The sequence below is a fragment of the Capricornis sumatraensis genome, chromosome X, assembly GCF_032405125.1.
Source record: "Capricornis sumatraensis isolate serow.1 chromosome X, serow.2, whole genome shotgun sequence".
NCBI lineage: Eukaryota > Metazoa > Chordata > Mammalia > Artiodactyla > Bovidae > Capricornis > Capricornis sumatraensis.
Window position 1 is genome coordinate 46,389,565 of NC_091092.1, and position 72,089 is coordinate 46,461,653.

General features: G+C 40.4%; 1 non-coding gene across 1 annotated transcript; it reads left to right on the top strand.

Annotated features, from left to right (window-relative positions):
* Positions 1 to 30,699: 30,699 nt before the first annotated feature.
* On the top strand, positions 30,700 to 30,772 carry TRNAE-UUC (transfer RNA glutamic acid (anticodon UUC)). Its single transcript has one exon. It is a non-coding gene; the product is annotated as a tRNA-Glu (tRNA).
* Positions 30,773 to 72,089: the final 41,317 nt, after the last annotated feature.

Sequence of the window (72,089 nt, forward strand, 5' to 3'; positions counted from 1 at the left end):
GCACCAGGGATATGCTTCCTGAAGTATTTTTTGTTTTTAATGGAGGGAAAGCATGGAAGAAATTCATGGTTAGGAGAGATATTGGTATCTTTTGTTTCCTAGATGATAAGAATGAATAGGGTTTGCTTGTCAATGCTCATTAATTTTGGGGACTTCATGATCTGTGTATTCAGCTTACAGACAAAAAGAATGGAAGAGGTAAATGAAAGTGTTGAAAGGAGCAGACAAGATAAGAGGGAAGACATTTCCCATTCACATATTCAGGAAACATATTGAAAACCTAGTATGTGCCAGGCCTTGGGTTAAGGACCAGGGATAGAAAGAGCTGAGTAACATGCAGCCTCTGCCCCTTGAAAGCTCCTGGTTCAATATGGGATGAGATCACAAACAAAACTGTCAATTTTTGTTTATTTCACTTCTGTGACAATGACGCCATAAGAGTGGAATGCTATGACAACATAGAGAAGGGACATCTGGACGGGCAGTAGTGGGGAGGGGGTTTTGTGGGTCAGCAAGACAAACATGGACAAAATAATGCCCATGCTAAGACTGAAAGACTGAACAAGATGTAGAGGGAAAGCACATGCTAGAAAGAGAAACAGAAGGTGCAAAGGCAAAAGCATCTCAAAGCATATGGCCCATTCACAGTTGGAATGGAGATGTACATGCTCGTGTGTGTGTGTGTGTGTGTGTGTGTGTGCAAGAACAGCAGAGAGGGGGCTTATGGTGTTGAGAAATGAGGCAGGTAAGAATTAGGAATTAGAGAATTATCCTGAAAAATTATTTCTACTTTGACCAAAAACTATATGCTACATATTTGCCAAGACACTAGGATTGAAGGAAAGACTGTGAGAATAGGTAGGACACATCCCTTTGAAGAGCTCACAGACCAAATCTTCACATTACCAGTATTCACCCACACAGGGTTCCAGAGAATTTTCAATCAGCCCTTCCTTTAAGGTTCAGATGACATAGTCCAATAACCTACCTGTTCCCCAGCAAGGAATCAGGAACAGCCTACATGCTTCACTCTATCCCGTCTTCATCCAAAAGCACAGGGCATTCATGTGAGGCTCAGGAGCTACATCAGGAAGCCCCCCATGTTATCAGCACACTTCATCCCCTCCTCACCCCTGACTTCTCCCTTCCTCCCATACAACTACTCATTTAACTCTTTTTCTCCCAACCCTTGCCTTAGATCTAGCTTCTACAACCAGTCACCAATAGATAGCAAGGATCAAGGATCAATGATCAGAGCTGAGCACTTTGACAAGGCTTGGAAGAGCATTCAGTGTTCAGTACTATTGTCTGTGAACACTTTGGGGAGTGTGAGGATGGGAGTGTAGTCAGCAGTGGGGGCAATGACTTATGGGGATAGAAACGTCTGAGGATGTAATCAAGGTCAGGGGAAGATGCTCTAAGGTCGAGAATGTGAGTAGGACCAGAGATGGGAGATGAGCAGGTCAGCGGAAAATCATCTGAGTTGGGTGTTATCAGCATCCATGAATCTGATTTGAGCAAAGAGGAATAGTTGTGCTAGTAATTATACTTCTTTTTTTCCTCTTAAATTTCAAGTCCATTTTCTCTGCTTTAACAACACCATTAACATTTCCCTTAAGTAATATTACAGTCCTTGTCTAGCCTGTCCATAGAGTCAGGACACACATACACCAGGGGAAAACCAAAGAGGATAAAATTCAAACGCAGAATGTGCATTTTTCAATGGAAAACAAATTATTGATAGCAGAGGGAAATGGATTCTGCATTTCATTCACAGATTTGTGCATAGAACCCAGGAAGACACTGAAATGCAGCCACCAAAGAAACTGTACAAGAAAGGCTGAGGAAATCATGATTTCAACCACACAGAATCAATTACACACCTTCAGAGACTTATACTAATACAAGGAAAAGTTGTATCTGTATGATCCATGGGCCTAGCAGAGATCCGGAGAAGGCAATGGCACCCCACTCCAGTACTCTTGCCTGGAAAATCCCATGGACGGAGGAGCCTGGTGGGCTACAGTCCATGGGGTTGCTAAGAGTCAGACACGACTGAGCAACTTCACTTTCACTTTCCACTTTCATGTATTGGAGAAGGAAATGGCAACCCACTCCAGTGTTCTTGCCTGGAGAATCCCAGGGACAGGGGAGCCCGGTGGGCTGCCGTCTCTGGGGTCACACAGAGTCGGACACGACTGAAGTGACTTAGCAGCAGCAGCAGCAGCAGCAGCAGAGATCAGCACAGGCTGGAGTGGGGAAAGCAGGACCCAGGGACCAGAGGCCATGGTCTTCACCCTAGCTCTGCCGCCAGCTGGCTCAGAGTCTTTGGAAAAATTCTATTGTGTTTCTCTTGGACCCACAGTTTCACTGTTGAAAAAATGAGGACATTTGACTGGTACGTGGCCAGGAAGACCAGAGTCAGAAAGGACCTCGGCATTTCTTTGTGGTTTTTTGCTTTGTTTCAGAATCAAGTTAAAAGTGTCATGTCCTAAGCTTCTGTATCAGCTTGCGGTAGGTTTTTTCTTTTTTTAATTTTTGTAACTTTTTTCTTTAACAGCAATCAAACCAATACCATCATCAGTTCTCATAAAAATGAAAGCACGACTGGAGATATTCCCCAGCCACAACAATTACCTACAGACACTAATAGGATAAAGGCAGTTTGGGGAAATATTAATGGCATTGGACCTAATCATATGAGTGCTTTTTAGTTAGACAGCAGCTTCTTCCCAGAGAGCTCAAATAGTGCTCCTGGACTTTAGCATGCTTCTCCTCACCACACTCCTGGTAAGGAAGAAAAACACATCTTCCAGGAGGACTGTGTGGAGGAGAAGTTTGAAGCCAGGTCTAGCTGACAGCAGATTTCAGAAGGAATGGCATGTTTCACAGGCTCACAGATAAGAACGGATGTACCCGGTTTGGGGTGTAGTTGGGGGAGGCTGTGTGTGTGTGTGTATGTGTGTGTGTGTGTGTGTATATGAGCGCACGTGCACCGAGCCAAACTGACAAGGTTCCCAGAATCACAGACTTGTCCTGAGACAAGGAAAGGGGACAGGACAGTGAATAGGGGCAGAGATGGAGCAGAGCTCAGGTCGGCTCTCTCTCAGCCCATAGCCTTTCCACCCAGTATTTCTGGTAAACTGGATGGAGTTTCCTGCAACAACACCTCCCCAGCCATGCTTTTCTCTTACAGAGAGGGAAAAATAAAAGTGACTCAGTTAACAGCTGCTCTCCTCTTCTCTGGCTACAGTTTCAGTTCAGTTCAGTCGCTCAGTCGTGTCCGACTCTTTGCCACCCCGTGAATTGCAGCATGCCATGCCTCCCTGTCCATCACCAACTCCCGGAGTTCACCAAAACTCTTGTCCATCGAGTCAGTGATGCCATCCAGCCATCTCATCCTCTGTCGTCTCCTTCTCCTCCTGCCCCCAATCCCTCCCAGCATCAGAGTTTTTTCCAATGAGTCTACTCTTCGCATGAGGGGGCCAAAGTATTGGAGTTTTTCACCTTTAGCATCAGTCCTTCCAATGAACACCCAGGACTGATCTCCTTTAGAATGGACTCGTTGGATCTCCTTGAGAGAGTCTCCAAGGGACTCTCAAGAGTCTTCTCCAACACCACAGTTCAAAAGCATCAATTCTTTGGCGCTCAGCCTTCTTCACAGTCCAACTTTCACATCATACATGACCACTGGAAAAACCATAGCTTTGACTAGACGGATGTTTGTTGGCAAAGTAATGTTTCTGCTTTTCAATATGCTATCTAGGTTGGTCATAACTTTCCTTCCAAGGAGTAATCATTTTTTAAATTCATGGCTGCAGTCACCATCTGCAGTGATTTTAGAGCCCCCCAAAATAAAGTCTGACACTGTTTCCACTGTTTCCCCATCTATTTGCCATGAAGTGATGGGACCAGATGCCATGATCTTCGTTTTCTGAAATTTGAGCTTTAAGCCAACTTTTTCACTCTCCTCTTTCACTTTCATCAAGAGGCTTTTTAGTTCCTCTTCACTTTCTGCCACAAGGGTGGTGTCAACTGCACATCTGAAGTTATTGATATTTCTCCCGGCAATCTTGATTCCAGCTTGTGCTTCTTCCAGTCCAGCATTTCTCATGATGTACTCTGCATATAAGTTAAATAAGCAGGGTGACAATATACAGCCTTGACGTATTCCTTTTCCTATTTGGAACCAGTCTGTTGTTCCATGTCCAGTTCTAACTGTTGCTTCCTGACCTGCATATAGGTTTCTCAAGAGGCAGGTCAGGTGGTCTGGTATTCCCATCTCTTTCAGAATTTTCCACAGCTACAGTTTAGAAGATAGTAAATGCTAGTAGCCAAAGAGGCTGAAAGAAAGTGAAGTGAAAGTGTTAGTCACTCAGTCGTGTCCGACTCTTTGTGACCCCATGGACTGTATGGACTGTATGGACTGTAGCCCACCAGGCTCTCCTGTCCATGGGATCATCCAGGCAAGAATACTGGAGTGGGTTGCCATGCCCTCCTCCAGGGGATCTTCCTGGCCCACGGATCAAACCTGGGTCCCCTGCATTGTAGGCAGATTCTTTACCATCTGGGCCATCAGGAAGTCAAACAGGCTGAAAGAGCTAGAAAGTGCCTCTAGGCTTTGGCCAAGGTTACTCTGGACAACTGGGACTGAGCAAAACAAGCAGGGCAATTTGTAAGGATCCAAGAGTGCCTGCTTTCAGCTGAGAGGCAATGCCTGGGGCCAAAAGCAATCAAAAGGACCTTGACCCTTCCCAAGTCCTAGGAAAATATTATCTACAAATCTGAGTGATTACCAAGTATGGGTGCCCATTTACCAAGCACTGGTCTTAAAGAGTCTTTCCCATTCTATTCTTTTCCTCTATTTCTTTCCACTGATCACTGAAGAAGGCTTTCTTATCTCTCCTTGCTATTCTTTGGAACTCTTTATTCAGATGCTTATATCTTTCCTTTTCTCCTTTGCTTTTCCCTTCTCTTCACAGCTATTTGTAAGGCCTCCGCAGACAGCCATTTTGCTTTTATGCATTTCTTTTTCTTGGGGATGGTCTTGATTCCTGTCTCCTGTACAATGTCATGAAGCTCTGTCAATAGTTCATCAGGGACTCTGTCTATAAGATCTAGTCCCTTAAATCTATTTCTCACTTCCACTGTATAATCATTAGGGATTTGATTTAGGTCATATCTGAATGGTCTAGTGGTTCTCCCTACTTTTCTTCAATTTAAGTCTGAATTTGGCAATAAGGAGTTCATGATCTGAGCCACAGTCAGCTCCCAGTCTTGTTTTTGCTGACTGTATAGAGCTTCTCCATCTTTGGCTGCAAAGAATATAATCAATCTTATTTTGGTGTTGACCATCTGGTGATGTCCATGTATAGAGTCTTCTTTTGTGTTGTTGGAAGAGAGTGTTTGCTATGACCAGTGTGTTCTCTTGGCAGAATTATATTAGCATTTGCCCTGCTTTATTCTGTACTCCAAGGCCAAATATGCCTGTTACTCCAGTTGTTTCTTGAATTCCTACTTTTGCATTCAAGTCCCCTATAATGAAAAGGACACCTTTTTCCAGTGTTAGTTCTAGAAGGTCTTGTAGGTCTTCATAGCACCATTCAACTTGCTTATTTAACTTATCTGCAGAGTACATCATGAGAAACGCTGGGCTGGATGAAGGACAAGCTGGAATCAAGATTGCTGGGAGAAATATCAATAACCTCAGATATGCAGATGACACCACCCTTATGACAGAAAGTGAAGAAGAACTAAAGAGCCTCTTGATGAAAGTGAAAGAGGAACTTGAAAAGGTTGGATTAAAGCTCATCATTCAGAAAACTAGGATCATGGCATCTGGTGCCATCACTTCATGGCAAATAGATGGAGAAACAGTGGAAACAGTGGCTGACTTTATTTTTTGGGCTCCAAAATCACTGCAGAGGGTGACTGCAGCCATGAAATTAAAAGACACTTGCTCCTTGGAAGAAAGACTATGACCAACCTAGACAGCATATTAAAAAGCAGAGACATTACTTTGCCAACAAAGGTCTGTCTACTCAAAGCTTTGGTTTTTCCAGTAGTCATGTATGGATATGAGAGTTGGACTATAAGGAAAGCTGAGCACCAAAGAATTGATGGTTAGGAACTGTGGTTGGGGTGTTGGAGCAGACTCTTGAGAGGCCCTTGGACAGCAAGGAGATCCAACCAGTTCATCCTAAAGGAAATCAGTCCTGAATATTCATTGGAAGGACTGTTGCTGAAGCTGAAACTCCAATATTTTGGCCACCTAATGCAAAGAACTGACTCATTGGAAAAGACCCTGATGCTTGGAAAGATTGAAAGTGAGAGGAGAAGGGAACGACAGAGAATGAGATGGCTGGATGACATCACCGAATAAATGGACATGAGTTTGAGTAAACCCCAGAGTTGGTGATGGACAGGGAGCCCTGGTGTACTGCAGTCCACGGGGTCGCAAATAGTTGGACAGGACTGAGTGACTGAACTGAACTGAACTGAGTCTTAAGAAATGGAATGATTATTCAGCAAACTTTTGTTGTTTAAAAATAAATAAGAACTAAATTAGAACAGCATTTCTTCAATAAAGTGATTAGCATTAGAATAATCTCATAAGGTGACTCTTATCCTTCTGATAAGTAAAATTCCCTCTAGTCATAAAGTTAGACAAGGCATTTTTTTTTCCTACAAAGTTTCTTGAGAGAGAAAAAGACTGCTGCATTTTGTGCTCTGTTTAGATACCATATAGCTTAACTCTCTAAAAAAATTTTAGCACTTTGTTTATAATGGTCTCTTTAGTCTTTAGGCTTTACAAACCTTAAATTATTTTACCCTTAAACAGATAACAAGGAACTTTTTTTTTACGCCCATTTGACAGTTGAGAAAACTCAAGCATAGAACCCTGGAAGCACTCACCTAAGGTCATACAGCTTATAAGTGATAGAGGTAAGATTCAAATCCACCAGGCTAGCTCCAGAGCCCTTAACCACCATGTGTTTCTGCCAATGGGTAAGGAAACTTCCCAGTGGTGGGAGTATTTGTTTCTATTTTTTTGCCCTGTTAGAGCACAGAGAATGGTAATTATGACCAAAGTAGCAGTTTGAGCTCATCTACCATCATTTATCAAAGAAGGCAATGGCAACCCACTCCAGTACTCTTGCCTGGAGAATCCCAGGGATGGGGGAGCCTGGTGGGCTGACGTCTCTGGGGTCGCACAGAGTCAGACACAACTGAAGCAACTTAGCAGCAGCAGCATCATTTATCTCATTTTACTCATGAGGAAACTGAGACCCAGGCCAAACCCAAGATCAAAAAATAAGGGAATGGTAGAGACAAAGACTTCAAGTAGTGCCATGATCCTTCATGGTGCCACCCTGAAGTTCTTCCTCTCCACCACGCCCTTGAAGCCGAACTCATCCTCAATTGGGTTAGCAAATCCAGTTAATCACTGCATCATCAAGAATATGTGTTGCCCACACAGAGAGGGACAAGGGCACATTTTCCCACATAAAGAAAATATTTTTTAAAGAAAAGGCTGACATACCAGGTAAACAGGTGCTAGAGTTAATTTCTGTAATAGAGTCCTATTTTCCCACTGCATACATTTAAAACATAGGAATGTGTAACATTCGATTTTCTTGTCACATGATATTAAGAAAAGTATATCGAAATAGTCATAGGAAGGAAGCATGGAAATCACCTATTATCTTCCATCTCTTCAAGTCAAATCTTAAACACTGTTACAGTGTTGCCTGTCTGACAAATATTTTACATGAACAAAACTTCAAAAACCTCTCAAGAAAAAAAAAAAAAAAGCGAGAAGCACAGTTTTTTCCAATGTCTGTGTCCCTCTGGAGGCAGGTACTAAATGAAATGGCCCAGCCACACTCCAGGAGAGATGACCCCTACATTCCAAGGAACCAGAGATAACTCGCAAGAGACTGAAAAGGTTCCCCAGGAAGACGATGTCTCTGGGGTAGTGCATAAATGTCGTGAGACATCCTCAAAGGGAGCAGTAGTTTCAGTAGCAGTCAGAGTACGAATCCTGTTTTTCTTGGGTTTGAATTATTTCAATATTCCTATTTTCATAGTGTCACTGACTGCTCTGCCCCATCCTTCCTCTTGCCCTAGTGGTTTAGCTGCTGGACTGTACTTTTCATCTACTGGTAAGCCCGTGGATTCTTCTGAATACCCTGCCAGGACTGCTAAAACCAGCCTCAGCAGCAAAATGCAAGATGCAAACCTTGCATATAGCTCCAGATGTGCAGCCCAGCAGATGGAGCTCAGGACATAAATTCATTTAATCAAATTTTGAAATTCAACACTGGATAATTTTCTGCTAAAGCAAAGATTTGGCTGGTGTCCACTAAGGTCAGTAATCTCAACAATGACCAAAATGACTTCTGATTGGCTTGCATGGTCCAAATAATGTATAAAATAATTGTTCCCATTAGCACATTGCTGCTGCTGCTAAGTCACATCAGTCGTGTCCAACTCTGCAGCCCACCAGGCTCCCCCGTCCCTGGGATTCTCCAGGCAAGAACACTGGAGTGGGTTGCCATTTCCCTCTCCAATGCATGAAAGTGAAAAGCGAAAGTGAAGTCACTCAGTCATGTCCAACCCTCAGTGACCCCATGGACCACAGCTTTCCAGGTTCCTCTGTCCATGGGATTTTCCAGGCAAGAATACTTGAGTGGGGTGCCATTGCCTTCTCCCATTAGCATTTAACTGATGGCAATAGTAGTCAGATATATTGGGGGCAAGGGGTGAACTCTTGGACTTATATTGGAAGTTTCTCAGGGAGGGTGGGTAGGTTAATATTTGTTTTCTTAATAACTATTAATCAGATTTTGGCTATAAAATAAATGTACCATATTTTGTGGATAAACTAAGGATGCATGAGTGCGTATTCACTAGTCATGTTTAACTCTTTGCAACCCCATGGACTGTAGCCCGCCAGGCTCCTCTGTCCATGGGGTTCTCCAGGCAACAATACAGGATTGGGTAACATTGTCTTCTCCAGGGGATCTTCCCAACCCAGGGATCAAACCCTGGTCTCCTGCATTGCAGGTGGATTCTTTATTTTCTGAGCCACCATGGAAGCCCTAAACTAAGTACATATAAGGCATATTTATTTGTGACTTCACTTTTGAAAGAGACCAAGACTCTGTGGGGGTTCCTGAACATGGAAGCCTTTCTGTTTCTCCCATCACTTGTTTGTTGGGAATAGACTCTGAGTTCCAAAGGCCAGATTAAAGGAACAGAGAAACTCATCAGGAGACCACTTGAGGCCAGATTAAACAATTGCAGACACTGCACCTACCTTGATCCTTATCAGCAACCCCACCCTTGAACCATGGCTATAAAACTTCTCACCAAATGACCTCAGGATGGGACAGAGAATTTTTGAGGCATGAGCCCACTGTGTTCCCCTGTGCCTGGCAAAGCAACAAAGCTATTCTTTTCCACTTCATCCAAAGTGCCATCTCTGTGATTTGATTTCTATGGATGTTGAATTTGCTGCATCACTTTCAGTGTTGTTGCTGCTGCTGCTAAGTCGCTTCAGTCGTGTTCAACTCTGTGCCACCCCATAGATGGCAGCCCACCAGCCCCCCCCCCCACCTTTCCCTGGGATTCTCCAGGCAAGAACACTGGAGTGGGTTGCCATTTCCTTCTCCAATGCATGAAAGTAAAAAGTGAAAGTGAAGTCGCTCAGCTGTGTCCTACTCTTAGCGACCCCATGGACTGCAGCCCACCAACTTCCTCTATCCATGGGATTTTCCAGGCAAGAGTACTGGAGTGGGGTGCCATTGCCTTCTCTGTCAGTGTTGTTGAGGGGACACAAATGTAATCTTTATGATTTTATGGGTAACTTGTAAGACCTTTTTAGATAAGATAAATCTTCTCATTATAACAATGAGAATAGCCCAGTTTAATTGCTATAGATTAAAAAAAAATTACCTTGACTTACAAAACTCAATCTCTCTCTCTCCGCTATGGTTTTCACTGTTTCCTAGCTAGGAACAGGAAGCAGAAACATTTTCCATGTAATTCATTGTGTGTCCTTCCAGTGAGCTCTTTTATTTACATACCCCAAACCTCCTTCATTAACCCTTTTCCTTTTCCCTTCATACCCTCCTCTGCTGTGAATGGCCTCTGCTCTTGGCATCAACTAGTCCTATGCTAATGACCTTCAAAGGGCCTTAAATTCTACAGCAGACTAACTTGTCAGCTAAGTCAGCAAATCTGATTTCTAATTCACATTAAGGTGAATAAGCACAGACCAGATGCTTCATAATATGTGTTGAATGAATAATTGAATGGACACCCAAAAAAGATGTCATTTTCATTATAGGGGAAAAGAAGGAAGTCAAGAAACAACTGGAGTAACCGGCGAATTTGGCCTTGGAGTATGGAGTGAAACAGGGCAAAGGCTAATAGAGTTCTGCCAAGAGACTGCACTGGTCATAGCAAACACCCTCTTCCAACAACACAAAAGAAGACTCTATACATGGATATCACCACATGGTCAACACCAAAATAAGACTGATTATATTCTTTGTAGCTAAAGATGCAGAAGCTCTATACAGTCAGCAAAAACAAGACTGGGAGCTGACTGTAGCTCAGATCATGAACTCCTTATTGCCAAATTCAGACTTAAATTGAAGAAAGCAGGGAGAACCACTAGACCATTCAGGTATGACCTAAATCAAATCCCTTATGATTATACAGTGGAAGTGACAAATAGATTTAAGGAAATAGATCTGATAGACGGACAGAGTGCCTGAAGAACTATGGATGGAGACTCGTGACATTGTACAGGAGACAGGGATCAAGACCATCACCAAGAAAAAGAAATGCAAAAAAGCAAAATGGCTGTCTGAGGAGGCCTTAGTAATAGCTGAGAAAAGAAGAGAATCTAAAGGCAAAGGAGAAAAGGAAAGATATACCCATTTGAATGCAGAGTTCCAAAGAATAGCAAGGAGAGATAAGAAAGTCTTCCTTAGTGATCAGTGCAAAGAAATAGAGGAAAACAATAGAATGGGAAAAACTAGAGATCTCTTCTAGAAAATTAGAAGTACCAAGGGACTATTTCAAGCAAAGATGGGCTCAATAAAAGACAGAAATGGTATGGACCTAACAGAAGCAGAAGATATTAAGAAGAGGTGGCAAAAATACAGAGAACTGTACAAAACAGATCTTCACAACCCAGATAATCACGATGGTGTGTTCACTCACCTAGAGCCAGACATCCTGGAATGCAAAGTCAAACAGGCTTTAGAAAGTATCACTACGAACAAAGCTAGCGGAGGTGATGGAATTCCAGTTGAGCTATTTCAAATCCTAAAAGATGATGCTGTGAAAGTGCTGTACTCAATATGGCAACAAATTTGGAAAACTCAGCAGTGGCCACAGGACTGGAAAAGGTCAGTTTTCATTCCAATCACAAAGAAAGGCAATGCCAAAGAATGCTCAAACTATGGCACAATTGCACTCATCTCACAAACTAGTAAAGTAATGCTCAAAATTCTCCAAGCCAGGCTTCAACAGTATGTGAACTGTGAACTTCCAGATGTTCAAGCTGGTTTTAGAAAAGGCAGAGCAATTAGAGATCAAATTGCCAACATCCACTGGATCACTGAAAAAGCAAGAGAGTTCCAGAAAAACATTTATTTCTGCTTTATTGATGATGTCAAAGCCTTTGACTGTGTGGATCACAATAAACTGTGGAAAATTCTGAAAGAGATGGGAATACCAGACCACCTGACCTGCCTCTTGAGAAATCTGTATGCAGGACAGGAAGTAACAGTTAGAACTGGACATGGAACAACAGACTGGTTCCAAATAGGAAAAGGAGAACATCAAGGCTGTACATTGTCACTGTGCCTATTTAACTTATATACAGAGTACATCATGAGAAACGCTGGACTGGGAGAAGCACAAGCTGGAATCAAGATTGCCGGGAGAAATATCGATAACCTCAGATATGCAGATGACACCACCCTTATGGCAGAAAGTGAAGAGGAACTAAAGAGCCTCTTGATGAAAGTGAAAGAGGAGAGTGGAAACGTTGGCTTAAAGCTCAACATTCAGAAAACTAAGATCATGGCATCTGTTCCCATCACTTCATGGCAAATAGATGGAGAAAGAGTGGAAACAGTGACAGACTTTATTTTGGGGGGCTCCAAAATCACTGCAGATGGTGATTGCAGCCATGAAATTAAAAGACACTTACGCCTTGGAAGAAAAGCTATGACCATCCTCAATAGCATATTAAAAAGCAGAGACATTACTTTGCCAACAAAAGTCCATCTAGTCAAGGCTACCGTTTTTCTAGTAGTCATATATGGATGTGAGAGTTGGACTATAAAGAAAGCTGAGCACCGAAGAATTGATGCTTTTGAACTGTGGTGTTGGAGAAGACTTTTGAGAGTCCCTTGGACTACAAGGAGATCCAACCAGTCCATCATAAAGGAAATCAGTCCTGAATATTCATTGGAAGGCCTGATGTTGAAGCTGAAACTCCAATACTTTGGCCACCTGATGCGAAGAGCTGACTCATTGGAGAAGAGTCTGATGCTGGGGAAGATTGAAGGCGAGAGGAGAAGGGGATGACAAAGGATGAGATGGTTAGACGGCATCACCAACTCAATGGACATGAGTTTGGGTAAACTCTGGGAGTTGGTGATGGGCAGGGAGGCCTGGCATACTGTAGTCCATGGGGTCCCAAAGAGTTGGATACAACTGAGCAACTGAACTGAACTGAACTGATGCTCTATAATGATGAGATGTAACAAAAGGCTCCTCAGCTAGTGTCCAAACAATGTTGCATAAATGTGGAGGGAAGCACAGGGATTGGCAATGTACCAACATTTATTAGGATTTTCCTAAAAAGTTCCCGGTAAATACTATCATTCAACAGAGCTCTGCTCTGTTAACAGCAGTCAGAAGTGGTATGCTTTAAGGAGTATGCAAACGTTAATATATATAATTGCAACATACCCATCACACAGGTGCCCAAACCTCTAGTTTGGAACCAAGAGCTTCATTTTATTCAAAATGATTAAGTTTGAGCATTCTATCTACAATATAGTACCTGGAGGAGGAAATGGCAACCCACTCCAGCATTCTTGCCTGGAAAATCTCATGGACAGAGGAGCCTGGTGGGCTACAGTCCATGGAGTCACAAAGAGTCGCAAAGCACTTGCTTTGGACTGACAGCACAGGTTTGATTGCTCTGTGAGTGACAGGAAAGGATACAACTTATAGGGAAGAGAGTAAAAACCCTTATTCTCTTCCTCTTAAAGTATTCGTTCCTCATTATTACTTTGTGTTCTCTTCAGCCATTTCCAGGATATTTGCATATACTTCCTTTGTTGTTGCTGTTGTTGAATTGCTAAGTCATGTCCGACTCTTTGTGACCCCATGGACTGTAGCCCACCAGGCTCCTCTGTCCATGAGATTTTCCAGGCAAGCATACTGGAGTGGGTTGCCATTTCCTCCTTGATCCTGATGATATGTTTTTAATAAATCCAACCACGAATGAGGACAAGAGGAACTAAGTGAGAAATGGTGCTTGTGTTTAACAATCAGGAAGGACTCGTTACAAACTATATCAAAGTGAAAACTGTACTTCCTAGATGTCACTCTGTCAATATGGAAGAAACCCATTTACTGAGTCAACTGACTCGGTGTTCCAGGATTTTATTTTACTGTCGAGTTGTCCTATCCAGAACACCAAGAGGCTATGCTGATCACAGCCACACTTTATATAAGTACCTCCTTGAGTCTTTCTTGATCTGGAGTGGACAGCTGCTGATACCTACCTTGAAAATATCCTAACCCAAAGTATTTCCTTAGAAAAGACCTGTCACATGGTAACTCTTCTTAGTGATTTTTTGTATTTAGAAACTGCTAAGCTAAAGAAACCTCCCGGTATTGTTAAAGATATCTGGCATAGTGAAATGCCATCTGAAAATAGCATTCAAAACTAGGGGGTCCTGCAGAGGCAGAGCTAGAAGAGGCATCATCACCATTAAGAGAAACAGAAGAGATATCTAACCATATTTGATATTTAAATTATATAGTTGAGTCACAAAATGAATATCATGCAGATGTACTAATACTGATGTAAAAGAATAATGACATGGGAAAATACTCACCATTTATTATTCTGTGGGGAAAAAGCAGGATATCCATCTAGGTGAGGTTAAATGTCCCACCTAGAGTAATAAAACTACCATGGGAAATACCAGGAAAAGAACCAGGACTCGCCCATCCCAAAAGCATGTTCATGCCCTAAGTCACATTAAATCCCCAAATTCAAGGTGAAGAAAGTGAAAGTATTAGTCACTCAGTTGTGTCAGACTCTTTGTGACCCCATGGATGGTAGCCCACCAGGCTCCTCTGTCCATGGGATTCTCCAGGCAAAAATACTGGAGTGGGTTGCCATTTCATTCTCCAGGGATCTTCTCAACCCAGGGCTCCTGCATTGTAGGCAGAATCTTTACATTCTGAGCTACGAGGAAAGCCCAAAATCCCCAAATAAGCTACAATTTCCACAGCCTTGAATTAAATGAAGCATTGGCACAGATTTCTAAGCAGAGCTTGTGAAAGACTTTGTAAAATCAACTAATGCTGGGAGTAAGTTTTTGGCATCTAAAATGAATCTAGACAAAATGGGAAGGAAATCCAAAAATGAGGGGATATATGTATACATATAGCTGATTCACTTTATGTACAGCAGAAACTAAAACAACATTGTAAAGAAACTATCCTCCAAAAAAATTTTTTTTAAAGAAAATAAACCTCTCTGGAAAGTATGTCTTCAAGCCAGGAGACTTCCTCATTTGATAAATTACAGGTTTCCCTTTCTTCTCCAGAAATGCACTGTATGGTACGTTTGGAGTGAGCCTTTTTGATGTTACAAAGAGCCCTGGATTGACGATCACTCCTGCATTCTACGCTGGGATCTGTGTGTACAGTGTTACCACATGCTTATCTCTAAATTCTCTATCTGTGAAGGGTATGGTCTGGATTGCATAGTCTCTCAACTCTTTCAGCTGTCTGGGTAAGTACTGAAAAACACAGGCGTCAGATTCAGAAGGACTTGCCTTTGAACCTCACCAGCATCTCCACTAGGCTGTGCCTCTGTGACTGAGCAAAGCTCAAGGCTGACTGGGCCTCTGGAAGAACAGTATCTCTGCCTGGGAAGGAGGCGGTTAACAGCCAGGGCTCAAGGTTTCTCTAGTGGAGCTCAGGCGGACCCAAGTCCCATTACCTCCTTCCTTAAGGGTCTTTTTGTGCTGCTCAAACTGCAAGCCTTTGAAATGGAAGACTCGAGGCCCAAAGCAGGCCAACTAGTACTCAAGCAGAGGCTCAACCATCTGGAGCTGGCTCATAATTTAGAAATCAACACAAACTCACCACTAGGTGCCTTTCCTTGATGTGATGGTTGTCATTGCTAATGAACTGTTTCTGCCCAAGGATCCTGGGAGGATCAAAAATACGATACATACACCTTCCCTCGAATTTGGTATACTTAGTAGGCAAGTTCCACTCAGGGAATGAAACTGAATTGGTTATTCTTGCTCTCACAGCCTGCTTGCCTACTGTGTGTCTGGTACTCTACATGCACCTTGCAAGACAAAATGGAATATTCTGGTCAGTTCAGTTCACTCAGTCGTGTCTAATTCTTTGGGACCCCATGGACTGCAGCACACCAGACCTCCCTGACCATTATCAACTCCTAGAGTTTACTTAAACTCATGTCCATCGCCTTGGTGATGCCATACAATCATCTCATTATCTGTCGTCCCCTTCTCCTCCTACCTCCAATCTTTCACAGCATTAGGGTCTTTTCAAATGAGTCCGTTCATCGCATCAGGTGACCAAAGTATTGGAGTTTCAGCTTCAGCATCGGTCCTTCCAATGAATATTCAGGACTGATTTCCTTTAGGATGGACTGGTTGGATCTCCATACAGTCCAAGGGACTCTCAAGAGTCTTCTCCAACACCATAGTTCGAAAGTATCAATCCATTCTGGTCAGTTCAGTTCAGGTCAGTTGCTCAGTCATGTCCGACTCTTTGCAACCCCATGAATCGCAGCACGCCAGGCCTCCCTGTCCATCACCAACTCCCAGAGTTCACTCAGATTCACGTCCATCGAGTGAGTGATGCCATCCAGCCATCTCATCCTCTGTCATCACCTTCTCCTCCTGCCCCCAATCCCTCCCAGCATCAGAGTCTTTTCCAATGAGTCAACTTCGCATGAGGTGGCTAAAGTACTGGAGTTTCAGCTTTAGCATCATTCCTTCCAAAGAAATCCCAGGGTTGATCTCCTTCAGAATGGACTGGCTGGATCTCCTTGCAGTCCAAGGGACTCTCAAGAGTCTTCTCCACACCACAGTTGGAGTTTCAGCTTTAGCATCATTCCTTCCAAAGAAATCCCAGGGTTGATCTCCTTCAGAATGGACTGGCTGGATCTCCTTGCAGTCCAAGGGACTCTCAAGAGTCTTCTCCATACCACAGTTCAAAAGCATCAATTCTTCGGCACTCAGCCTTCTTCACAGTTCAACTCTCACATCCATACATTACCACAGGAAAAACCATAGCCTTGACTAGACGGACCTTAGTCGGCAAAGTAATGTCTCTGCTTTTGATATGCTATCTAGGTTGGTCATAACTTTACTTCCAAGGAGTAACCGTCTTTTAATTTCATGGCTGCAATCACCATCTGCAGTGATTTTGGAGCCCAAAAAATAAAATCTGACACTGTTTCCACTGTTTCCCCATCTATTTCCCATGAAGTGATGGGACCAGATACCATGATCTTCATTTTCTGAATGTTGAGCTTTAAGCCAACTTTTTCACTCTCCTCTTTCACTTTCATCAAGAGGCTTTTTAGTTCCTCTTCACTTTCTGCCATAAGGGTGGTGTCATCTGCATATCTGAGGTTATTGAGATTTCTCCCGGCAATCTTGATTCCAGCTTGTGTTTCTTCCACTCCAGCGTTTCTCATGATGTACTCTGCATATAAGTTAAATAAGCAAGGGGACAATATGCAGCCTTGACATACTCCTTTTCCTATTTGGAACCAGTCTGTTGTTCAATGTCCAGTTCTAACTGTTGCTTCCTGTCCTGCATACAGATTTCTCAAGAGGCAGGTCAGGTGGTCTGGTATTCCCATCTCTCTCAGAATTTTCCACAGTTTATTGTGATTCACACAGTCAAAGGCTTTGGCATAGTCAATAAAGCAGAAATAGATGTTTTTCTGGAACTCTCTTGCTTTTTCCATGATCCAATGGATGTTGGCAATTTGATCTCTGGTTCCTCTGCCTTTTCTATTCTGGTCAGGACCCTTTAATTCCAGGTTTGGCTCACGTTGTGACCTTGGGCAAGCCACTGGCCCTCTCTGGGCCTCATTCCTTCTTGTAAATCATTCGGGGACGGGTTCAAACATCTCTAAGGGTCTTAGCAGTTCTGGCCTTTTTGACTCTAGCTGCATCCACTGCCAGAGTCTAGTGGGGAGTAGAAGCAGAAGCAGCAAAATCAACAACCATGGAGACGGCCTCCCAGTCACAAGGGTGCTTGTTTCATGATACTGATAAAAAGGGGGTGAGGAAGGAGCAGGTGGGAAACAATTACAAGTACCTATAAATTGTTGAACAATCTTTCACAACTTATACTACCAGTGACCTTCAGGAACACTGTAAACCAGCCTACTCCTAAATGTCACCAGAAAATAAACACATTTCTGGTTTGAACTCCTCTATCATCTCTGGACCAGGTAGCTCTAAACGTTTCTTTTTGTACTGGTTTCCATGCCCAGCAGCAAGGAATGAGAGTACCTATTGGCCCATATTGGCCTACTTTACTCTTTAACAAGTGGTGCTGGGAAAACTGGTCAACCATTTGTAAAAGGGTGCTGGGAAAACTGGTCAACCATTTGTAAAAGAATAAAACTAGAACACTTTCTAACACCATACACAAAAATAAACTCAAAATGGATTAAAGATCTAAACATAAGACCAGAAACTATAAAACTCCTAGAGGAGAACCTAGGCAAAACACTCTCAGACATAAATCACAGCAGGATCCTCTATGACCCACCTCCCAAAATATTGGAAATAAAAGCAAAAATAAACAAATGGAACCTAATTAAACTTAAAAGCTTCTGCACAACAAAGGAAACTATAAGCAAGGTGAAAAGACAGCCTTCAGAATGGGAGAAAATAATAGCAAATGAAGCAACTGACAAACAACTAATCTCAAAAATATACAAGCAACTCCTGCAGCTCAATTCCAGAAAAATAAACGATCCAATCAAAAAATGGGCCAAAGAACTAAATAGACATTTCTCCAAAGAAGACATACAGATGGCTAACAAACACAAGAAAAGATGCTCAACATCACTCATTATCAGAGAAATGCTGTGGTACATATACACAATGGAGTATTACTCCGTCATCAAAAAGAATACATTTGAATCAGTTCTAATGAGGTGGATGAAACTGGAGCCTATTATACAGAGTGAAGTAATCCAGAAGGAAAAACACCAATACAGTATACTAACACATATATATGGAATTTAGAAAGATGGTAATGATAACCCTGTATGCGAGACAGCAAAAGAGACATAGATGTACAGAACACACTTTTTGACTCTGTGGGAGAGGGAGAGGGCGGGATGATTTGGGAGAATGGCATTGAAACATGTATAATATCATATAAGAAATGAATCGCCAGTCTAGGTTCAATGCAGGATACAGGATGCTTGGGGCTGGTGCACTGAGATGACCCAGAGGGATGGTATGGGGAGGGAGGTGGAAGGGGGGTTCAGGAGTGGGAACTTATGTACACCCGTGGGGGATTCATGTTGATGTATGGCAAAACCAATACAGTATTGTAAAGTAAAAAAAAAAAAAAGGCAAAAAAAATTTTTTTCACCATTCTGACCAGTGGGAAACGGCATTTGGTGTGGCTTTGATTCGCATTTCTTTCAGTATGAGTGAGCCAGACATTTTTCTGATGGTTAAGGGTCATCTTTATATCAATTTTTTGGTAAGTTGTCTCTTCATGGTTTTTTCCCTATATTTCCGTAAGGCTTTTAGTCATTTAGTTCTCACGTTACCAGTTCTTTATATATTAAGTATATTCACCTTTTGTGGTACAGTACAAATATTTTCTTCATATTGTGTCAGTTTTCTGTTGACTATGTTTACAGTGTTTTATAGTGCAATTGGTTTTTATTTCATATAGTCATCCATGTTTCATGTATTTGATTATGTTTACATCTGGAATTTGAGTGATGGTTAGGAAGCATTTTGATACAACAAAGTTTAAAAGGTATTCACCCCCCACATTTTTTCCTAATGTTTATATCCTTTCATTTTTTTACATTTATTTGCCTGTTTGATTTGCAGTTTATTCTTTCATACAGTGTGAGATATAAGCTTAATTAAATGGTGATAGTAATGGAGTTCAATGCATACAATAACAAATATCCTTGAGTACGTGTGTGCATGCTAAGTCGCTTTGGTCATGTCAGACTCTGCAACCCTATGGACTGCAGCCCACGAGGCTCCTCGTCTATGGGATCCTCAGGGAAAGAATCCTGGCATGGAATGCCATGACCTCCTCCAGGGGATCTTCCCCACCCAGGGATCAAATGCAGGTTTCTTATGTCTCCTGCATTGGCAGGCAGATTCTTTACCACTAGCGTCACCTGGGAAGGAAATAAATATCATTGAGTACATACCAATATGAATAAATAAGTAAATAAAGAAACAATGGAAAATGGCAGATCCTCTTTACAGAAGAATTAATAAACAGAAGGAATGTTATGATCACCACAAAAATTATTGTTGCCGTCAAGAAATCTTGATGGGTGGTAAAATTATGTTTAAAAACCACATATTTACATAAGCTCAAGGCATCTCCCCATAAAATACTAATTAATACAAAGATAAAATTAGCGTCTTCACAATGGAATGACCTGGTGACCTATATCAACTAACTGATTAGAGTTAATATCACCAGTGAGGAGACAGGGTGATGTCACATGTCTCCTGATGTGACCCACTGGGAAGGGCATGATTATTGCTCCTATGCTATTTCTCCCCAAAATTCAGATTTTGAATTTAATCAGGGGATATTTAAACCAATGTTGAGGAACATTCTGAAAAAAGAATAAAAAAAGAAAGAAAACTAAGCAGTACTTCTGAAAAGTGCCAAGGACACAAAAGACAGAAAAGACACAAAAGACTGAGGACTATCACAGACCAGAAGAGACTCAGGACACAGGGTCACTAAATGCTATATGACATCCTGGGTGGGATCCTTGACCAGCAAAGGGACAACAGTAGAATAACTGGAGAAATCCAAATAAAGTCTATATAGTATAGTTAACAGTATTACATCAAGGTTTGTCTCCTCATTTCAACAATTATATTATAGTAACACAAGAAGTTAAGATCAGAGGAACTTCAATCAAAAGTGTATGAGAACTCTCTGTTAATCTTGTCACTTTTCAGAAATGCTAAAATTATGTCAAAATAAAAGTTGTTAAAAGTCCCTCCTTGACTTCTGATCTATTTTATCCAAAGTGAACAACTGAAGAAATAAAGCAGCTTTTCTCATCTCTGCTTAAAGAAAATGTGCTGCTAGAACATTAGAACACTCAGGTTTAAACTCCAGTTACTGGTTAACCACCAGAGGTGAATAACATCCCTGCTAGAAATTCCTGGCATGGTGATCAGCAAACAAGGAGACCTGGGAACAAAAATCTCCTTCTTTTGCACATCATAGCTACATGATCTTGACTGTCACTCTCTCAGAGGCTTACTGTCTGCATCTGCCAAATTAACTCCCACCTTGCCATACAGTGCAATAAAGATTAAATGGGATATTGTGTTATTATAAGGATTACATGAGTTAAAGTTGTAAAAAAGTCACTCACAATGTCATACACTGAGTAGATGCTTAATAAGTAATAACTACCATTTTCATTATTTTTATTATCATGCCAGTTGACCCAATCTTTCCTCTCAGGATCAATACATTTTAAATCACTGAAACTATTTCCAGGGATCAGAGACATCATGATTTTCCTACTATATCAGTCTACTGGATCCCCAAAGTAGGAAGCAGCTCCTCCAGTTCTGTTATTATCTGTCTCTGGCTGCTTAGGAGGCTGTAACAAAATATCACAGACTGGTGCCTTAAGCAATAGACATTCCCTGTCCTAGAGGCTAAGTCCTGAGGTCCAGGTGCTAGCATGGTTGGATTCCTGTGCGACCTCATTTCCTAGCATACCAACGGCTGCCTTCTCACTGTCCTCACCTGGCAGACAGAGAGAGAAAGCTCTAGTCTCTTCTTCTTATAAGGACACTAATTTCATCAAGGGGGCTCCACCCTCACGACCTCATCTAATCCTAATTACCTTCCTCCGCCTCCAAATGCCATCATTTCAGGGATTAAGGCTTCAATGTATAATTTTGGGGGAACATATTCAATACATAGAACTCTTATAACTTTTAAAATTCCAAATACCAGCTTACTTTGTAGATTTCATTTCAAATGTAGAAGATAAAAACATTTTAAACACTTCTTTAACTGGAAAGGTTAACATCATTTCAAGATATTTTTCTCTTGTGTTTTCCTATATATATATATATAATGTGTATATACAGACATATGCATTATACTGAATATGCAGTGTTTTCTTTCACTTAGCATTTGCATTAATATACTTAGAGACTAGACTTTTTTTAGGAAATAGAGGAAATTTAGGGGTTTTAATCATGCATACATCACAGCATGTATTATAGTACTCACTACCTCTCTATTGTTGGATATTCTATGGTTTGCTCTGCTATCATTCTTATAAACAATGTTATAATGTGCTGAAAGATGTATAAATAAGGATCCTCACCTTTGAGAACATTTCCCTATATCAGTAAATAATCTTTCACAGTACACGTTTTAACAACTGCATTATACTTAAGTATGTCTTCCATTTCCTTAACTAACTGTCTGTTACTGGACAAGAGATTATATCTACCATTTTGCTCTGAGAAATAACCTTGAACAAACTTCCTTGAAAAAAATGGCCTATGCACATCTCTGACCTCTTATTTCAAGTAAACCCCCAGAACTGGAACTGCTGGATCAAAGGCTTCATAACTGTGTAAGATTTTGATACATACTGCCAAGTTGTGTGCTCAGGAAAAGCATATTATCTCAACACTTGCTAGAAGGCTATGAAAGTACCCACTTCTCTGTCCCCTTACCAACGACATCATGGTTTGGGAAGAAAAAAAATCTCTATTTTAATATACAGAAAATATTTCATTTTTGTTAACTTTTCTCTTTTACAACAGCTAAAAATTTTAGTCTCATTTTAAACATCAATTGGTTGAACTCATGAAGGAGTTTACAAAACATCATCTTGGTGGTGAAAAGTAACTTTGGTGCTTTATATTTTGATAACAAGCAATATGTAGAAAGGGCCAGAAAGGTATTATTATCCCTAGCTCTATTTTGGTAAAAGTGGAAGTTGATGTTCAGGAAGCCCAAAGTGATTTTCCCAAGGTCAATAAAAGATCATGACTCCTAGGATTCATCACAGGCCCTGAAGTTGTTAAGTAAACATGGAGTGGGTAAGGAATCTAAACTTTTACAGATGCAAATAAAAAGGTAACATATGATATAACTCATTGATGGTGTTGGCCCAGCCCTCTCCTCTCCTTTTGCCTTTCCCCTCTAAACATCATCATGGCAATAAAAAAAAGAAAGCAAAGGGAGGAGGCAAGTGAGACAGCTGGGCTTGGGAGGTCTCCCAAGCATAACTAGAACATATTTTATTCGCTTCAGCATTTGGCTCCATAACAGTACTTGGGATGACAGTCTGTGAGGTGCCTCGGGGCCAGTCACATGGCTTCCCGACCGATGTCCTATCTAGGTTGCTCAAGCCTCCCCGGTCCCAGCATGTCTCCGCTTGGCCTTTTGCATGGAGATCCAAAAAGAAATGGGCCACTCAAGGGACAGTAGCTTTCTCCCACATCACACAGGTCTGCTCATGTCTTAACGTTCATTTCTGTGTTTCTAAGGAAGATGCAAATGCACTAATTCTTTTCAGGCAGTCACATTTTATATCTTTTCCAAAATAATTCATTTACTTCCCTCACATCAAAAATTCAAAGCTGGCCTCTGTGGTAAATAATTCAGCATCCTTTTAAGTGACTTAATCTTAAATAACTACTTATTTAATTCCAGAAGATAGATGAGAGAGGGATTTATAGATATGTAGCATATATATCATATATAATATGTATGTGTGTATATATAATATATGACATATTTAATATATACACACACATATATGTGCTATACCTACACACATAGACACACGACACATACTTTGGAATTTGATAGGAAAGGCTTACAGGATTTCAGAGACGCAGAGCTTGAGCAACAGGGTGGATGAAGGTTCCATTTGCTAAAACGGGTAAACAGTGGAGGGAAACGTAGGTCAAGAGAGACACATTAAGTGAAGAGCCAAACTAATACTACAGAAAATAAAACCAAACATTAACATTCTGGAGAATTCCATGGTGGTCCAGTGGTTGGCATTCGAAGCTATCACTGCTGAGGCCTCAGGTTCAATCCCTGGTCGGGGAACTAACATCCCACAAGCTGAGGATCACTTTCCTGAGCAGAAGAAAAAGCTGAGCATATTCCAGGCAAACCCAGTGAAAAGAGATCCATACTTGGATAAATATGGTGTGTATCTGTAAAAGCAAAATTCCACAGGAATTCAGTCTAAAAAAGAAGAGGTCAGTTATTATACAACCATCAGGTTGGTCTTCCCTGGGGATACATGAGTTTTTTCCTTCTGATATTTAGTACTACAGAATTTTTCTAGGAAAAACTATCACCATAAGGGTCCAAAAGTTGTGGAATAAAAGGAATAGCAACCATTGTTACCATCCTTGAAAACTATGTTGTTTAGCCTAGAGAAGCAATACAGAGTAATGGAAAAACTGTCAAACTAGATGCTGTAAGATCTACCCGTATTATGGACATAAGAAATCTCTTAGCTTCCTTAAGCCTTGGCTCCTTCCTAGATAATATCAATATAATTTTTAATATTTTCTCATAGCTTTGTATGAAGGATAAAACTTGATGGTATACACTTACTTAGAATTACAAATTCACGGGCAGAATCAGCTTAATGGTTTTCACTTCCCTCCTCAGGAGAGTTTTGTCGTTGAGACAGCATGACCCATGGAGACATAATAATTCCCTTTCTTCCTTTTTTCAGTGTGGCGAAAACACAGGTATAAGCATCTCTCTTTGGCAAGGGGAGTAACAACTCTCTTGACAATCTAGGTGCCCCAATTTGGTCCCATCTTCTTTAATGAATCATCCCTTCTCTCCAGAGTGAAACTGATGGATCTTCATTTACATTACTGATAACCTGCTTTACCCTCCACCATCTATTCTGTATTAGGGTCCTGGTTCATGCCTGCTCTAATGCCTTCATTAAATGGAGATAACTTAGCATTGAGGAAGAGGGCAATGTTAATCTTAAATTCCACCTCAATGGCTTAGCGAGTTAAGAATCTGGCTGCAATACAGGAGACGCAGGATATGTGGGTCAGGCAGATCCCCTGGAGGAGATGGCAACCCACTCCAGTGTTCTTGTCTGGAGAATCCCATGGACAGAGGAACCTGGTGGGCTACAGTCCATAGGGTTGCAAAGAGTCGGACACATCTGAGCATGCATGCACATACATACCAACCACCTTTGCTATTTTTCCCTCAGGGGAAAAATTGATGCCACCATCAATGAAATTCTATAATTCAAAATTCCTAAACTGTTATAAATAAGATTGATGTTTAAATTATATTCTTTAATTTATGTACTTCACAATTTGGTTCTGTTCTCTTTGCTATTTTAGGTATGTTTGATTGTATCCTGGAATCCATTTTAATTCCCTTGGTGGTTAGGGATATAGCAATATGATATCTAAAAGGAGCTTATAATAATATGATAAAATGTTTATGGTAAACTGAAATTTTAAAAAATCAAGATATAATAATGCTTTTATATAAGATCTCAACTAGAAAAAATATACATAGAGATGAATGGAAAACTATGTTCAAAAGTTGGCAGTGATTATGACTTGGTGATGGATTGTAGTTTAAATGTATACAAAGATAAAAGAAATCAATACTAATTGTAATTCCCACAATAACCAGTATGGAGCTCAACCAGTCAATCCTAAAGGAAGTCACTCCTGAATATTCATTGGAAGGACTGATGCTGAAACTAAAACTCCAATACTTTGGCTGCTTGATGTGAACAGCCAACTCATTGGAAAAGACCTTGATGCTGAGAAAGACTGAGGCAGAAGGAAAAAGGGGCGACAGAGGATAAGATGGTTGGAAGGCATCACTGACTCAGTGGACATGAGTCTAAGCAAACTCTGGGAGACAGTGAAGGACAGGGAAGCCTGGCATATTGCAGTCCATTGGGTCACAAAGAGTCAGACACGACTGAAGGACTGAACAACAACAACCAGGTATTATTTTCATAAGTTAAAAAAAATTAAGATGTACTTCAGTAAGTAAATATTTAGGCATCCATTTCATAAAAAAGTAGAGTTGGTCTAAAAGTTAAGAACTTATTTAAGGTTTTATTTTATTAATTGTATTAGAATTAAAGAGGCTTATTATATAATCATTACATATGAAATATATCAAATATATCAATATAACTGTAAAAATAAGTGACACAAAAATGTCATACTTACAAGGAAAAGTCACTGAATCCACAATTATAGCAGAAGAGTTTTAACAAACATCTCTCAGAAAGTGACAGATCTATCAGGCAAAAAATTAATACAGTGATAGAAGATTTTAACCACATAATTAACAAGCTTGATCTAACTGAACTGAATACAGCCCTACACTCAATGATTAGAGAATACACATTCCTCTCAAGCACATGTAGGACGTTAAGGAAATCTGATCACAAACTAGCTATAAAGCAACTCTTGAAAATTCCAAAGAAATGGTTTAGAAAAGAAAACAAGCTTTCAAAATCCCAAGATCCAACAAAAAAAAAAATGGTAAAAAAAAAAAAAAAGGAAGAGAGAGGGAGAGAGACTTGTGTGTTTGGAAATTGAAATAGAAATTTAAATAATTCACAGATCCAAAAAAAATTAACAGTATTTAAAATATGTTGTACAGAGTAAGCATGATCTGTACTTAAAAGGTGAATACTTTAAAAAATAGTCACCATATTAACTTTGTATTTCATTGATCTGGATAATTGAAAATTGATTGTGTTAGGAGACAGCAGTGAGTGGTCTCTTTCACCCATGTTAGAATTCCTACCTGTATTCCTCCAAATACCAAAGAAGACCCTGTGATAAAGTTTCTGTAGAAAATATCACATGGAATGTCTGAAGATGAAGAGACATAGTGGAGATAATTGATGGAGAAAGCGAAAGATTTCCAATGCAGGGATGAGACTGGAGCAAGAGGAATGGGAAGCAAGATCAATGAATTAGTCTTAGTAGGAAAGACTCTAAGATGGGAGAGAAGTTAAAAAAAAAGATAGATAGATAGATAGATATGGAAAGAAGGCAGAATGGACCTAACAAGTTATATAAAAAGGATAATAACCAAACTTTGGTTAAATGGCAACCCTGGGTTCTGAAGTCATTTCTCACCACAATGTACTTATAAAGTCTCATGCTCAGTCTCTTCAATTGTGTCCAACTCTTTGTGACTCCACAGACTGTAGCTCACCAGGCTCCTCTGTCCATGGGATTTTACAGGTGATAATACTGGAGTTGGTTACCATTTCCTTCTCCAGGGGATATTCCCCACCCAAGGATCTAACCTGTGTCTCTTAAGTCTCCTGCATTGCAGGCGGATTCTTTACCACTAGCACCACCAGGAAAGCCCACTTGGTCTAGTTTACATATATTTTTTGCTGCATTCTTTTTTGATGCTCACAATACACAACCATTTTAAAAATGATTGTCCTAAACCAAGCTAAAGTTTAAACTCAGCACATTCCAATAATCCCCCTTTTGTCTGCCTCCACTGTCAAGCACCTCTTCTTTCTTGATATACTCTTTATCCAAATCAGTTCTTATCATTTCATTCACTGTCCTCATTTTCTATAAATCACTGATTGTATGCACATTTGTAATTCCCACACTGCCAATGGCGACTTTCTAGCAGTAGTGAAACATATCCAACCCCATTCAACCACCTAAATTATCTCTGCCAAGGCCAGCAACCCAAAGATGCTTGCTCAGGGAGAACAATTCCCACCCCAGCCACATGAGGGAGCATAAGCAATGATCTTGGAAGGCACAAAAGTGTGGAACAGACATGAAATTCACCAAAAGCAATCTTGGACTTCTTTGCTTGGAAATAAATGGCACACCCTCCAATGGAACACTCTGCAAGCTCTCCAGTGACAGTGCCTATCAGTTCTAAGTCAGGCATTATTCCAAGCATTTCAAATGTATTAAATCATTCTCTACAAAACCTGCATGAGATTGTCATTATTATTATCCTGATTCTACAAATGAAGAAACAGGGGCACAGATTTACAATATAAATGGAGCATATAAACAAATTATTCTGGAGTTAAAATAAAGGATTGGTTGATTACCTATAACTGCTTTATAAAATCCTCTGACCTGAATTAGGGATCATGAACCTTTCCATACAAAAGACCTGATCATAAATATTTCAAGCATGGGGGGTCATATAGTCTTAGTTGCAACCACCCAACTCATCCATAGTATATGCATGAAAGGAGCCACATACAATGTATAAACAAACAGACGTTGGCTATACTCCAAACTTTCTTAATGGACAATGAAATCTGAATTTCATATAATTTTCATATATCACAGGACATCATTCTTGGAGAATGGCATTGAAACATGTATAATATCATGTAAGAAATGAATTGCCAGTCTAGGTTCAATGCAGGACACACGATTCTTGGGGCTGGTGTGCTGGGATGACCCAGAGAGATGGTATGGGGAGGGAGGTGGGAGGGGGGGTTAAAAAAGTAATTAAAAAATAGAAGTATTCTTAGATTATGGGAATCATTCTCCCTAATCAAGGAGCATCTTTAAGTCATATAAAAACAGGAAGCAAGCTGGATTTGACCCGTTGGAAGGAATTTGTTAACCTCTGGTCTAAATCAGTAACATATATCTGATAACAAATCCACCACCCCAAAATCACAAGGATAAATTAGTTCTCAAGTGCAAACTGTAACATTAAAAAAAAAAGGATGAAAGGAAGGCCAACAGGAAGAAAAAGAAAGAAGATAGCAGGAGGGAGACAGAAGAAGGAAGGAGGGAGGAGGGATTCACTTTAACCTAGTCATTATATTTCTAAGAATGTATTTAAGTAATCATGAATGTGTGCAAGAATTATTTCTTCCCTTGGATGTTCATACCTACATGATTTATAACTACAAATAGACAAACAAAATCCAGGTAAATAGCATGATGCAACAAGTTAAATAAATACAGTAAACCGATGGAATACTACATTGAATGCCATTTTGTCAAAGACTTTCCAGGACATCTGATCATGATCATAAGACAATAAAGGAAAAACAATGCAAAATATGTAACAATGATCTGATTTTTACTAAAAAGGATACAGAAATAAAAATGGCTGAATAATATGTATAAAAATGTTAACAATGGATATCTCTAGCTGGTGAGTTATACAAGATTTTTTTCTTTGTTTTACAATATTCCTTGTTTTTAATATTTTTTTACAATGAATATGTGCTACTTTCATAATCAAGAAAAGAACTTAATCTTTTACCTGCATCTATCCCAGTGAGGTAGTTCTATAAGACTTCTGAAGAGTTTCTAAATGTTTCTACTGGTTTGAAACATGTTGGGCTTAGTATCACGAAGAAAAAACATCTTGTCTTCCCTGATGGGCTGGCTCTTCTGTCCATGATGATATCAGTGAACCCACAGATAACCATCATACACGCATACCACTAAGAAGTACAAAAGCAGTACTCAGTGAAATTCACACTTACTGCCCCCAACATCTTTTGAACCAGAAATTTCTCTGGAAGCCATTTTATAAGCACTATTACAAAGTTAATAATTTGAATATTACATTCACTTCTTATGCTTATGGGGATATTTTCAGGTCACAGAATATCCAAAAATTAGATGGGAAAAGGGCAGACTGACCCCCTCAAAAGCTTTCCCAAATTAACTAAAGATACATTCCCAGTCAACTTCATTGATGCTTCTCACAAGGAAACCAACAATACTGAATTACCTGCCTTACAGCCTCCCTGAAAGAAGGCAGGGGCACAAACAAATGAACAAAATGTATTAAAAGAAAGCAGAAGATAAGAGTATTAAGGAATGAATGGTGTCCTTAAGATATCACTCGTCAAAGATGAATCTGTATTGAAGCGAACTGTTAGACTGGTAAGACATATTGACAAAGTACTAAGCTCTCAAATTTGGGGTCCTTATCTAACCTCAAACTTTGGACACCAAGACCTCTCACTCATGACTCACTTCTCTACAACTCAAAGGGCTGAAAGAAGTGCCATAAAGCTTCTCATTGGCTTCAGGCACCAACCTGAGGCCAGCGCCAATCTCAATGGCTCTTCCATCCCATACACATCATGTTCAGTCTCATTCTCACCCCACTGTGGTGCTTCTCTCTGCTTCAAGCTTCCACTGCTGCCCTTGTCCATCACTGTGTGTTCTGATTCCATGAAAAGAGAAATTGGGTTATTTGCTGAACCTTGACAGAATGCTCCTCCAGCTCCTACTTTTATTGCACCCTAACTATCTTCTGATGACACTGCCTTCCCAGCAGACTTTCGAGTGAAGACTGGTTACTCTTCATATTTCACAAAGTGGGAATAATGGAGATCTGAACCTGTTATTTACTAACCCAACACCATGCTCATTATTCTCGAATTCTCATATAAAAACCTCTGGTCTCTTAAATGCTTGCCTCTTAGCTATCTACCTCTTTGTGCCTCCTAATAACTTTCCCCATTCATGACCTGTTCAAGATGATTTTAGTTTATGGTTTACTGCCTCCTTTACTACTGTGTCCTGACATCATCCTTTAGAGATCTGCATTGCCTTTGCAGCCACAGACTTATCTCTTCATTTCCATCCCTACCCGGCCTGGATCTGATGGCTAAAACTTGAAGCTACTTGCCCTCCAGCCCCCTCAGATTCTTTCCCTCATGGTCCTTCTGCCACCACTCCAAATTCCAAACCCTAACCCAATATTACAATTTACCCTTGCTGATTCACTAAGCAAGAGAAAGTCATGCAAACTGGGCAGTTTGGCAACATTACAAACTCATGATCTCCAACCTCTGCTGGAGTTTCAGCCACACCCCCTTTATACTTTTATTCAGTCCATACTCTGTCTTCCCCAACGACCATGTTAAGGCTTCACTACCTTGCTCAAAAGCTCCTGCTACCTTCCAATCTCAATCTCTGGCTTGCCCCCTGCTTCACTAACACAGCAGAGGTTTTTGGATATAATTTTCTTCATTTTTTCCAGCTCCAACATAAACATTCACAAATCACATCCTTCCTCATTTTTTTTCCCTCAAAAATGAGAACTGGTGGGAATTCCCTGCTGGTTCAGTGGTTAGGACTCGGTGCTTTCATTGCCAATGGCCTGGGTTTGATCCCCAGGCAGGGAACTAAAACCTCATGTGCCACATGACTCATCCAAAAAAACCATGAAGACTGTAAGGACCATCATCCAGTTTAAGGGCAACCCTTCCCCTGGGCCTTGCTCCGTACCCTCTCCTGTCATCTCTCAGACACTGGCATTCAAGTTTCATTCTATATTTAAACCATCCTCTCCATGTAGACCTTTTCCTTTCATACTCCAGTTATGTTGGAGTCTTTTCATAGCTTACAATTTTCAAAAGTACCCTTCTGTTAGGATGTGTCCCCAAGAAACTAGTCCCTCCTCCCCTTCCTGACCCAACAAAACCACTAGAAGTCCGAAACTATTCACGATATCCCTTTCCTTCATTTTCTACTGATCCCTCATTCATCTGCATCTTGCTCTTTCCACTTCATAGAAGGGGCCCTTGGGAAGGTCAGCACTAACTTCCAAATGTAAAATCCTTGGGCTCTTTGCAAGCTTTCTCTTTCTAGATCTCTTGTACATAACAGTGTTGAAACGTTTGCTCCATTTTCGTGCAAGGTTGTAATACTGGATTAGGGTTTGGAATTTGGAGTGGTGACGGAAAGACCATGGAGGAAACACTTCCTCCTCCTTTGGTGTCCATGACAATGCATTCTAGTTCTGCCCGCACCTACCTGACTCATGGCCTCCTTGTAATATCTGCCACGGGATTCAGGACTGGACCCAATACGGTCCAGCATCAACACGTGTAGACTAGATGGGACTCATTGGATTTCAATGCCCACCACCACAACTTCCCAGCCCTCACACCACTTCACCAGTGGTATGTCCTTGTTGTAACTGTCAATGCCAAATGTAAATTTTTAGCAATGAGATATATCTTTTGAAAGAGGATGGCTTTATCATCTTTATCTCACATTACATTATATAATATTACATATAAAAACATTAGTATATTTCCCCCTAAAGTGAGGAGAACCATAACATGGATTAGCACAAAAGGTCCTGGTTTAACCATTTAAAAATGAGAATACTAACATTATCCTCAAAATGTAATGAGGATTAAATGAGATAAAGGGGCAGGAAAGACCAGAACCGTATCCAGTACATGGCAAGTGGCATGAGACATGTTTGCTGAATCCACACCTAGAGTCAGTGAGTGACCCTGGGCAGTAAACAATTGGTTGGTTGCAAAAACACAAAGTTAGTAAAGGCAAGTAAAGCATCAGTCAGTCCAACAAATTGTCTGGGGTACTCGGATCAAGTCCAGGGATTATGATCCCCTAGCCTATGTAACCAAGTATGCATGTGCTGACGCGGCAGGCCACCATCTCTGGTGGGAGGCCCAGTGGGCTTCCAGTCTTCTCTCCATGATTCCTGTCAGCACCATGATGAGAACCAGTAGCAGCAGAAAGCTGGGAGAGCTGGAGTCTGAGCTGCCCTGGATGGCAGGCAAGGCAGGCACGGAACACATTTGCTGCTGCTCCAACCAGTATGCTGTCAAAACTCTCCTCCCCCAGCTATGACCCAGCATACCTCGGCCCACCCATTTCAAAAGCTGCCAAACACCAGCATCAAGAAAACCAGTGGCAGATGGACTGGAATTTGATTTTTGCAAGCAGTCATTCTGGCATTATGCAGTCAGTCTTTGAATGCTCTGCCCCCCTCCCCCTAGATTAATGAGGTCACCATGGGAGTTTGTGAATAGACACAGGAGGTGAAACTGCCACATTTCTTTAGCTCCTCTTTTTTGGCTGTCAAGTGAAATTACCCAGTGTGGCTTTAGCAGTGCCTGAGGCAATCACGAATTTAGCACACATTACACATATCCATTGCATCTCTTCTACCATGCCCCTTATTCAAAGTGGCATTTGATTGTATTGGGGAAATATCTGTTCTTATGTAAGTTTCCTAAGACCTTATAAAATGTACTGACACTATAATCTAACCAATACAGAAATTTTTACAAGACAGTGATCTTTCTTAATTCGAGAGTGGCATATATATAGCACTTCCCCGTAATAGGATACAACTTTTTCTTTTACATTTTCCTTAAAATATGTTTAAAAACTTCCCTACATACTAAACACACAGTGTGATATAGGAAACTTTCAGTCCAAAGGAATATAGTGTGTCACACATATTATCTTTCATGAGTCCTTAAAGACTCATTTGTAAGGGTCTCAAGCTCTTTATCTGCCTAAATATAATTTCACTCACACTTTGTGGTTGCTGCATGGATTCAGTTTACAATCCAAAGGAACACACTGATGATGACATTTAAAACACAGGATGCCAATTTACATCTGTGCTTCTTTTGTTCAAAATAGGAACAGGTTTATTTCAAGTCAAGTTTTCACTCAATACTGACAGCCATAAAGAGAGATACATCTTTAAACATGCTAAACAAAAGGCCAAGGGCCTTTTGTACCCTTTCTTTAATGTCACTGTAAATAAAGAGGCGTAAGAATGCAGACAGACAAGAAGTGAAAGGACAATGCAGGACACAGAGAGGAAAACCTCAGAAATCAACACGGAAATCTATTCTTCCAGGCCAGTTATTTCTTTTTCAGTTTTTGAAACAACATCAGAAACTGTCATCACACAGTACATGCAGATACATTTATTTGGGGCAAATTGACTTGTTTCTACATGCTTTCGAAAGAATGGACGAAAGGCAGACGATAACCATCACAGAGAACCCCTCTACTCAGAGGTTATTTGACTAGGGTGAGTGAGTTCATACACATATTGCCAATCAAAGACGTCATGCAGAGCTGAGATCACAATGTATACAGAGCTATTTTGACCTGCATTATCCTATAGATTCCATATCATTCAACAGTTTTATAAATGTAATTTAAATATTATATATAAAACTCCATCATATGGATATACCAAGATAAAAATAAGATTTTTAAAAAAATAATTGTACTCAATTTACTTTTGATTGGCTAGAGAGATTGGAAGCCTGGCAGTGGTTAAAGCAGTCATATAACTAAATATAGCAATCCTTGAAATTTTTTTGTTTGCAATTCTACAGAATGCCTTGGGAATCCCTGACATTGAGGCAAAAGAGCAATCAGACATCTGTGCTATGAGAAAGACAAAGATAGAATGATGATGGCCCAAATCTCATGCCATTCCATCTCTTGCTACAGGTCCTGAAAACGTCCATGCTATGCTTAGGTTAAGACTGAAGTGTGTATATGTTTGTATGTGTGTATGCTACAAGGAGGAGGGGTGTGATCGTGGAGTACTTTGACCAAAGAAGTTCTGTTTTAACCTGTTTTATATACATAAGGCAATTAGAAGGCATTTTTTGCATAAAAGAAGGTTCTGCTGCCAAACACATAAGCATGCAGCATGCACACACACACACACACATAAAAATTTGGAAAGCACTGGTGTAGAAGAAAAAAACCAGTATTGGAGCCTGTGGACTGGGTTCATATCCTAGTTCAATCATGTTAGCAGTTCAATTCAGTTCAGTTGCTCAGTTGTGTCTGACTCTTTGTGACCCCATGAACCACAGGATGCCAGGCCTCCCTGTCCATCACCAACACCTGGAGTTTACTCAAACTCATGTCCATTGAGTCGGTGATGCCATCCAGCCAGCTCATCCTCTGTCATCCCCTTCTCCTGCCCTCAATTGTTTCCAGCATCATGGTCTTTTCAAATGAGTCAGTACTTCACATCAGGTGGCCAAAATATTGGAGTTTCAGCTTCAACATCAGTCCTTCTAATGAACACCCAGGACTGATCTCCTTTAAGATGGACTGGTTTGATCTCCTTCTAGTCCAAGGGATTCTCAAGAGTCTTCTCCAACACCACAGTTCAAAAGCATCAATTCTTCAGCACTCAGCTTTCTTTATCACCGAACACTCACATCCATACATGACTACTGGAAAAGCCATAGATTTGACTAGATGGACCTTTGTTGACAAAGTAATATCTCTGCTTTTTAATATGCTGTCTAGGTTGGTCATAGCTTTCCTTCAAGGAGTTAGTGTCTTTTAATTTCATGACTGCAGTGATCATCTGCAGTGAATTTGGAGCCCCAAAATATAAAGTCTGCCACTGTTTTCCCATCTATTTGCCATGAAGTGATGGGACCAGATGCCATGATCTTAGTTTTCTGAATGTTGAGCTTTAAGCCAACTTTTTCATTATCCTCTTTCACTTTCATCAAGAGGCTCTTTAGTTCTTCTTCACTTTCTGTCATAAGGGTGGTGTCATCTGCATATCTGAGGTGATTGATATTTCTCCTGACAATCTTGATTCCAGCTTGTGCTTCATCCAGCCCAGCATTTCTCATGATGTACTCTGCATAGAAGTTAAATAAGCAGGGTGACAATATCCAGCCTTGACATGCTCCTTTTCCTATTTGGAACCAGTCTGTTGTTCCATGTCCAGTTCTAACTGTTGTTTCCTGAACTGCATACATATTTCTCAAGAGGCAGGTTAGGCGGTCTGGCAATCCCATCTCTTTCAGAATTTTCCACAGTTTGTTGTGATTCGCACAGTCAATGGCTTTAGCATCATCAATAAAGCAGAAATAGATGTTTTTCTGGAACTTTCTTGCTGTTTCAATGATCCAGCAGATGTTGGCAATTTGATCTCTGGTTCCTCTGCCTTTTCTAAAACAAGCTTGAACATGTGGAAGTTCACAGTTCATGTACTGTTGAAGCCCGCCTTGGAGAATTTTGAGCATTACTTTACTAGCATATGAGATGAGTGCAACTGTGCAGTAGTTCGAGCATTCTTTGCCACTGCCTTTCTTAGGCATTGGAATGAAAACTGACATTTTCCAGTCCTGTGGCCACTGCTGAGTTTTCCAAATTTGCTGACATATTGAGTGCAGCATTTTCACAGCATCATCTTTCAGGATTTGAAATAGCTCAGCTGGAATTCCATCACCTCCACTAGCTTTGTTTGTAGTGTTAGCAGTTATATGACTTTAATTAAATTATCCTTTCTTTCCAAATCAGCAATTTCCTGATCTGTAAACTGGAGACAAAATATACACCTCATAGGGTAATACACATTAGCTGAGGCTGAATTTACCTGCTTAGTGGTCCATAGAAAAGATTATATTAGAAGGAAATCATCATGAAGTCAGGTTGTCAGATTCAGTCTACATATAATACTGCTTCCTGCTGCTAAGTTGCTTCAGTCATGTCCGACTCTGTGCGACCCCATAGATGGCAGCCCATAATCTTAAATACCATCAACCAATTAGCTCAATTAGACAAGGGTTGACAAAGGATTGGCAAAGGGTTATGGAAACTTTTTTTGTAAAGGTCAGATAGTAAATATTTCTGGCTTTGCACACCATACCATCTGTCACAACTATTCAACTCTTCCATCCTAGTGAAAAACCAGTGAAAGACTATATATAAATAAATGGGCAAGTTTCGATACAACTTTACTTACAGAAATAGTTAGTGGTATCCCTGCGGGCTCTACTCTGCCAACTCTAGTTTTGAAGAGTGCATAAGATCATCCTGGCAAGAAATTGGGGAAACAATCGCACAAAATCCTCTATAGAACTTGTCTTACAAATAAGAAAGAAGGGATGAATTTGAACACCAAGGAGTCCAGTGGGAGAGATATAAGTTGTATTCTTGCCCCAGTGGTCTTAACCCAATGACAAGTGACTTTCTAGATGAGGGTTAAGGCTCATCAACTTGAGTCAGTAATAACCAACATGGACCCTCTTACTAGAAAGCCACAGGTCCTGCAATAATGGTACTAGATTCTCCCACTACTAGACAATCTGATTAGATACTCTGCTGGCAGCTGCACATATTCAATGTAAATGTCCATCAATAGAAGAATGAATGAAGATGTGGTACATATATACAATGGAGTATTACTCAGACATCAATAGTAATGAAATAATGCCATTTGCAGAGATGAGGATGGACCTAGAGACTGTCATACAGAGTGAAGTAAGTCAGAAAGAGAAAAACAAATACTGTATAACATTGCTAATATGTGGAATCTAGAAAAATGGTACAAATGAACTTATTGTCCAAAAAAATAAATAAATAAATAAAGAGTTACATATGTAGAGAAAAAGCTTATGGTTACCAAGCAGGGGAGGGGGTAGGATGATTTGGGGATTTGAGATTGACATATATACACTACTGTGTATAGAATAGATAACTAATGAGAACCTACTGTAGAGTTCAGGGAACTCTATTCAATGCTCTGTAGTAACCTAAATGGGAAGGAAATCAAAAAAAGGGGGGATATATATACACCTATAATTGATTCACTTTGCTGTGCAGCAGAAACTAACCCAACATTATAAAGCAACTATACTCCAATAAAAGTTAAAAAATAAAAACGCAAACTACTGTCTCCAAACAATTTATTAATCTCATAGTTCTGTAGATTGATTTGGCTAAGTGAACAGTTCTTACTTGGGGTCTCTCTGGCAGCTACAGTCAGATGGAGGTTGATGTCCTCCAAAGTTTCACCTGGGCTGGATGTCCAAGAAGGCTTTTTCACTAACAGGTTACACACCCTCAGCTGGGATGGTTGGAGCAACTGGTGGCTGGTCAAACATTTCTCTCTTCATGTGGACTCTGAACATCTAAGCTCTCTCTAGCATGAAGAACTAGTTCAGATGGATTTCTTACCTGGAATGTGGCTTCTAGCAGGATGAGCATTCCAAGAGATTCAGACCAATGTTGCTCCAAAGCTTCTTATGATATAGTCTACAGGGTCATCAGTGTCGCTCCCACCACATTCTAATGGGCAAAGGCCAGCCCTGGCTCAAACAGAGGGCTTACGTACACGGAAGTATTGTTCATTTGGATGCCATCTTTGGAAACCAGCTGATAGAAGCATGTCAAAAAGTATCCATTTGGAAGAGCAAGTTTTTGGAACAGTGCTCGGCTGACTTCTTTAAAGGTCTAAAGCCAAACTAGATCACAAACTCAAAGCTTTCACTATCTCCTCATAAATGTGTGTTTCTCGAGATCATCTAGCTACAGAGTACGTGTCAGAAGTTTTGGTTAAAGCCTCCTCACCTCACTAAGGGATACACAGAGCCACTTTATAATAAAGATGTAAAAATCTCTTCAAAGAAGCTGAAGGTAGTTTAAAGACATTTTGTAAAGCTGCTGACCTTTGAGGTGAAAAGCAATCCTTGCTCAAGATTCTAGTCACAAAGCCTGCTTGAGGGTAAATCCAAAGCAAGAAGATAACAGTTACTGGATTATTCAACAAAAATAGTGGAAAAGATAAACCAAAATCACAAGGGACCTGACAGAACACTCAACCCAACACACAGGGCAGGTGTGCTTTCCCCAGTAAGTTTTAGGGAGCTGACCTTCTGACCAACTACTCTATACCATGAAAAATAATCTGCATGCATTATTTCTCACAACTGCTCACTACAACCCCATGAGGTCATTATAAAGTAGGCAATAGCATTATTCCTATTTTACAGATAAGTAAACTGAGGCTCAGATCAATTGACTGATTTGCCCAAGGAAATACATAGGAATTGGCAACAAAAGGATCTAAAGCCAAATCTGCCTGATGCCAAGTCTGATGCTTTCTTTCACTATGCCACTCCACCCCTCTGGCCAGCCAGCATCTCTACTTGTGAAATAATGAAGCAACCATTCTCTCCGGAAATGGCTCTTTCCAATATGGGGCATTTCTAATGACCAGGGGGACAGAGCCATGCTTCCTTAGTGTACATTTACCCCAACAGTTTGTGTGGTCCATCAAGAGAAGTCTTTCCTGCAGGAATTCTTAGTCTCAGAAGGCATGGCTAGGTTTTAGCAGCACCATAATTCCTTGGAACAATATGTAAATTGTCCTGTTTACAACCAATTTTCATGGCAGCGGATCTACATCTTTGATCAGATTCTTGAAAAAAGACGACTGAAAAAAAATTAGGAGCAACCAATCTATAAAGAAAGCAGAGCTGTGTCTAGTGGGAGCTAATGAGCTGTCTAATCATTAAAACAGCAAATAGAGACCCTGGTCTTCACAAGCTCACATTCCACTTGGAGAGATACAAAATGCATCTGTGCAAGCAGAGCAGGTACAAAATGATACCATCCATGATCAACAGGTCCCTACAGGGCTGAGCCAATGCTTCCCCCACAAATTATTTTGCCCATTCATTTCTTTAAATGAAATATCATGTTAATGTCAAACACAGGATAGAGATTAAACAAACAAAGAAACCTTTCATTTCATTTTCTCTGACCATTCTCTGGTGAGAGCAATGATAGGTTCCCCACAGTCTTATCCGTTCACTGTCTTTGTCCCACCCGTCTCCCACCAACTTCCTCCCTCTACAGCCTTCGATACTTCTCCAGAGTTTACCTCAAGGGTCTTGGAAGCAGAATTTGAAACCAAGTATAGCTTTGAACTGGCTTCTCAGGTGGTGCTAGTGGTAAAGAACCCGCCTGCCAATTCAGGAGACATAAGAGATGCGGGTTCAATTTCTGGGTTGGGAAGATCCCCTGGAAGAGGAAATGGCAACTCACTACAGCATTCTTGCCTGGAGAATCCCATGGACGGAGGAGCCTGGAGGTCTGTGGTTCAACTCGCAAAGAGTCGGACACAACTAAAGCAACTTAGCACGCATGCATGCATAGTCCTGAACGTGGTCTCTGAGAGCCCACTTCTTTCTACACTTCCCTGTAACCCTAGGTCTCTGGGTTGTATCTAACTACCAAATGAGCTTCTTATGTGTTCCTAGATAGGTGACACCAGAAGTTGTTAGGAACTGCCAGCTAATGCATAAAGGACCGTCCAAGAAGGAAAGAGCCACAAAGGAGGACTTGGCTTGGTCGCCAGGAAGCACAGGTAGGAAGGCAGGCACCAGTCAAGCTAGCGAGGAGCCTAAGGAGTTTGGATACATGGGCGGCAGCAGGTGGGAGCTTCTGTCTGCACTTTGCGGCTCACTGCTGCCTACTCTGCTGGGGTCTGAATGACGGAGGAGTCATGACAACGGGGATGGATGGATGTTTCTTTACTCATTTCTCTGCCACCTTCCTGCCTCCACCCAATAACCTTGCAGTCTCAGGAGGCAGATCGCACACATTTCAAAGGAACAGAGGAGAACTTCAATGGGCTTTTTGTTCTTTTTTTGAATTTTGTGGTGCCAAGGAAGAATCGGCCTTATTTGTCAGCTCTCCTTTCCCCGCCTGGTGAAATAATTAGAAGGCCAGAGTCAGAGTATCTGATTATGCTCAAAAAGAAATGTGGTTGATATTCAAGGGCTAATTTGGAGAGATTTGTGGGTCTCCGTTTTCCCCTCAGCTCTGTAGGAAAACTTTCAGTTTGCATATGGATTACATCAAAGCAGAGCAAAATTGGAGTTTCTGACAGCTACTGCTTTATTAAACAAATCAATTTTATTTGGAAACGTAAGTTACATGACACTCCTTTTTCTGTATCTTTTTTGAGGCAGGGTACTGTGTAAATAAATATTAATAGTAACAATAAAAATGCTTAAATTCATGCACAAACTTTGAGAAAGAAAAGCCAGAATATTCAAACTTATTCATCCCAATGGGGGCATATCTTTCTTGGACACTTGGATTTAACAAGCCTTTAGTAATCGCCTTCTAGGTGATTTTATCCAGAGATCATGAGGCTTACATTACCTCGTGAGGTCCCATTTTAGAGGCGAGGAAATCAAGGGTAAGAGTGATCAACCAACTTGTCCAAAGTAACCATGTTAGGAAATAGAAAGGTGAGAAATTTTGGTTCCAAGTTCAAAGCACTTTCCAATACACACACCTGCTTTCTCATAGGGGAATAGATAAAATCTTATTGACAAAAAAAAAAAAAAAAAAAAAAAGCCAGGTAGGAAACTTCCTGGCAGGCCAGGGGTTAAGACTCCATGCTTCCACTACAGAGGGTGTGGGTTCAATCCCTGGTGGGGAAACAAAGATTTCATATGCCATGAGGTGCAGTCAAAAAAAAAAAAGGCAATATAAATGCACAAGGCATTTCATGTCACCCACTCCTGTGCTTCTACCCTCAACTGTCATATTTCAGGCATGCTCCACTTCAGGACAAAATGACTGCAGCCCAGGCAAAGCTCCAGAAGCCCCTTTAGAGTTGCTGAAATAGGCAGTCATCTTGGAAACAGTTAAGCTCCCAACTGATATGACCTTTCCTTGCATAGAGCAAGTGCTAACTAAAAGTGAAAATTAGTTTCAGGAGAGCTGATTTCTCTCCCTTGCTACAAGTCTTATTACCCCTCACAACTGTCTACAGAGCAGGGGCCAGGAATGTTCAGCTATAGAGTTCACACACTGCACGAGCATCGTCTTCTCTCCCTGAATGATCATGGCTGTCTCGCTCCAAACAAGACTCCTAGAAGCACCATCAACATTTACCGAGTGCCTTTCAAATATGGAAATACACACTTTATAATCACCATAGCAAATTCCACGTACTGAATATTTACTCTATGCTAGCCACTGTGGTAAGTGCTAGAAATGCAGTGACAGTGTCCTGGAGCCTATATTCTAGAATGGGAGAAGGAAGTTAATGCTGTGATCACCCTTCAGGGGGAGAAATTGTCCAACAGAAAAATTAATTACAACAGGAAACAGGTCTGGACCTCAGGGAGAATTTCTAATAAGAAGAAACATCTAAGTTGAAACATGCAAAGAATGAAAGGGAATTAGCTAGGTGAATGGGGGAAGCAGGAAAAGAATATGATCCTGACAGATGGAATAGAAAGTGTGAAGGATCAGAGGCAAGAGAATGTTCTAGAAACTGAAAGGAGTACATTATGACTAAAGTTGGAAGGGTGGGTTAATGGTTTGAGAGCTAAAGAGGTAAACAGGGGCCCATTCTTAGAAGGCCTTGCAGGTCATGGTTTCTGGAGTACAATGAATTACTTGCCATAATGCATGGGTGGCAATTGTGGAATTTCAAGTGCCATTGAAGACTGGACTTATTCTTCATAAATATTTGTTTTGTTGATTTTTCTACTCCCTATATTTACTCTGCTTAAAGAAAAGCCCTCTGAGGAGAGATTGGGTTTCTGAAAAAAATAAATGTTTTTGTCATATTGTGCATGTGTAGCAGATGGAATTAAAAATATGTCTTAAATGTATTTGTTTCAATGTTTTAAAAGATTGCTGATGTTCCTCTTTTCAGTTAAAAAGTAAAAGATGTATGGGCATGATTTATAATAATATTACTAAGGACCATGTATTCTGTTATATCTGCACGAAGAATGGCAAGTGCAGTGGCATTTGTGGTGTCTAATGTGTGAAAATATCCCACAGCAGTGAACAGACCCATTATAAACACAGTATGGCACCTGTCTTTCCATCATCTCTTCACCTACCAATACATCTTCTGCCTCATTTCGAAGTTCACTCAAAACAGCCCCCCAAAAAACATAATGACAATGTGATTTATAAAAATAGGTAAAGAAAGAGACATGTGTACCCCAATGTTCATCACAGCACTGTTTACAATAGCTAGGACATGGAAGCAACCTAGATGTCCTTCGGCAGACAACTGGATAAGAAAGCTGTGCTATGTATACACAATGGAATATTACTCAGCTATTAAAAAGAATGCATTTGAATCAATTCTAATGAGGTGGATGAAACTGGAGGCTATCATACAGAGTGAAGTAAGTCAGAAATAAAATCAGCATTACAGTATACTAACGCATATATATGGAATTTAGAAAGATGGTAACGATGACCCTATATGTGAGACAGCAAAAGAGACACAGATATAAAGAAGACTTTTGGACTCTATGGGAGAAGGTGAGGGTGAGATGATTTGAAACATGCATATTGTCATATGTGAAATAGATCGCCAGTCCAGGTTCCATGCATGAGACAGAGTGCTCAGGACTGGTGCACTGGGATGACCCAGAGGGATGAGATGGGGAGGGAGGTGGGAGGGGAGTTCAGGATGGGGAACACATGTACACCCATGGCTGATTCATGTCAATGTATGGCAAAAACCACTACAATATTGTAAAGTAATTAGCCTCCAATTAAAATAAATAAATTAATTTTTAAAATAGGTAAAGAAGTTAGGAGGAAGGGTAAATCAATACATCACTAACGTCAAGTCTAGACAGGAAGTCCTATAGAGCTGACAGAAAATGTCCCAAACTGTATCTTGAGTTTTCCAGTTGCCAAAAGCAGAGAAGCAATTATTTTTAATTGTGATCCTCAATCTTGGCTGCTCATAGGAATCACTAGGAGGGAAGGGGGCTTTTGAAAAATTATCCTTGCCTGAGAGTGGATATGCCTCACCAGGCATGAATATTTCTAATATGCAGGTATGGTTGTATTATTCAGTGAATCTGACCATTCAAATAACAAAATTCCAAATACTCATAAGTTAGAAAACACGTTAGTTGCTCATGAGAAACACAGCCTTTCCTGGTAGTGAGGACAGAGAACATCTTCCCTTGGATGGGTTCTTCTAAAGGGTAGAGAATGGGAAACTGCAGACAGTGCTTTCAATACCAATCCCTCCCATCAACACGATGACAGGCTTCTGACGAGTTCCAGTAGAACCCTCCATGGGCAATCCAGAGCCTAATGCTGAAGTATGATTCAAAGAAGGTAAGTTGTGCTTCCTTAGTGGCTCAGTGATAAAGAATCCACCTGCCAACATGGGCGATATAGATTCGATCTCTAGTCTGGGAAGATCCCACATGCCACGGGGTAACTAAGCTGGTGCACCACAACTACTGAGCCTGTGCTCTAGAGCCCAGGAGCCCCAACTACTGAGCCTTCTTCGAGCCAAAACTACTGAAGCCCGCACAGCCCACAGCCTGTGCTCCGCAACAAGAGAAGCCACCACAATGAGAAACCTGCACACCGCAACTAGAGAGTAGTCACCACTCGCCACAACTAGAGAAAAGAGTGCACAGCAATGAAGTCACAACACAAAAATAAATAATTTTTTTTTTAAAAAAAGGTGTGTTTAGGAGGCTTGAGGTTTATTTCATGGACACCATTCTCTGATGTACTCACTTCATTCAGGAAGAGCATTTCTAGAGCAGCAGACAGAAAAATTAGTTTATTCACCCACTACCCACCAAAAAGAAGCCCTTCAGAAACTCAGGAATATTTCTCAGCAGCCAGGCAAAGCAACAGCTCAATGTGCAATAATTCCAGATGATATAATTAAAGTACTAGAGATATGAAATGTCCTTCGTTTGCCAAGGGACTGGTGAGTAAACCTTAAAAGTCATTTTTATGTCAAGCAAATACTTAAGGATCACAGAGAAATTCACTAGTGATCTGTGGAATAACAGCACACCGGACCTGCAAAATAGGGGAAGATTTGAGAACTGTATTGATTTTGACCTTTACTAATGCAACAGAAACACCTTGGCTTCACAAATATGATTAAGCCTCCTGGGTGATGGAGCTCCAATTCTTATAATCCACTTTAAAAATCAAATACCACTCCAGATGCTGTCATATGCATGTCATTCTGCTGCTTCTCAAGGCCACCGTCTGCTTGGAATCTGGAAGGCCAGGCCTCAAGGGTTTCCCAAAAGTCTGTTCTTCCTCCCTTTGTCTGAGTTCCATGCTGCTTGATCACCCCAGAGTCTCCGCTTCTTCTTAGCTTCTACTGTGGCTGAAGGTACTTCAGCACTAGGCTCTGGCCCACCCATGGAGAACTCTACTGTGCAGTATTTACTGGTAGAAAATATTGTCCACCAGTATTTTCAAACATTTTTTTTTTGTCCCAGGATTGAGTGTGTGTGTGTGTGTGTGTGTGTGTGTGTGTGTGTGTGTGTGTGTGTATAAAATCTGACTCAGAAGTTAAATATTTACAAAATAGATAAAGGCAGAACTTCTCTGGTTGAAGAAAACCCATCATCTCCCGTAAAAAAAATTTTTTAAACCCACAAACCTTTGGTCTCCGGAGGCTCAGCTTGAAACCACTGCCTTGCAAACAATCATGGGTTTAGATGAGGGTTGATGCCCTGACCACAGTTTCATATTAATAAATAGTCCTGTTATTAAATTATTGTCTAATTACTCCCTTGGATATACCACTTGTTCCCTGCAAGAAACTTAACTGATAAAAATACTAAAATGACGTCTACAGAAAGCTTACCAGGATCACCTTCTAGAAACCTTCTTGCCTGCCCTTACTCCCTTGACCTTTCTAGAATATTTGATGATGTTTACAGCCCTTGATCACTGTTCTAAATACAGTATAGGTATATTCTTTCAAAATATTCAGAACACTGGGCTTCTTTTAGTTGTTATGAACAGGCCAACCTCTTCCCACACCGTTCTACATGCAGTTCCCTCTGGCCGGAATGCTTTTCCATTTGTAGTTCCTTCTCAGCATTGAGATCTCCACACAGATTTCAGTTTAGATGTCGTCTCTTAAAAGAAGTTGTCCTTGATCCATTTAAAAGTAAGCAACTATTAGTCAATATAATGGCACTGTTTGTTTCCTTCATAATATTTTCACCATTTGTGCTTATTTAATTAAATAATTATTCTCCAGGAGAGCACGGGATGTCTGTCTTTCTCTCCACCCCCAGGGCTGAGCACAAGACGTTGCAAAATATCCATTAGTGAACGAAGTCAGAAGAACAGAAGAATAGGTTCTACATACTGTTGTTGAAGTTTTTATCTCACTTAATCCATAGAACAATAATGTGGATAAGTAGATATTAAATTCCATTTTGCAGAAAAGGAAGCCAATCCTCGGTGAAAGTAAATAATTTGCTGAAATAAATGAACCAACTAGTAAGCTTGGAATGGACATTTGAAACCAGGCATCCTTAACTCTGTGGCTCTTTCTAGTAACAGCTAACGTTTGGCAATGGCACCCCACTCCAGTACTCTTGCCTGGAAAATCCCATGGATGGAGGAGCCTGGTAAGCTGCAGTCCATGGGGTCGCAAAGAGTCAGACACGACTGAGCGACTTCCCTTTCATTTTTCACTATCATGCATTGGAGAAGGAAATGGCAACCCACTCCAGTGTTCTTGCCTGGAGAACCCCAGGTATGGGGGAGCCTGGTGGGCTGCCGTCTATGGGGTCGCACAAAGTCGGACATGACTGAAGTGACTTAGCAGCAGCATTGGACAATAAAGGACAGAAATGGTAGGGACCTAACAGAAGCAAATGATATTAAGATGAGGTGGCAAGAATACACGGAAGAACTGTACAAAAAAGATCTTCATGACCCAGATAATCACGATGGTGTGATCACTCACTTAGAGTCAGATATCCTGGAACGTGAAGTCAAGTGGGCCTTAGGAAGCCTCATTACAAACAAAGCTACTGGAGGTGATGGAATTCCAGTTGAGCTCTTTCAAATCCTGAAAGATGATGCTCTGAAAGTGCTGCACTCAATATGTCAGCAAATTTGGAAAACTCAGCAGTGGCCACAGGACTGGAAAAGGTCAGTTTTCATTCCAATCCCAAAGAAAGGCAATGCCAAAGAATGCTCAAACTACTGCACAATTGTACTCATCTCACACGCTAGTAAAGTGATGCTTAAAATTCTCCAAACCAGGCTTCAGGAATACATGAACCGTGAACTTCCAGATGCTCAAGCTGGTTTTAGAAAAGCAGAGGAACCAGAGATCAAACTGCCAACATCTGCTGGATCATCAAAAGAGCAAGAGTTCCAGAAAAACATCTATTTCTGCTTTATTGACTATGCCAAAACCTTTGACTCTGTGGATCACCATAAACTGTGGAAAATTATGAAAGAGATGGGAATACCAGACCACCTGGCCTGACTCTTGAGAAACCTATATGCAGGTCAGGAAGCAACAGTTAGAACTGGACATGGAACAACAGAATGGTTCCAAATAGGAAAAGGAGTATGTCAAGGCTGTATACTGTCACCATGCTTATTTAACTTCTATGCAGAGTACATCATGAGAAATAATGGGCTGGAAGAAGCACAAGCTGGAATCAAGATAGCCGGGAGAAGTAACAATAACCTCAGATATGCAGATGACACCACCCTTATGGCAGAAAGTGAAGAAGAACTAAAGAGCCTCTTGATGAAAGTGAAAGAGGAGAGTGAAAGAGTTGGCTTAAAGCTCAACATTCAGAAAACGAAGATCATGGCATCCAGTCCCACCACTTCATGGGAAATAGATGGGGAAACAGTGGAAACAGTGGCTGACTTTATATTTTGGGCTCCAAAATCACTGCAGCCATGAAGCCCTGAAGCCATGGTGATTGCAGCCATGAAATTAAAAGACGCTTACTCCTTGGAAGGAAAGTTATGACCAACCTAGACAGCATATTAAAAAGCAGAGACATTACTTTGTCAACAAAGGTCCATCTAGTCAAGGCTATGGTTTTTCCAGTGGTCATGTATGGATGTGAGAGTCGGAGTATAAAGAAAGCTGAGCGCAGAGAATTGATGCTTTTGAACTGTGGTGGAGAAGACTCTTTAGAGTCCCTTGGACTGCAGGGAGATCCAACCACTCAATCTTAAAAGAGATCAGTCCTGGGTGTTCATTGGAAGGACTGATGTTGAAGCTGAACTCCAATACTTTGGCCACCTGATGCGAACAGCTGACTCATTGGGAAAGACCCTGATGCTGGGAAAGATTGAGGGCAGGAGGAGAAGGAGAGGACAGAGGATGAGCTGGCTGGATGGCATCACCGACTCAATGGACATTTGGGTGGGTCTGGGCGGACTCCGGGAGTTGGCAATGGACAGGGAAGCCTGGAGTGCTGCAGTTCATGGGGTCACACAGAGTCGGACATGACTGAGCGATTGAACTGAATGTTTATTGAGCACTTACTGTGTGCTAGGCCTTTACAATGTGCTTTATGGACATTCTCTCATTTTAATGCTCACAACAACCCAAGTAAGTGGTAATCATTAGCCTTCATTAACAACGAGGAAACTAAGGCTCAGAGAGGTGAAATGACTTATGGGAGATCACACAGCTGGGAAGCAGTGGAGGTGAGATGAGTCCAGTTGGGTCTGACTCCAAAAGCCATGTCCTTTGGACCAAGAAGTGCTAGTGCCTTTAGAACAGTTAGAAAACCTAACACCTAGAATAAGGAGAGGCTACCTAGAAATGACTTACCCATTATTTCCCAGACAGGATGAAGAGGAAATGCTAGGCTTATTCTTGGAAACAACAGCATGCTGTAACCAGAGGTGGGGAAAGGCAAAAATATTCAGCTCTCACTTCACTTCTATCATCTCCATCAAAGGTAAGGAGCCGAACATTGGAAAGGCAACATGAAGATAATTTGAAAGAAAATGGAAGAGGGCTGAGCTAATCAAGGAGCCTGGAAAAGCATCCATGGCTATCCTAAGGGATTTCAACTGAGCAGGGATAGAAGCTTCATCACTCTGTATCCCTACAACAGCAATGGTCACATCACAGGTACTACATCCATGTTTTAGGAATGAATTAAACAAGTCTCCTGACCCTCCTAGATGACATCACAGGCACAGAGATCACGTGGAGATTCAATGTCCGAGTGACTCTTTGTAATCTGAGAGAAAGAAAAGAATGTAAGCCATGTCCGAAGACTACAGATATGCCAGCAATTTTCCAAAAGGTTGACCTCATTTAATATTTTCAAACAAATTAAATGAGATCAATGGGATACTTTCCCAGAGTAGTTTGTTTAACAGGGTAACTTGGGGGGACTTTTCTGTGAGGAACCCCAGTGTTCACCATCATCTTTTGTTACATTAATTAAGCCTTTACTGTGTGCAGTGGAAGCATTAGGTGTTTAAAGTGTTTATCTCATTTCCTTCTCATAAGAGCCCTAAAAGGTAGGTATTTCATTTTTCTCTTTTCATTGGTGAGAAATGGAGGCACAGAGAAGTTCAATGCCCTGTTATCCTACTCCAAAGCCTGGCCACATAATAGCCCCATCTGAACACTGTAGTAAATCAACCTACCAAGGCAGTTGCAGACACTCTCCAGTCATATAGGTTAACTACTGCTGCTGCTGCTAAGTCGCTTCAGTCGTGTCCGACTCTGTGAGACCCCAGAGATGGCAGCCCACCAGGCTCCACCATCCCTGGGATTCTCCAGGCAGGAACACTGGAGTGGGTTGCCATTTCCTTCTCCAGTGCATGAAAGTGAAAAGTGAAAGGGAAGTCGCTCAGTCGTGTCCGACTCTTCGCAACCCCATGGACTGCAGCCCACCAGGCTCCTCCGTCCATGGGACTTTCCAGGCAAGAATACTGGAGTGGGTTGCCATTGCCTTCTCCATGGGTTATCTAAGAGACTCACAAAATAAGGAATTCAGGTCACTGAAGCATTTCTCGTGTGAGAGGCTAGAAATTTAGAAATGGAGGGCAACAGAGGTGTTCAACAGCAGGGAAGAGAACATAGATTAGATCGGCAATATCAAATGACACTTCAGAATCAAACCCTTGAAGGGGTTGGGGGACTGGGAGGGGAGATCAAGACTTGACTAACAAAACAGCTCAGACAACCTTCAGTAGACTGATACAACGTGTATGCTGACACAACAAAGGTTTCTTTTAAATCTCCTATTATGTAGAACAGAATAAGCGGATCTGTTTTCTATTATAACACATTTAAATGAATAAGATTGCACTCTTGAGAGGATTAGCTAGGATTAGAACATGCATAGAAAAGCACTGATGCTCATATATGGTGAGCTGGTTGGGACAGAATTTCCATCTTAGTCTCTTTGGTAGGACAGACTTCTCCCACTGACACCTTAAATTATATCCTGGATGACCTTCCTTTTTAATTAATTACTTCTATTCATCCATTTAACTCACATTGACTAAGCACTTAGTGTATTTTCAGCACTGTGATTGGCCACCTTTTAGCTTTGCTCTTTCAAGTAAACCCCAATATGTTAATAGAATTCAGCTGCTTGGGTAACTTTGATTCTGTATTCTAGTTGCAATTGTTCCTAACTTCTTCAACGAACCCTAATGGATATTTTTTAATCACACTAACCACGCCAATTTGGGTTTTTTATTTAATGTGAAAGCAAGCATTTGAACAAAATGTTAGTAACCTAAGTCAGGTGTGCCCACCTGACATGCAGCAAAGCCAATCTACTAAAACTGACTTTTGGTAAAGGAAAGCAGTTTTTATTTGCAGGGCACCAAGTGAAGACAATGGGCAGCTAATGTTCAAGAGACCCAAACTCGCTGATGGCTTTCAGGCAAGGGTTTTTAAAGACAACATTATGGGGCTCAGGGGTGTGTGATCAGCTTGTCAGCATTCTCCTCATTGACTGGTGGTAAGGTAACAGGATGATATTTTGGGAATCTCAACTTTCTGCTTCTAACTGGTCTGGGATCTATAAGCTTGTGGTCAACATGTAGTCATGTCCTCCACGTTGGTGGAGGTTTTAGTTAGTGCAGAACGACTCAGAGATAATACATCAGATTATCAACTATATTCATTCAGGAGGAACTGGGAGTCCTATGACTATATTGTTCTCATCATTACTGCTTGAGTCTGCTACTTGCAAAGCTGGGAGGGCCAAACAAGAAGCAGGAAACATAGAAGGGTTTCTCTGAGAAAGTCCCACAAGGTCCTGCTTGTTTCCAACCCTCTCTTTTTTTTTTTTCAATATTTCTCAGTCCTAAGAAGAAAAGGGGTGGGACAAGAGAAGGAATAAAGTTTTGGATAGAGAAGTTAATCATAAATTCACCCAGGAACTTGGTTTTAGGTGGATTCGGTTTAAAAAAAAAAAAAAACAACAAATCATAATACTCAATGATTGTGGAAGAACAACATAGAAAATGCACTAGTATGATTTTTGAAAATCTTAGATAGCAAAGCACAAAAGCAGCTTTTCTCTACAGAGAAAATGATGCCCATTCTTCTGTCAAAAACACTCAAAAACTGTTTATGTGTTTAGTAGTCTGTCATGGAGAGGAAACAGCCTGAATGATTCGAGCACATGAGTAAACCTGCTGACCTATCAGAATATTCCATCATAGTATTTGACCATACAGGGCATTTAGCCATTAGCTAGAAGAATGGGCACGTCTATAGTACTTAAGAGTTTAAATGAAATTTACACACAGAGATAATGTAAACACTCTTATCTGTGTCTGTTTCCATTTGAAAAGCCTGAGCTATGCTCTATTTATATAAAAGTGCTGTTATTCTTAGCAAGAGATGGATACTCTGGTACATAATAATGCAGCAACCAATCATGCAGAACACAGGTTTGCTATTTGGAGGCAGATCCATAATAAATGAGTCATTTGGGCCACAAGTCATTCCAAGAATGGAGAGCTATGGTCTTATAATATCCCAGGCAGTGGTTTAGTGCAGTCAGAGAAGATATAATCAGCTCATTGTTGGTACCTGAACTTGAGAGTTTAGGGATGGAACCATGCATGTATTACACAATGATGGTCAATTCTCAACTGTAAACTGAAACTGTCAAATATAATTACTGCAGTGTATGTCACCTACCTAGTAACATCTACATATGTAAAAATATTTTATTTTAATAATAAATTAATGATTTATTTTGATTTCTTAACTTAAACATTATTTTTAATAGATAGATGATCCACTGTAATTTATTCAATTTTGTGCAGTGCTCATGTCAACTGAATTATGTGTAATTTTTTAGACACGGCCCTTTAAATATTTTATGAACTGATGTAATGAAAGAGTGAGTTCACTTATCATTGAAAGACATCACCATTATAATGTTAAATCTGAATTTCAGACAATTAGATTTTTTTAATGTATTACGGATTCTGATTAGTGCATTATTTCATTTCTAAAAATCTACATGCAGCTTTTACAATCTGAGCCTGTGGAAGACTGAAAATTTTCCTTGTTTCTGTATCTTTACAACGCTTGTCACACTCCCTGGCACATTACTCCCTGGTCCTCAGTTAGCTTGTATCAGTTATTCCTCTCAGCTGTGTGTCATCTTTGGGGATGTGTGCTACATTCCCTCACCTGATGTGTATACGTGAAGGGACTTCAGCTGGAGTAATAGCCCTGGCTGTTACCCACCTGTGACTTACCCAACTCTAAGAAGAGGAGTAAGTTACCTAACTGGTAGTGCACATGCATTAGGCTACATTGCATAGTCAGGAAGAGGTCATTAATATTGAAAAGCCAGAAGTGTAGAAAACAGTTTGGGGGATTCTCAACAAGTTAAACATAAAATTACCATATCATCAGAGATTCTACTCTCTGGTAATCTACCCCCAAAGAATCAAGAGCAGGTATTCAAACAAATTCTTGAAAATAAAAGATCATAGCCGCACTATTCACAATAGCCAAAAGGTAAAAATAACCCAAATTTCCATCAATGGATAAATGAATAACCAAATGTAGTAAGTCTGTGTTGTGCTGTCCTTAGTCGCTCAGTCACGTCTGACTTTTGAGGGCCCATGGACTGCCGGCTCCAGTCCATGGGGATTCTCCAGGCAAGAATACTGGAGTTCTATTCTTGGAAACACAAATGGAAAGTGCCATTTTCTTCTCTGGGGTATCTTTCTGACCCAGGAATCGAACCAGGGTCTCCTCCATTGCATGTGGATTCTTTACCAGCTGAGCTGTCAAGGAAGCACATAATATGACTATACACTGGCAATTTTTTCAGCCATAGAAAGCAATAAAATAGCAATACATGCTAAAACACAAGTGAATCCTTGAAAACATTTTGCTAAGTGAAAGAAGCCAGACATAGAGAGCACCATATTGTATGATTCCTCAAATTCCCAGAACAAGCAAATTCATAGAAAGAAAATAGAATAGTGGATGCCAGGTGTTGGAAGGAAGGAATAAAGGGGTACTGGCTTAATGGGTATGAGGTTTCCTTTTGGGGTGATGAAAATATTTTGGAACTGATAGAGATGGATAGTTGCATGACATTGCGAATTGTACACTTTAAAATGTTTTAAAAGATAAATTTTATATCATGTATATTTTACCAAAATTCTTTCAAAGTGCATAAGTACTGGAGATTCAGTCTTTTCTGTACCTTTCTGCTCAGAATCAGCATCCTGGGTAAATGTAGGGTTAGGGTTATCCTATGGAACAACAGACTGGTTCCAAATAGGAAAAGGAGTACGTCAAGGCTGTATATTGTCACCCTGCTTATTTAACTTATATGCAGAGTATACCATGAGAAACACTGGGCTGGAAGAAGCACAAGCTGGAATCAAGATTGCAAGGAGAAATATCAATAACCTCAGTTATGCAGATGACACAACCCTTATGGCAGAAAGTGAAGAGGAACTAAAAAGCCTCTAGATGAAAGTGAAAGAGGAGAGTGAAAAAGTTGGCTTAAAGTTCAACATTCAGAAAACAAAGATCATGGCATCTGGTCCCATCACTTCATGGGAAATAGATGGGGAAACAGTGGAAACAGTGTCAGACTTTATCTTTTGGGGCTCCAAAATCACTGCAGATGGTGACTGCAGCCATGAAATTAAGACGCTTACTCCTTGGAAGAAAAGTTATGACCAACCTAGATAGCATATTCAAAAGCAGAGATATTACTTTGCCGACTAAGGTCTATTTAGTCAAGGCTATGGTTTTTCCAGTGGTCATGTATGGATGTGAGAGTTGGACTGTGAAGAAAGCTGAGTGCCGAAGAATTGATGCTTTTGAACTGTGGTGTTGGAGAAGACTCTTGAGAGTCCCTTGGACTGCAAGGAGATCCAATCAGTCCATCCTAAAGGAGATCGGTCCTGGGTGTTCTTTGGAAGGAATGATGCTAAAGCTGAAACTCCAGTACTTTGGCCACCTCATGAGAAGTGTTGACTCATTGGAAAAGACTCTGATGTGGGAGGGATTGGGGGCAGGAGGAGAAGAGGACGACAGAGGATGAGATGGCTGGATGGCATCACCGACTCGATGGATGTGACTTTGAGTGAACTCCGGGAGATGGTGATGGACAGGGAGGCCTGGTGTGCTGCAATTCATGGGGTCGCAAAGAGTCGGACACGACTGAGTGACTGAACTGAACTGATGGGCCTAACCTTTCCTTCAGGTTTGCTGTCCCAGTGTCTGGACATGAGGAGTGTAAGAAGTGGGGTGGAGGTACAACTGCTAGCAAACACTTCTCAGTAATAGATCTAAAGCCAGTTTCTCCCATCAGTTTTATTGGTAATATTGCTAACATTCTGCCTCCATCTTTCTGCCTTTTGAATTTTATTTCTCAACTAATTCTTAACTTGGAAATAATGGTAAGTTATTTACTGGCATCCCCCACCTCCATAAACAGAACTGAAAAACCTGACAAGTGTGGTTCCTATGACCTCATCCAATTCAAGCCTGAACAGTAGAGGATTACAGATAGAGACGGGGCTATAAGCACACCGTCCACTACTGCTCATCCTTCCAGGTCTACAAAGAAAGGCTGAGCATCTGTTCAGAGAATACAGCAAGGAAGGAAACTCGTCTGCCACAAGATACCAGGCCAATGTAAACACACAGCTCTCAATCAGCATTCTCTTACTTCAGTCATTCAAGTTGCTCATGTATCCACTTCATGAGATCTGAAAGGCGTGCCCCCATGGTTATTCTGCTAAATGAGTGTTCAAGATGGAATCAAGAGACTGGATTCCCTGGCTACTCAAAGTCTTCTTTGAACTATAATGCACATACATCATCGTTATGCCAACAATGTCTGGGTATATTTTCTTAATGATCCAAGAACTCATCACTTTTGACACATCTTCCCAGGTTCTAGATAGTGTAGGGTTTAACACTAATTTTTGAGCCCATCAGAACTGGGTTTCAAAAGTCAGTTCTGCCACTGATGGGCTGCATAACACCAAGCAACTTAGTCAAACTCATGGAGCTTCAGTTTTCTCACCTGTAACATGGAGATACAGCATCCTCTTACTCTAACATCAGTTAGAGGTTTGAATTAGAAAATGTATTCACAGATCTTTATACACTGCATGCTTTGTGCATATTAGTTTACATTCTCTTTAATGGAATTGCTTTTTAAAGTCCTTGAATGGGCATTATTCACATTTCAAGGTTTTTTAGCTTTAATGAAATAATTCCTCTCTTTGGCTCACTGTGACTTCTCTGATTATACAAAAGTAACTAAATCAGCATGATAACATTCCCATGACTCACCTAATACCAGGCCCTGATGTGACCACCATCAACAGTTTTCTGTTTATTTTTTCATATAAACAAACAAAATTATACATGCCCATATTTAGGCTTGCTTTTTAAACAAATGGGATCATACTATATATGCAACTGTAAAATTAGCTTCTTTTATTTAATTATATACAGTGATACTCTTTCAAGTTTATAGATAGCAAGACAGGTATATAGAATTCTTTTTCTAGATGCATATTACTCCAAAGTAGAGAACTATCACAATTTATTCAACTATTCACATATAGAAGGCCATGTAAATGCTTCTACAAATTTTCCTGTAAATATATATTTATGGAATGACCTTTTATCTATCAGATAAATTCTAGAAATGGGATTGCTGGATCAAAGAGTATCCATATTTATATACTAATAAATACTGTCACATTCTTTTGTCAACAAGTTACAGTCAGTTGCACTCCCAGCAGTACAGCAGGGCAGTAGTTTTGCCCCACACACTTGGAAAATGTCAGTTATTGATCTGTTTTATTTGGACTAGTGTCAAATAAAATGATATCAAGTTTTAATGTGGTATTAACTGATGATTAGCAAAATTGAGAAGCTGTTCAGTTTTGTATTTTCCCTATGGATGTTCACTCAGATTCCTTTCAGTTTTTTAATATTCCAAATAAATGCTTCAACAAATCTGTACTTTCTCCTTTAAGTTACCGGTTCAGGGCTTCCCTTGTGGCTCAGCTGGTAAGGAAACCGCCTGCAAAGCGGGAGATCTGGGTTCAATCCCTGGGTTGGGAAGAAGGGAACAGCTATCTAATCTGGCCTGGAGAATTCCATGGACTGTATAGTCCATGGGGTAGCAACAAGTCAGACACAACTGGTACTATGATACTATGGAACAACCTAGGAAATTTAAACATTAACTGCATATTACATTACCAGTTCAAATCCTTTGTTTATGTATCCATTAGGTATTTCCTTTTTGTTATGAATATAGGCATATTTTGTATATTAACAATATCAAAGTTTTCTGCCAGATATATGCAAATATTTTCTCCCAAGATATCATTTTTATGTAATAAAGTCTGTAGAGTTGTTTTGTCTTTAAAGAGAAGGAGCATCATCTGAAAGTCATATACATATTCTCTTACACTTCTTTTTAATACTTCAGTAGTTTTCTTTTTACATTTCACCTTTAGTACATCTAGAATGTATCTTTGTAGCTGTGAAGAGGTTCTATTTTTATTTTCTTCTAACACCATATATTTAAAAACTTGTATGTAAGTTAAATCATTATGCTGCACACTTTAAACTCATATACTGCTGTATATCAATTATATCTCAATAAAGCTGGATAAATAAATAATTTTTAAAAAGAAAAGGCTACAAATAGGAAGGAAATAAACTATTCTGAGATTTATAAAAGAAAAAAAGAAGTTAACATCATTGAACATACATGATTACTAACATAACCACAAAAATTAAAAGGTTATACACAAGTTGTTAGTTCCTCAAAAGGTTAGTCAGAGTTACCATATGACCTCACAATTTGGCACAATAAAGGACAGAAGTGGTATGGACCCAAAAGAAGCAGAAGATACTAAGAAGAGGTGGCAAGAATATACAGAAAAACTATACAAAAAAAATTCATGACCCAGATAATCACAATGGTGTGATCACCAACCTAGAGCCAGACATCCTGGAATGCAAAGTCAAGTGGGCCTTAGGAAGCATCAATACGAACAAAGCTAGTGGAGGTGATGGAATTCCAGTTGAGCTATTTCAAAGTATAAAGGATGATGCTGTGAAAGTCCTGCACTCAATATGTCAGCAAATTTGGAAAACTCAGCAATGGCCACAGGACTAGAAAAGGTCAGTTTTCATTCCAATCCCAAAGGCAATGTCAAAGAATGCTTGAACTCCCACACAATTGTACTCATCTCACACGCTAGTAAAGTAATGCTCAAAATTCTCCAAGGCAGGCTTCAAGAGTATGTGAACCATGAAATTTCAGATGTTCAAGCTAGATTTAGAAAGGGCAGAGGAACCAGAGATCAAATAGCCAACATCCGTTGGATCATTAAAGAAGCAAGAGGGTCCCAGAAAAATGTCTATTTCTGCTATATTGACTATGCCAAAGTTTTTGACAGTGTGGATCACAACAAACTGTGGAAAATTCTGAAAGAGATGGGAATACTAGACCACCTGACCTGCCTCTTGAGAAACCTGTATGCAGGTCAGGAAGCAACTGGACATGGAACAACAGACTGGTTCCAAATAGGAAAAGGAGTACATCAAGATTCTATATTGTCACCTTGCTTATTTAACTTATATGCAGAGTATACCATGAGAAATACTGGGCTGGAGGAAGCACAAGCTGGAATCAAGATAGCCATGAGAAATATCAATAACCTCAGATATGCAGATGACAACACCATTATGGCAGAAAGTGAAGAAGAAGTAAAGAGCCTCTTGATGAAAGTGAAAGAGGAGAGTGAAAAAGTTGGCTTAAAACTCAACATTCAGATAACTAAGATCATGGCATCCGGTCCCATCACTTCATGGCAAATAGATGGGGAAACAGTGGAAACAGTATACAGACTTTAATTTTGGGGGCTCCAAAATCACTGCAGATGGTGACTGCACCACGAAATTAAATGATGCTTGCTCCTTGGAAGAAAAATGATGAGCAACCTAGACAGCATATTAAAAAGCAGAGACATTACTTTGCCAACAAAGATCTGTCTAGTCAAAGCTATGGTTTTTCCAGTAGTCATGTATGGATGTGAGCAGTTGGACTATAAAGAAAGCTGAGCGCCAAAGAATTGATGCTTTTGAACTGTGGTGTTGGAGAAGACTCTTGAGAGTCTCTTGGACTGGAAGGAGATCCAACCAGTCCATCCTAAAGGAAATCAGCCCTGAATAGTCATTGGAAGTACTGATGCTGAAGCTGAAACTCCAGTACTTTGGCCACCTGATGCGAAGAGCTGACTCATTTGAAATGACCCTGATGCTGGGAAATATTGAAGGCAGGAGGAGAAGGGGATGACAGAGGATGAGATGGCTGGATGGCATAACCGACTCAATGGAAATGAGTTTGAGTAAACCCCGGGAGCTGATGATGGGCAGTGATCCCTGGTGTGCTGCAGTCCATGGTGTCGCAAAGAGTTGGCCACGACTGAGTGACTGAACTGAATTGACCTACTCAAGCGGGATGAGAATGTATGTCCAAACAAAAAACTTCTACACCAATATACATAGCAGCATTATTCACAGTTGCACCAAAGTGGAAACAACCCAAATGTCCATCAACTATTGCAGGGAAAAATTATGTGACATATCCTTAAAATGGAGTAATATTTAATCATAAAATGGAATGAAATACTGATATATACTACTGTTAGGGGAAGCATACTGATTGAAATTGCCCACCCTGCCCAGGCACCATAGTAACCATTTGCATGAGTTGTTTTATGACCAAAGGTCCTGCTAAGGAACATGGAACTAATAAGCCACGCTTCCCTGGTGGCTCAGAGGTTAAAGCATCTGCCTCCAATGCGGGAGACCCAGGTTCGATCCCTGGGTCGGGAAGATCCCCTGGAGAAGGAAATGGCAACCCACTCCAGTATTCTTGCCTGGAAAATCCCATGAACAGAGAAGCCTAGTAGGTTACAGTCCACGGGGTCGCAAAGAATTGGACACGACTGAGCGACTTCACCTTTCACCTTAAAATGAGACACCACATGTCCAACCACCTCCCAGAATCCTTCTCACTGACATCCATCTTGGCTGAACAAGGCATGCACCACAAGGAAGGACTCTGAGTCAGAATGACTGGCTAAGGAAAACCCAGAAACTAATCCCATCACCATAAAACCTGAGACTGCAAGCCATGTGGCAGAGCTGTTCTCCTGGGTTCCCTTAACCTACTGCTCTCCACCCAGGAGCCCTTTCCCAATAAAATCTCGTTTTGTCAGCAGATGTGTCTCCTTGGACAATTCATTTCCGAGTGTTAGACAAGAGCCCAGTTTCGGGCCCTGGAAGGGGTCCCCTTATCTACAACAAATGGCAACTCTGGTGGGACTCTTCTTCACTGAGACTGACATCCTGACCACTCGGGGTAATTAGGGGCCAGCTTGACTGCCAATGGACCAGACCCAGCGGCCACAACTGGGACCCTTTCGTCCCTGTTCTCCTCCTAACACAGACACGTGGCCAGAGTGCCCCGACCAGTAAGGAACAAGAGACTTTATGGACCTCTCTCCCCTTCCCTTTCTCTTTCCTCTCCTTAACCCTTCCTATCCTTCCCCATTTTTCTAGCCCCCCGGTCCTGGATGCAGGAATCTGGTCGAAGGGCCTCAGCCTGAGCTGAGGATTGGAGACTGAGCACCTCTTCTTGCCAGAGAACTCGAATTCTGGTTCTGCTCTGGTCTGATTTCTGGTAGGGCTGAGTTCCAGTCCTCCCTTCTCTGGAGGCCCAGGGTAAAGTTCCGTAACACCTGAGTATCTGCAGGTGGCAGGAAACATCTGTAAGGTCACCCCTTTTGCCCTCCTCTCCTGCCTCCTCTCCCTTCTTCTTTCAACCTGGCTTCCTTTCCTCCCTTTGAAATCTTTAAAGACCTGAGATATTTTCCTTTACTCTGTTAGTACTTGGATCTGAAGTTGTCTCTATAGTAGAGGTTTTCTGAGAGACTGTATTCTTGTATTTAAGGGAGTGTCTGATGAAGACTGCTAGGTTTATATGTGTGTGTTTTAACTCTGTTCTGTTGCAATTTTTGATGTCCATTTTGCTTTGTCTGGCCACCATTTGGTTTAGACCTGCCACCATTTTGTTAGAACTTGATTTTCTTTCCCTGTGCCTTGAGACCAGGGCTCTCAGGAAAACTTATCTAGACCATCTCTAACTCCTGAGACTGAGGGAAAAGGGGAAAAGGACTTTAAATTTTTTATTTATTTCAACTGTTTTTTTATAAACTAGTAAATTTTATATTGTAATATCTAATTCATGACTAAACTTAGAAAATGAAGCTAGATCTCACACTGTGTCTGTATGAATATGTTTTGATATGTCTATGTCTCTGGGTAATATTTTTGAGGTTAATTTGTAAATGAGCTCTACTTAACTGGCTTAAAAAAAGGCAAGCACTTACAAATCAAATAAATTCTATTTGATAAATAAATTCCAATAAATTCCAGGTTCATGTGAACTGGGAAATATTCAGTATTAAATACCTGATATTAATGTTTGTCTGTTGATCTATCTAATATAGACATGTCTTAGAGTAATTAACATTAAGTAAAATATTTTCATTGTACCTAGGTTTAATATAAGTTAAATATTATATCTGTTATAAGTATGTCAACAGGGAAATTACATTGAGTGAAGAAACTTCTAAAAAAATGTAAATGAGATATGAGCTTTAATATAAACTCTATTAAGAATAATTATTCTTTAGAAATATCTGTCTAAAATAGTCTGTCCAGATTGGCATAACTTAAATTTCTAAGGGGTGTGCTAAGTGTTGGAAGTCTACTGAATAGTTAGGTCATTTCCAAATAAAATAAGACTTTGAAACATTTACTACTAAACACTAATTTCCTTTTATAGAGAAACTAAAGCAATTTGAGACTATAAATGAATAATGTTTGGTGCCATCCTAAAATGTTCTAAGAAAGCAAGGGTTTTAGAAATTATCACTGGTATTTATGCTCTCCAATCTATAAAAGGCTAATATAAAAGTTAGTTCTTGGTTGCTAAAGAAAAGTAGAAAGTATGTTTTCAGTAAGAAAAAAAAGGTATAAAAAAATACTAAAAAGAGTTATGCATGATCAAGATTTTCTAAAATTAGATTATACTTAGTTAGATAAGTGGATTTTGTTAGACATGATACAGCATAAGAAAACTGGTTAGGGTCAACTAGGTCCAAGATGGCGGAGCTGACTTTCACTAGACCTTGAGCCTTGGGATTTACACCTATTGTGACATATCAACAAGCTAAATGATAGACCCATCAACACCGACTAAATCTGACCAAATGTTCTAAACCCTTTTAATTGATATTTTCAATAAAACTTCCTAAATAGAATTCTTTTGAAGTTATTTTGATCTTTAGCTAACTTTGGGGTGCTTCAGAGGGCCCCTGAAACATCCCAAAGAGAGATATTAAACTGTGTTTATTTGGTTGGTTAAATTACATGAAAAAGATTATCAAATGAGTAATAAATCTGCTCATGTTATAATGTATGGTGACATTACTAATACAGATATCCTAGAAATTATATGGAGTTCTTAACATTCTGATATGTCCTGGTATTCTAATGGAAAACCTGATGACTTCACAAAAGTTAACAAAAGGACTGAATGAACCAGCAAATGTGCTTATAACTTTTATGGTTTTTATCTAAAAAATTACGGGTTTGAATCTCATGTTTTCCAAGAGTAGGGAAAACCTTCCTCTCAAACTAATTATGACAATACTTCGGTAAAATTATATGTTATAAACAATTATATTTTCTCTTTATCTGACTCCTCCAGAAATTTAAAACTCTTAGGTTTCCAGTAAGTTTATCAAATGAGCTAGAAAGGTTATCTCACTAACAGGTACAAAAATCTCAAAGAATTTTTGAGAACTTAAAAAGGAAAGAATTCACCTAGATTTGTTAGGCAAAATCTGTGATAAGCCTTTGGTGTGAGTTTCCCAGCCCTGTTTTATTTTAAAAGTTCAGTCTGAGATTCTATAAATGTTTCAGCAAAATAAAAAGTCTATGATCAATTATGGTTATATAAATCATAAGACCAAAATTAGGGAGAACAGACCTATTTTGGAAACAAGCTAGCCTTAATTTGGTTATATTTGATAAAAATGAAGGTAATTTTAGGGGAAAAAAGATGTTTCAATAAATGTTAAATCCCAGTTTGTTAATGGAGGTAGCAGGACTCATTTCTTAGATAGTTCTTTGCTGTTATGTGATATTAATGTAAAATTTAATTGAATTCTTAAAGAACACCCTAAGTTTGTTTCTGAAGCTTATCTCAGTAATCTATCTTTGGATGAAGATCAGATGCCTCATGACTGCAACCAGGACTGAAAAAAAGATATTTTAAGGGACTATCTCCAACCTGGATGAAAGGACTTTTTTATCAGGAGAAGCTACACTACACCAGGATGAGAAGACAACGACATCAGAGATAGACAGCTTGCCCAAGATGCTGGACCTGATTCGTATGATCATTTATAATGTTTTATTGACTTCTTAGACCTTTACATATAAATCAAATGCTTTTCTATCTATGCTAGTTTTAGAAATCAATCCAATTGTTGGGTTTGTTTCTACCTGTGTAGAAACACAAGCTGGAATCAAGATCGCCGGGAGAAATATCAATAACCTCAAATATGCAGATGACACCACCCTTATGGCAGAAAGTGAAGAGGAACTAAAAAGCCTCTTGATGAAAGTGAAAGAGGAGAGTGAAAAAGTTGGCTTAAAGCTCAACATTCAGAAAACGAAGATCATGGCATCTGGTCCCATCACTTCATGGGAAATAGATGGGGAAACAGTGGAAACAGTGTCAGACTTTATTTTTTTGGACTCCAAAATCACTGCAGATGGTGATTGCAGCCATGAAATTAAAAGACGCTTACTCCTTGCAAGAAAAGTTATGACCAACCTAGACAGCATTTTGAAAAGCAGAGACATTACTTTGCCGACTAAGGTCCATCTAGGCAAGGCTATGATTTTTCCAGTGGTCATGTATGGATGTGAGAGTTGGACTGTGAAGAAGGCTGAGTGCCGAAGAATTGATGCTTTTGAACTGTGGTGTTGGAGAAGACTCTTGAGAGTCCCTTGGACTGCAAGGAGATCCAACCAGTCCATTCTGAAGGAGATCAGCCCTGGGATTTCTTTGGAAGGAATGATGCTAAAGCTGAAACCCCAGTACTTTGACCACCTCATGCAAATAGTTGACTCATTGGAAAAGATTCTGATGCTGGGAGGGATTGGGGGCAAGAGGAGAAGGGGACAACAGGATGAGATGGCTGGATGGCATCACTGACTCGATGGACGTGAGTCTGAGTGAACTCTGGGAGTTGGTGATGGACAGGGAGGCCTGGCGTGCTGCGATTCATGGAGTTGCAAAGAGTCGGACACGACTGAGCAACTGAACTGAACTGAGTTCTGGGTTACCTTGGTAAAATTCTCTACTACAAGACTCTAACTAGTTGGCCCTGAAAAAATTTACCTAAATAAAAAATTATAGTCATATTCAGGTCACTGTGATATTACTAGATGGGATCCCTTCACCAGGCCAATTAATAATGCCTGCTCTGACTGTGGCAATAAATTTGAGCTTTTTTTCTATTACTCAAGCTCAATCAGAGCAACAAAAATAGTTTCAACAAAAAAAGAAAAAATCTCACACAATTATGAGATGGATTCATATATATAACACCAGGCTATGATAATTTAGGTTTAAAGTCTCCTCTGTGTTGGAAACTAAATCATACTAAAGATAATCAGTCTAGTAACACTAGAAAACTGGGCCATGTGCCTTATAGACGGTGGTGCCAATATATAATTTCCCTGGAGGATAAGGATTCTACAGAGTAGACTAAGTCAGATGACCTGAGATATACTGGGCTACATCTAATGGAAGCTCTTAAGTCTTACTTGTGACTTTACTAATACTGCTGGCTATGTTATTTGTATTTCACCTGTTTTACAAAATTTCTGTTTCTTACACTGCCAAATGTGTGTCTGAGGCCTCTAATAGAATAATATATAGTCCCATATGAGATCGATGATGGTAACAGTGTAACTCTAGATATGGGAAGAAGCAACAAGAGGGGATATTTTCCTGGACCAAAAGGCTAGTAAGACAGGTGGTCCAGAGAATTTTGGATACTGTTTTATGGCCTAGTCCAGTAACAGCCTGTCAACAAAATCTTTGCCAAACCTGAGAATGGACATTCTTAACACCATGAGATAAAATGGTCATGAAATGCCCCCCTCAAAATCATGGTCAAATTTATGAACAAAAAGGGGCTCTGCCAACTGAAGACTGACACTTGCCATCTACATCTACAAAGATTAAATCATGGCCGCTGCAACTGCTGGCTTTCAATGCCCCTGAAAGGAGTTCAGGGTAAAAATCAGGAATGAGACACTCTGTGCTCTGGAAAAAACCGGCAAAACAGGCCTTCAGATAGTTAGATCTTTTCAAGAAAAGATTTTACAAGTTCCAATTCTTGCATCTTCTCATACCTAAAAAAACACTGACGTCATTAATGGTGACATGTGTTTTGGCTATTAAAAAAATTTTACAATTAAAAGTCAAAATAGAGTAGCTATGGTTTAGACATCCTGAAAAATAACTAAGTGATAGTATGGGTGTAATTTCAGATTAGACGTTGTATTGCTATACACTTGAGTTTTCTGAGTCATGTCAGGCTTAGATGCCACCATTCTCAAAACAATGTCTGCTGGAAGCTAGTAACTGCAACCTTACTTTTTATAAAAGTAGGCAACTGGCTACTTGCCTACAAGTCTCCCCAAAGTGCCAAGTCCAGACAGGTTTCAGGCCTATTCTTCTAAAAAAAAATGAGATTTATTTTGTCTATTAAAATTCCAGTTATCCCTCCTCCAGCTACTTCTAACTGGGTCTGTTACAACAAAATGGCAGACAAAGAGATTGAGATTTTAATCACACAAGGCTCAGATCTAGGACTTGAAACTCAGAAATACTTCCAATTCAGTGTCTATTCTCCAAGCTGAGGCAGTCCTATGCCCCATTTTGACAGAAAGTTATCACAGTCATAGTTACCCTGTTCCCTAAATTAAAACTGAGCAGGACTCTGTGGGGCTCTGGAGTACAGATCTGTTGTGTGTTCTCCATTTCTTACCTTGAAGATATAGGCTTCATTCAGCCTCCTTGACCTTCCCTGAGTTCCAAAGGGTGGATTCAAACAACTGCTAATCAGGGAAGGGAGGGGATACAGAAACAGAGGAGAAAGGATCAAACGGTGGTGCAGCCTTGAGATAGGTCCTGGTTCCTACTCAAAGAAATATGCATAACAATTTTTTTCTTTGAGTTCTACAGAACTTGAGCCCCCACCCAGGTGGAAGATGGTACCTTCAGACTAAACACAAGATTCCTGGAGCACAGCTCTGTTTCTTCACCACCAATCAATCAAAAAAAAAAAAAAGTCACAAAACCTACAGCTCTCACCCCAAATGTTGCCTCCTGTTTCTGGGGGCCAGTGATGACCATCCTGTTAGGTCTCCTGTTTGACCCTTTTCTATTTCATCTCTGAGAGGCGCCAACAGTTTCAAACTAAATTGTTGTTATTACAAGGGTGAATGAATGCTGCTGCTGCTAAGTCGCTTCAGTCATGTCCGACTCTGTGAGACCCCATAGACGGCAGCCCACCAGGCTCCCCTGTCCCTGGGATTCTCCAGGCAAGAACACTGGAGTGGGTTGCCATTTCCTTCTCCAATGCATGAAAGTGAAAAGTGAAAGGGAAGTCGCTCAGTCGTGCCTGACTCTTAGCGACCCCATGGACTGCAGCCTACCAGGCTCCTCTGCCCATGGGATTTTCCAGGCAAGAGTACTAGAGTTGGGGTGCCATCGCCTTCTGGTTTCAGGCAAAAAAATACCTTGACTGAGATCAGGTAGAGAGAGACTTCTGCTCTGTTAGGCAGGCCTGCGCCCATGCACAACAGAAAGAAGTTACCAAAAAAAGAGACCTCTGCCCCAATTCCCAAGAAGTATCTTGAGTATGAAGTCTCTCAGGGGGAGTTGTTAGGGGAAGCATACTGATTGAAACCGTCATAGTTGCATGAGCAGTTTTACGACAGGAGGTCCTGCTAAGGAACATGGAACTAATAAGCCACCACCAACCGGAAGAATTCGGCAAAGATCAAAAGGAGACACTACATTTCCAACCAACCCCCGGCATCCTTCTCTCTGACATCCATCTTGGCTGAACAAGGTGTGCACCACCAGAAAGGACTCTGAGTCAAAATGATTGGCTAAGGACAACCCGGAAACTAATCCCATCACCATAAAACCCCTATGGCAGAACTGTTCTCCTGGGTTCCCTTACCCTACTGCTCTCCACCCGCCTGCCTTTTCCCAATAAAATCTCTTGTTTTGTCAGCAGATGTGTCTCCTCAGACAATTCATTTCCGAGTGTTAGACAAGAGCCCAGTTTCAGGCCCTGGAAAGGGTCCCCTTTCCTACAATACTACCATGTGAATAAACCTTGAAAACATTATGTTAAGTGAAGGCAGTCACAAAAAATTATATTATTTCATTCATAAGAATGAAATGTCTAGAAAATGCAAATCAGTAAGAGATACAAAGTAGAATAGTGGTTATCTAACTCTGGGGTGGGGTGCGGGTTGGGAAGAAATTTGCTAAGGGATATGGGGTTTCTTGTTCTAAACTTGACTGTGATGTAGTAGCACAACTCTCTATATAGACTTATTAACAAAACCACCAAACTGTATACTTTAAATCGGTGAACTGTATGGTATGTAAACTTTATCTCCCTAAATTACAAAATAATTAGACTTTTTAAATAAAAAATAAAAACAAAAAGCCATTCTTTCCTTTTGACTTCAGTAAGTCCTTTAGCATTAGCAGGCTCCCATATATAACTTGTGATAAAGAACCCACTTGCCAATGCACGAGACTTAAGAGAAGTAGGTTTGATCTCTGGGTTGAGAAGATCCCCAGGAGAAGAAAATGGCAACTCACTCCAGTATTCTTGTCTGGAGAATCCCATAGACAGAGGAACCTGGCAGGTTACAGTCCATGGGGTTGCAAAGAGTTAGGGACAACTGAAGCAACCTGGCACATGCACACACATATTCACTTGTATCTATAACTTCCACTCTGATCTTGAGAGGGCAACAGGCAGGAAGGCCCGGGGTCTCCAAATGGAGGAAATAGGCTGCAAGTGTCAGACACATTTATCTCTCTTAAGTGGCAGGAGGAAACAAACTAGTGATATTTTTTTCCTTCTCTATACAAATTTAAAAGGAGGTTTCTCTTAAAATACTGTGTTGCGATTATGACACCTGGTTTCACCTGGAGTTAACTATTCTCAAACCTTGAGTTAGCCAATGCATTTTTCTTATGGAAATGTTTGTCTTAAGCTATGTTAATGTACTATGCATTTACCCCAAACTCTGTCTTCAAGTGGGTTCCACCTAATGGCTCAGAATCTACTTGACAAACCAGTATGTTATACTCAGATATTGTTCCCCTAATCTATGTAAACAAAACTATTTGTATGGTAATCTGCCCTTCTATAAGATTCAAGTCAATCATTTTATGGCCCGGGATGAATCATCTGGTGCCAAGATTATTCCAAAATACATCTTATGGATGAGGGGCCTGGTGCCATTCTGAGTTTTAAGACATTCTTTTCTTTCATTAACAGACTGCTAGAGACTTCCCTGGTGGCTCAGAGGTTAAAGTGTCTGCCTGTAATGTGGGAGACCTGGGTTCGATCCCTGGGTTGGGAAGATCCCCTGAAGAAGGAAATGGCAACCCACTCCAGTACTCTTGCCTGAAGAATCCCATGGACAGCGGAGCCTGGTAGGCTACAGTCCACAGGGTCGCAAAAAGTCAGACACGACTGAGCAACTTCACTTCAGTGACTAAATAACATCCAGCTGAAGACTAGCAGGGGGGTACTCTTTCTGCCCCCTTCTGATGCCTATATCAGAAGCTTTCTCTGTCTCCTTTATACTTTAATAAAACTTTATTACACAAAGGCTCTGAGCGATCAAACCTCGTCTCTGGCCCCAGATTGAATTCTTCTCCAGAGGCCAAGAACCCTGGCATCTTTTTGTTCAGCAACAACCTTTCAATCTGTTCATTTCTTTGTCCAATTTGGGACAATATCATACTGATTTGTTCTTTTCTGACAGGAGAACTTTGCCCTCACATTTTTTTCCCTCCAAGATTTCCTTATCAATGCTAGTGTATTTATTCTTCCACATGAATTCCAGAATCATCACCTCAAGTTTAAAAAAAAAAAATCCTAAGTATTTAAGATAATAATTCTTTCCATACAGGGCCATGGTATATCTCTCACTTTGAATAGATACTGCATTTTGCCATTACATAAAATGCTATAGCTTTTCACATAGATTGAATCTAATTAATTTTGTTCCTAGATGATTTAGTTACATCTTACTGTAAACAGGATTTGTTTTATTTCGACCTAGTTGGTGCTTTTATAAGTAAAAATCAATTGATTTTTATAGTTACTTTGCATCAAGTCACCATATTAAATTCTTGTTCATTCTAGAGATTTTATCATCTAATCTTCTGGTTTTCATAGATATATACTGATATTGTATTCAAATAATTGTCACTTTTCCTGTCTATAAAGCTAATTTATTTTCCTTTATGGGACGATCCCCTGGAGAAGGAAATGGCAACCCACTCCAGTATTCTTGCCTGGAGAATCCCATGGACAGAGGAGCCTGGTGGGCTACAGTCCACAGGGTCACAAAGAGTCGGACACGACTGAGTGACTTCACTCACTTTCATATATAATACTATGATTACCTCTAAAACAATGTTGAATAGTAGCAATGATGTGGGAATCCCTGTCTTGTTCCTGTTTATTATGGAAATGCCATTTGTATTTCTCCATTTATCATGATGTTTATTATTGGTTTATAATAAATATATGACATCATGTTAAAGAAGTAGCTTTCTATTCTTGTTTTACTTAAAATTGAGCATTCATTCATGATTTTTAAAACTCAAAAGTACTTTCTTTTTTCTGTATCTATCAATGACATGGTTTTTCTGCTTCAAATCTGTCACACTGATAGATTTCCAATTGTTGAACCAGCCTTGCATTCTTGGAATAAACTCAGTTTTTTTAAAGTGTCACTCATACTTCTCTCTCACTTCTCCACTCATCTGTCAACCTGAGTCCAAGAGACGAATGAATTAATAGGAATCTAAGAGTGTCAAAAAGTGGCTTAGGTGCAACCCCTGCCTTTTCTAGTCTCTGACTTGGGTAGAGTGCCTCTGCTCTGCAGTTCTAGGATTTGCAGGGCTGGGAGCTTGCCATCAGTCAGAATGGCAGCTGGATCTCAGAGGGAAGATGTCTGAGTTTGTTGTCTGCCTATGCAGATGCTATTTCTATCTTGCTGACTAAACGACTTCTCATAATTTGGCCATTTGTGGCACAGATGACAGTAAGTTTTGGAATTCCATGGCATTTCTTCTGATCTCCGGGATAAGTGCATTTGAGTATTGGGTAGTCAGGAGAACAATCTGGGCTACCTTTGGAGTAAGACTGGAATGAATATTTGGGAGGGAGTCAAATCTTTACCTCTTGCAGTTCAAAGCTCAATCATTAAAATTTTCCTCATCCTTGAGATCAATGAAAATATCAAATAATACACAGTACTATATCTTCACAACATTTTGCTTTTCTAGGACAGTCCCTCCCAATTTATGGCTCTAATCTCCTTCTCTCATGCACTGAATATAATGCACATAGCCAGTTCTATAGGCAGTGTGCTAAACCCCAGAAATCCCACAAGAGTCCAAAACCTGCTCTCACGGCAATCATTTTAATAAAGAAGAGATATATGTGAACAAATTAACATGATATAGGAAGATCAGACGTGCCAAAGAAGGACTTAAGAGGATCCATGCCCTTCAAGTCTTCTCCCCAACCTCCATCTTGGATTCAATCATTGATTCTTTCACTAGTCTTAAACAAGTGCCTCACCTAGAGTGAAAATCCCTCAAAACATAACCCTACAAAATGCAGTAACGTACTAACAAGAGCACCTCATCATCCCTGTATTACAGCAGTGTCTACCACAGAACCTGGCTCTGTAGCAACAGGCACCCTGTCACTTATTTCAGATTCCAAGAATCCATGGATGCAGTCAAATTTCAAAAGCACTGGAGCCTAGAGAGAAAGAAGGTAAAGCAAAAATGAAGGAATGAAGAGGTAAACGGATAAACACACTGAAAATAAACAGAGAAATGCACATAAAAGCATCAACAGTGCCACAGAGTTCTCTCCCCGAAGTAAAAGGACATTAATAGCACCACTGTCACTCAGAGGGAGGCCACATTTTAAACTGGAATGTGCGATACACCTCCAGTTTATTTTCTTGGAGATGCTTGGTGTATCCTGACAGAATCTAGATTTCTGCTTTCATGGCTGTGTTTTTTAGTCACTTCGAAATAGAATTGCTTCAGAGAACCATTTTCAGTCACAGTGAATGCAAACTGCCTGAAATAACTCGATGCCTCAAATACATCAGCCTTTACTATACGTCTATAAAACAATTGACCAACACTCACACACACACACATCTTGTTGCTGGCTCTTCCTTATGACACCATCTAAGTAAGTGTGAGAAACACTGCCCGAAATTCAAATTGTCCACTGTCTGCTTCAATAAATTTACTGATGGTCAGCATAGCTGACGAATGTCACTGATGGATCAATTGAACATTCTAGTTATCAGAGACCCACTAAGTATACTTAGAGCCCCATGAAATATACTACACAGAGAAAAAAATGAGTGAGAGTAAGATGACACTGTCTAATTCAACCTTCCTGTGATGATTCTGAATCATCACAAAATCAAACAATCTAGGTTTGGGATGTACCTGGGTAGTACAGTAGGTAAATCGATTGCCACCCTCATTGTAGGCTAAGGGCTGGCTAACGTATCAGTAATTTTAAAATCAGATGTCCACTTTGGTTACTCAGAACCACGTTGGTTACTTAGAACCAAAGAACTCTGAGGATCACTTAGCCTAGTGGCCGGCAGCTTTACTCAGGACTTGGAATGGAACCCTTTATTCAAATGCAACCCTGAGAAGAGATCTTCTGTATACTTGGCTTGGGGGTGAGGACTAAGGTCTCAGAATGCCTCCTTCGGTGATCCCTGAAGCACCTCTGTGGAACCCTATAAATCTACAGGACGTAGTTTATAATTAAGAGTTTTGCCCGGATAGAGAGAATTTCCACAACATCAAGGTGAGCTTGTGAAGCTCACAACATCAAGGTGACAAGTGCAGTGTCCCAGTCTAAAGCAGTGACTGATCTGGAGTGAGAGACAAGGTCTCCTGACTCCGGGTCAAAGGGCATGTTCCAGCCCTTGCAGCCTTCCTGGCAGCTTCTCTTGCTCTGCATTTGCTCCAGAAAACAGAAGTTAGCACTGTTTTCTGAGAGTTCCAGATTAAGCACATGACTGATTTCAGACCCATTCTGAAAGTGTTCCTGGCTTAAAAACAAACAAACAAAAACAGCCTATATTTTTTTGGCTGTTTTAGACCATTAATCGAGCAATGAGGTCTTCCAGATCCAGGAGCTAGTATAAATCATAAGTCCCTAAAGCTTATTTCTCACATTTACTTAGACAGAAGGAGATACTTTAGCTCATCCATCAGTTCTTATCTTTTTATGATGTGTGATATACTGGTTTTTTGATTGAAATATTCTTTCCAACATTGTTAGCCTTTAGTATGTTAGAGCTTAGCACTGGTAATAATTGTTATTTACAGAAATCAATGAGCTAAAAACAATACAGAATGTGACATGCTTAAATGTGGGAAATTTATTTGCATGCCCCTCACCCCCACTACAGGAATAGGAAGCTGTCAATCTATTCTCAAAAAATGAATAAGTGAATGAATGAGTTTGGGATATTTGGGGTTAGGGAATACACAAAGCCCTCTTTTCCTGCTCCACAGCCTTCTCCAGCAGGGATCTAACAGTAGCTACCATATGAAGAAGATCTACTAAGAACAAGGTGCTTGCCATACATTATTTCTCTGAAATGGGTACAAGATCATCACATTTTACAGTCCAGGAACTGAGAGTCAGATAATTACTGAAGAACCAAGGTTCTCACATTTGAAGTAAATTTGCAGTGAACCACGGAGTCAAATCTTGAAACCTGGACAGCCAGGCAGAGTGTTAAACTCTCCATCTGAGGAGCAGGTGTTAACAAGATTGGCCCAGGGCAGTCACTGCATGACGGAGATTAGGAAGTTCATGTTTATAGCATCTTCCCCTAACCTCCTTTGAAAAACTACAAACTCCATGAAATTACAGAACATTGTTGTTATTACAAGGGATTCTGAAAACTGCTGAATGTATTTTCAACTCGAAAGATTGTGCTGGGAATCATTTTAATTCACATTCTCATTTGGTATGAAAGCAATAAACATCTTTTAAAAAGATTTCTCTCTTTGCTCTAAGTGGCTATGAGTAATAATA